At 49.6% G+C, this 71,230-nt stretch overlaps 1 protein-coding gene across 2 annotated transcripts; it reads right to left on the reverse strand.

The window, feature by feature from the left end:
• Positions 1–2,611: 2,611 nt before the first annotated feature.
• On the reverse strand, positions 2,612–38,756 carry Trim67 (tripartite motif containing 67). 2 transcript variants are annotated; one of them, XM_052728064.1, is made up of 10 exons: positions 34,485–38,756; positions 17,673–17,768; positions 15,850–15,972; positions 14,498–14,608; positions 12,982–13,135; positions 9,828–9,973; positions 8,538–8,676; positions 7,335–7,638; positions 4,446–4,608; positions 2,612–3,635 (listed from the first exon to the last, which is right to left on the reverse strand). In XM_052728064.1, exons 1-10 carry the CDS (start codon positions 35,490–35,492, stop codon positions 3,570–3,572), a joined length of 2,310 nt encoding a protein of 769 aa, XP_052584024.1. In that variant the 5' UTR covers positions 35,493–38,756; the 3' UTR covers positions 2,612–3,569. The 2 variants fall into 2 exon arrangements, with proteins under 2 accessions (XP_052584024.1, XP_052584023.1); XM_052728063.1 differs by having other exon boundaries at positions 12,976–13,135.
• Positions 38,757–71,230: the final 32,474 nt, after the last annotated feature.

Here is a 71,230-nt window from a genome sequence, read left to right on the forward strand (position 1 = left end):
CAGAATTAAGGCTGACATGCTGCCCCCGGGAAGGTCAGTTCACATGGACACTGTACTCTGGCCCTGACCTGAGGGGGTCAGGGGAGGGGGAGGGCAACAAGAACAAGAGAAAGGGCTCAGTAGAGTGGGCATTCTCCATCTCACAGGGCTCGCCCACGTTTCAGGGCTCGCCCACATTTCAGGGCTCGCCCACGTTTCAGGGCTCGCCCACGTTTCAGGGCTCGCCCACGTTTCAGGGCTCGCCCACGTTTCAGGGCTCGCCCTGGTAGCATATTGCTTCCTGGCTCTGGACCCCTTGGGGCTACAGGGCAGCTAAGAACATTTTTGGAATCACAGAGCACACACAGGACTGAAGGTACAGCCTGGACCACATACAGTGTGAGAGTACCAAGGCCAGGCAGTTGTCCTCTAAAGCTGAGACCGTGTCTCCAGACAGGGCAGAGGAGGGAAAGCCTGGGCTGTGGATACTGCTGCCCTGCTGTGAGGGGGGAGGTGCTGTGTGTGGTGTAGGTGCCAGTGGGTATTTGTCAAGGACACTCGTTTCTAAGGGATTGGCATTCACTGACCCACACAGAAAGCAGGCTTCAGAGTTGAGTTTCTTTCTCGCAGACTTACCCCAAGTTCCTTCTCAGTGGCCCACCAAGGAAGGCCTCACCTTAATGTTGTGTATATACAGCAATGTCACCTCAGTACCAGCTGCTAAGGTGACCCCATGATCTGTCTGTCACTTGCAATTCCAGGGCCTTGCCACTGTGAGGACTTAGCTTTTCTGATCGCCGCAAACCCCCAAGTGTGGGACACCGCCCCGCCAGTCTCTCATCCATGCATTCTTGTCCCTGAAAGGTGCCCTGTGCAGAAGGCAGGGGAGGTGGCTGTGCCTGGGTTGTCCCTGGCATCAGCGTATTGCTTCTGGGCTCTAGTGAGCAAAGGGAGATGTTTAGCTACCTCCCCCACCCATGCTGCTGTGGGAGATGGGGAACTGGGTCTTCCTGGCTCAACTTCAGGGAACTCCTTAAAGAGGTCACCTGAGTTGGGTGTGATGCTCACCTCTGTAATCCCAGTACTCAGGAGGCTGAGGCAGGAGGATTGCTGTGAGTTCAAGGCCAGCCTGAGATATATAGTGAATTCCAGGCCAGCCTGGGCTACAGTGTGAGACCATGTCTCAAACAAACTAAAATAACAAGAAGAAGGAGGAAGAGTAAGTAGAGGAGGAGGGGGAGGAGGAGGAGAAGGAAGAGGAGGAGGGGGAGGAGAAGGAAGGGGAGGAGGAAGAGGAGGAGGGGGAGGAGGAGGAGGAGGAGAAGGAGAAGAAGGAAAGTGACCTAGAGCTCTGGGGGCTCAATGGTTGATCACTTTCCTAGCATGTGCAGGACCAAGGCCATGGGTTGGATTCTCCAGCACCAAAAAAAAAAAAAAAAGTCACCTGGAATTGTGGCCATTTCCTTATCTCCCCAAAGCGATCCACAGATCCAGATCTGCCCAAGTGACTCCTGCCCTCACCAGGCAGGTGTTTGACCCAGACTTTGAAGACTGCAGGGCTCCCCCTGGCCAGCCTTTCTGCTTGTTCTTACTCCAGGGTCTCTGGGCTCTCCCACAAGAGAGCCAGACACTTGGACCAGCACCACCAGCACCACCACCACTGGCAGCAGCAGCACCAGCACCAGCACCACCACTCCTGACCACGGCCACATGTGGCTTCCTGGGTCCAGGAAGGCAGAGGCTCCTCCATGTTCTTCACTAAGAAGCACCTTTCCCTCCCTCTGCTGGGATCTTCCAGAGCTGTGGCCGTGGGACAACAGGACCTGCTGAGCAACTGAGGATATGGTAGCCAGGGTCCCATGGGCTGCCCTGAGGGCTCTAGATGGAATTATGAGCTGTTGAGCCAGAGACCAGAGACCACTCAACAGGAAGAGAGTCCAAAGAAGCCAAAGGTCCACCTCTGCCATGAAGGTGGTTCCAGGGCCCAGGGTGGAGGCTGGACAGCATGGAACTGCTCCTGGTGACATCCGAGTATCTGAGAGAACCAGGGCCACCAGTGAGAACTCTGAGGTAGGACTGGAGGGTCTGTGCAGCCCAGCGGTGGGTACTTGGGAGCAGGTGCAGGGCCTATGCACGAAGGCGGTGAGGAAGCACAGTTGGGATCGGTGCGGATCTGATATTAAAAAAAAAAAAAAAAAAAAAAAAAAAAAAAAAAAAAAAAACAAGAAACAGCCCAGCTGATGGGCAAGTCATTCCTCGGTGTAAAATGAAACACTTGATGAAATGAATTCTTTCCAAAGGAGAGAGCAAGGACACTGGCAGACAGAGCTGGATACTGCAGGAGACAGGCAGGGGTGACATGAGGCCTGAGGGTGGGGATGACTTCCTGTGGACCTCGCCAGCAAGGGCAGCGCTCCTCAGAAGAAGGAGACCCTGGCTCAGGTGGAAAGAGAAGTTGTAGGGTGTCATCATCTAGTTTCAGCCTTTCTCTGGGGTCTCATCTGTCCCATTGTGACAGAGCCACCCCATGTTGCCACCAGGGCCGCTTCTCACGTTCGTGATACTTCCAGCAGGGCACTGGGTGAAGCCGTAGGGGCTTGCCTTGATGAAAGGTCTTCCCGGGGTCTGCTGCTTCTGTGCTCAAGGCCTAGCCTAGGAAGGCAATGTAGTTTATTTCCATCAATTTCTGGGGAATCAGGTTGTAGAGAAAGCAACTGCTGTGCAAAGACATGTCACTGTCTTGGATTCCAGGGTTTCCATTTGTAACTTAGAACTGAATGAATAAAAGTTAACTGATTGAGCCGGGCGGTGGTGGCACACGCCTTTAATCCCAGCACTCGGGAGGCAGAGGCAGATCTCTGTGAGTTTGAGGCCAGCCTGGTCTACAGAGTGAGTTCCAGGACAGGCTCCAAAGCTACACAGAGAAACCCTGTCTCAAAAAACAAAAAAACAAAAAACAACTGATTGTTACACACACCGTGTATGTGTGTGTGTGTGTGGGGGGGCTATTGATAGCACACGGTTAATAATAAAGGCAGTAAGGAAGCCCTTCTGAATGGTTTTAGTAGTTCATTAATGTTCCATTAGTCCTGAATTTGTTTGCAGTGTATTGAAGATTACAGATCCCAAAGGCTCAAGTTCGGTTTCTTCCAGCAGAAGCAACAAGTTGCCAGCTTGGGACTCCAGAAGGAGCAGAGTCCTAGCAACGGGTTACAAGCAGGCATGGAGTTGACATCACAGCGCTGACTGGTCTTGCGATACCAGTCTCCAAGTTAGCCTTCCACTCTCCCTCCAGGAAAAAAATTTAAGGGGAAATCAAACTTTTCAAAAGGTGTCAGAAAACAGAAGCCTGAAACCAAAGCTTTCCGGAGCACTGGGAACCCTAAACTCTGTGGCGTAGAGGTGAAAGGCCACTCCTGACATTGGCAGCCACAGTATGGCCATGTGGCTCACAGCCCATTCATTTTCCATTTCCCCCAAAAGAGCGTCTTCAGACATTGACTGGTTGCTGGGACCCAGGACTTCCTGCTGTGCCCTTGTCCTCTGTGAGGGCCGCCATCACAACCAGGCAGGCAGCAGGGGCCACCAGGCTAGTTGCTGGACAGCTTTGGCCGTCCCAGGTTTGTTGGCACCTCCAGTCCTGTGTGCAGGGTGACCTGGAAAAGATGAAGCAAGCAGGGGTTGGCTCAGCGGCAGAACGCTTGCAGAGTGTGCAAAGGCCCTGGGGCCCGTCCCTAACACAGGAGAGAGGGGGAGGAGAAAGAGGCAGGAAGCAGGGGAATGGAGAAGAACAAAGGGCAGGAGAAGCTGTCCATAACACCAAACACTGTGGCAGTACTGTGGCCGCATGTGCCACGTGGCCAGTGGAGAACTTATGCTGTGGACTTGCTGCTCATTTGTTCACATGGCTAAGTGTTACCTTGTACATCTTTCCTCACAATAGGAGCGACACTGATGACCAGCTGGGTTCCCTGTTTGGCTAGCGCCGTGGAGCCCTGTATCAGAGGGGCTCTGGTTCTCACGGCTGAGTCTTTGCACCTGCTGTCTCCTCTAGTAACCGGACAGCTCACACTGTGCTCCTCAGTTTCCCTTTTCAAGTAACCAATGCCAGACTGTTGTGGACCCAACTGCTGGGCAGTAGACACAAGGCTGGTCCCTTGATGGCTCCAGGAACAGAAGGAATCTGTTAGAAGTGAGGGATGTCCCTGTCCTCTGACCTCTCACTTGGCCTGTATCAGGAGCTCCTGTGCCATCCCATTCCCCTGGGACACTAAGCCCCTGCTCCTCCCTGGAGCCCCTCCAAGCCTGTTTGTTCCAAGTGATTGAGTAGTACTTAGGACCCCCTTCAGGGATGCTCAGAGAGGCCAGCCGGCAAACTGCCTGTCTGGCAAATAGGTGCCCAGTTTCGTGACAGTGCACACTGTCCAGGAAGCAGACAAGTTGCAGGGACTGGGCTCGGAGTATACCTGCACATTTCGGTTGAGGCTGAGAGCAGGCATGAAGACCCCATCCACATGGCTGAAGGCTGTGGGGCCCTGCTGCTGCCCATTGATGAAGAACGTCAGTGTGTGCTTGTTCAGGTCCAGCAGCACGCCCACAGTGGCCCCCTTGCACACACCGCCTTCAGTCCTGGGAAGATAAGCCAGGAAAACCTGTTACCACACCCAGCTTATGATATCACAGAAATTCAGAATACCCCAAAGATGTTGGTAACATCCTCATCCAAATTCAGCCTCCAAGGGTGTGAGTGTATGTCAGACACAAGAGAAGACAACCCTGAGGGACCAAGTTGCTCAGCCCCTTCTTATCCATAGTGTCTGAGACCTATACACCAGGGAACAAGAGTTTGGCTGGGTGGATCCCTCCTGAAACCACAAGGCACCAAGCATGAGTACAGAAGAGAAGCAATGGGTCATCTTTCCTTTTCTAGTCTCGTGATGATACTGAGCCAGATGGAGATGCAGATCTCAAGGCCCAGAGACATTTGGAAAGGACATGCCCCTTCAGTTCACCTGCACAGAACTTTCCCAGGGGACTGGCAGCGTGTGGTGGGAGATGCATGCTGAACTGGGAATCAAGTCCCCTGAGTCACCACTCCACAGGTGACCATGCTAGTTTTGGAGCACTTGACAAATGTTGGGACTGAGACATTTCTGGGATGGTAAAAATCTATCTTCGGGAGGGGAGGAACTTTAAGTGAAGTTGTTGAAGCCTCTGTGCCCTTCAGCAGACTTTCCCTTCATCAACTAAGGACTCCTTGCTCAGCTCTGGGAGGAAACTGTGAGTCCTTGGTTAGGATTGAGCCAGGGGCAGAGGTGAGAAGTGAGAAGAGCTCCTGACATGAAGTCTTAGAAGGACCTGGTGGACTGGCCGAGAGGAGGATGCTCCTGAAGAGGGCAGGTGTCCTGGAGGTAGGTGCCTTAGGGCTCCGTGCAGAAGGATCCAACAGATGGGAAGGGAAACCAGAACTGGACAGTCACTGCATTTTTAACACTAAACACCAGGTGGCAGTGGTGACAAGTCTGACCTGCCAGCTTTCCACGCAACCACCCCCTAGAATCAAGGTCATGTCTGGGAGTGAGTCAAGCTTCTTCTGGAAGGAAGGTCACCTGCATTTGCCCCACCCTGGGACGTGGGAGGAGTACACACAGGTGTAGTTCTTCCCTCTGCTATCTTTTGTCTCCCATGTTCCTTCTGATCCTCTACTGGGAAGCCCAGGGGCTGCCTGGCAAGGGCTCCAGAGCATTTAGGGAATATGACAGCCTCTGCCCTGGGGATTGAGGAGTTCTCACCATAGGAGACTCCACTGATGTCCTCTTTAAATCCTAACAGCACCTCTTATTCTCTCCGGGTCTGAGGGAAGTCCAGCCTGCCTAAACTTGCCTCATAATCTGCAACAGAGGTAGGGCTTTTGTAAGGATTAAGGGTGCTCCGGTAGCCCCCATGCTACCTACAGTATCAAGCAGAGTCAGCACCTAATGTAAGCTTGAGGTCATTGCTGTAACCATCACAGAGTGTCCAGGTGGACGTCGGCTAAGCACACAGACATGGAACTCGTAGGTTGGGGTGGTCTTGGCCCCTTGGGTTAGAGGTGGAGGGAAATGCTTGTAGCACCCAGGAAATCCACAGCACCTGGTCAGTGTGCATCACCTGGTCATCCTGCACCACCTGGTCAGTTGGGAGCACCTGGTCATCCTGTACCACCTGGTCAGCCTGCATCACCTGGTCATCCTACACCACCTGGTCAGTTGGGAGCACCTGGTCATCCTGTACCACCTGGCATGTGCCACCTGGTTAGCCTTCAGCACCTAGTCAGCAGCCTGCATCACCTGGTCAGTCTGTATATCTTGGTTAACCTACATCACTTAGTCTGAAGTACTGGCCAGACTGTTTTACTTGGGCAACCTGTAGTGCCCGGTCACTTCTATAGCCCAGCTAGAGAGTCCAGAGGGATAGCCACTGCCCTTCCCATAAGCCTCTGGAGAGGAGAAAGACAGTGGTGAAAAGAAGGACGGTCAGAGCCGGGCCGTGGTGGCGCACACCTTTGATCCCAGCACTCGGGAGGCGGAGGCAGGCGGATCTCTGTGAGTTTGGGGCCAGCCTGGTCTACAGAGCGAGATCCAGGACAGGTACCAAAACTACACAGAGAAACCCTGTCTCGAAAAACCAATAAATAAATAAATAAATAAATAAATAAATAAATAAATAAATAAATAAATAAATAAATGAATGAATGAAAGATAGTGGTCAGGGTCCTCAGGCAAGTTCCTGGCCAATCTAGACCTGGCTTTTCTGTGGGAGGAGCTGGGTTACTCAGCTCTTTTTGTAAGAGCAACCAGGGCGCCAAGAACACAAGCACCCCAGGGACGGAGCAACCCCGCCAGGAGCCCAGGGAGGTCAGCTCCTTGAGACTGAAGTTCCTTTTTCCCCAAGGCGGTGACAGGGTCATTTCAGGCAAACCACCGGCCATGGCAGTGACTTCTGCTCCCTCTGTGGGAAACAAGTCTCCCATTAGCTCTGTGCAGTGACTTGGGCTTAGCTTGATGATTGTAAAGCTAATTGGAGCAGGACTAGTAAGAAAACCACAAATTAAGCTCCCAGCAGAAGCCACTGTGAGGCCAGCTGGGGACTGAAGAACCACTGGGCCAGAGCTGTTCCTGCCATCAAGTCCTTCTCTTTATGCTGCAGGCAAATGGTTTACTTCTCCCAGTCACTGTCCAAGCCTCCCGGAACTAGAGCATAAAGTACCGAAAACCAGCTCCTCTCCCAGCACCTGGGCACAATCAAAGGGACACTGGTCTGCAAGACACTTCTCCCCCACCCCTGAATCCTTGGAGGGCAGGGTGGCTGCGCACCTGTTGGTGTGGGAGTTACAGTGCATAAACCAGCTGCGGTTGTTGTCCACGTACATGGCCCAGGCCTTGTCGTCCTTGCCCAGCATCATGTCCTTGACCACGCTGGCCCTGGCCACCCCGAAGGCAGGGTCTGGGTGGTTGTCATACCGGTCCACATGCAGCTCCCAGTAGTGTACACCTTTGGAGAACGCAGCTGTGCCTAGCACCACCCGGTCATCATAGCTGCTGCAGGTGGCCGTCTGGTTGTCGTTGGACAAGATGATGTCCCGGTGGCCAGAGTTGGGGTCAAAAGTGAACCAGGCCACTGCAAAGGAAGAAGTCAAAACAAACAAGGTCAAACAGTATCTCCCTCTTCCCTCTCTCTCTTCCTCTCCCTCCTTCCCTGCCTCCCTCACACCATCACCACCACCTCCACCCCCGCCCCCAACACACATACGCACACATTTTGCTGTTGAGTCAAGGTAATTGATAGACTCACTCGCTGCTGTCAGAGTTGATTCACTGTGGCCAGTGGTCTTTGTGGGATGCACACACACACTCTCACACAGAGCACGCCATGAGGAACAAGCCAGTAAGCAGCACTCCTCCATGGCTTTTGCTTCATTTTCTGACTCCAGGTTCCTGCCCTGACTTCCCTCAGTGATAGACTGTGATCTGAGAGTTCTAAGATGAAATAAACCCTTCCCTCCACAAGTTGGTTTTGGTCATAGTCTTTATCACAGCAATAGAAACCTAACACACAGGCTCTCTCTCTCTCTCTCTCTCTCTCTCTCTCTCTCTCTCTCTCTCTCTCTCTCTGTGTGTGTGTGTGTGTGTGTGTCTGTCTGTCTGTCTGTCTGTCTGTCTCTCTCTCTCTCTCTCTCTCCCTGCTCTGTATTCCTCCAAGTTTCTATTCCACTGATCCAGCCTTGCTAAGAAGCACAGACATGCAGGCTGCCTGGCCCCACATCCAGGTCCATTTCCCGGAGCCCTGAGTCCTAGCATCTCCCCAATGATGCAGGCTCTGTTAGAAGTGACAGAGGAAATGGCTATCCATGGCCCACCTTGTAGCTAGGAGATTGAAACACAAAGAGGTGATGCGGCCAAGTCACAAATCTCAAGCTCCATTAGATGGTGGCACCATCTGCTCACCCCCACCACCCTCAGGACGTGGGAAATGAGGCGTTACTCTGACATCTGACCGCACAGCTGAGGATTGCTCACCATCGGAGGTCTGCAGGACCACAGTCTTGCTGTAGGGCCCGACACCAGAGGAGTTGAAGGCTTTGACTCTGGCATTGTAGGTGCTGTTAAAATGAAGCCCGTCAATGGTGCACAGGGTCTCCTTGCCAACATACACTTCCTGAAAGAGCCAAGGATATTCATTTCACCTCAGAGCTTCCGGAAGTTGCCCTGAGGTGCACATCAATACCAGAAGTGCCCTTACATCTACAAAAGTACCAGATGAGAGGTGTTCCAACCCAGGCTCGTCATCCTGGTGGGGCCAGACTTTGCCCTTTCCTCTCAAATTGCTGGCCCCTCTGTCTGGGATGCTGTGAGAGGAATGGGGTCCTGGGAGGATGGGGTCGGGGTGTGAAGCCGGCTAAGATATTGCCTGAGAGCTCCCTGCCTCCACTATCAGCCCTGCCAGAAGCCATGGGGGACACCTAACGAACCCTCCTGCCCCTGAGGGCAACATCTTCTGCCCCCTGACACCCTGACCCTGCTGGCCCCTGGTTCTCCAAGACAGCGAGCTTCCTTGCACTGGACCTTGATTCTCATTTTCTAGGGTCTTTATTCCCCGTTCACTTCCAAGTTTCCATTGTCCTACTCTGCCCCCGTCAGCATGTGTTGGTTTGTTTGAAACAAGATGTTACTCTGTAGCCCAAGCTGGTCCCAAACTCTCAATCCTTCTGCCCCAGCCTCTCAGGGCTGGGATTCCAAGCATGAAACACCACACCTATTCAGCATTCATTTTCATGTGTCTTCATGAGCCAGCAGCTTTCCAGGTTCTGAAGGGCCCAAGAGAACACCTTCCACCGCAGAAACATGCTTCCAAGACAGGAGCCCACCCAACCACCAAAGCCGGAGAGCCAGACTAAAGGCAGCCAAGAATTGTGTGGGAGGTATTTAAGATGTGGGCTAGCCTGCGGAAAGTGTACACGTGTAGGCAATGCACTCTCTGAGCTGTCAGCTCATACCTGTGGGGTTCCCTGAAATATCACCCAGACTCCTCTGATGGAAACCTCTCCCTGAGGCTGTGGCCACAACTACTACCATAGGAAGTGCTCTCTCCACAAAGCCCAGGCTGGCAGACTTTGTCTTTGTAGTCATGGTGCTTGTCTCAGGGTAACGACAGGGTTAAGAGCAGCCTCACAAGACAGTAGTCCTGTCTGGGCCAGCGCATTAGGCTTCTCAAACAGCAGCAGGCCTCACCTGCAACTGCCCTCCAGACCAGCAGGCCTCAGCAGGCCTCACTGGAAACTGCCCCCTGAACAGCAGCGTCTAGCTCACCCGGAACTGCCCCCCATCACCATCGTCCAGCTCCAGGATGTAGCCGTCAGCGGGGCTGTGGGTGAAGGGTGGTGTCCTCCAGGCCAAGGTGACGCTGTTATTGCGGGTGCAGCACTTCTCCAGCTGCAGCAAGGGTACAGGTGGCACTGTGACAAGGATCACTCTGGTCAGCACACAGCACCCTCCTTCCGGCCCCAGTCCACCCCCGAGCCATCCAAACCCTTGGGACCTGTGCCCTGAGGAGGGAAGCCCTCTTTTCCATCTTGCCACCAAGAGCCCCGGTGTTGGCTCCCAGGCCATGAGGCACACCCAAATGACCTCAGCACGGTCCATACTGGACACACTGCAGAGTCACCTGCGTGGGCTCAGAAGGCAGCTGGCAGGGCAGGAAACCAAGTGAGAGTCAGCCCGCCACTTCCACTTGAGCTGGGAATGGAGGTACTGTGACTTCAATCTTAATGTCCTTCCAAGGCCTATGTGTTAAAGGCTTGCTCCACAGGATGGCACTATTGGGAGGTGGGTAAAGCCTTTAAGGGGTGAGAACGAGTGGGCACATTGGTGGTGTGCCCATGAGGGAGATGGTGGGACCCTAGCTCTTTTCTCTTTCTCCTTTCTGCTTCCTGGCCACAGGACAAGGGGCTGGGCTCTACCATGGCATGCCCATCACAGGACCAAAGCCACAGGCCAACCACAGACTAAAACTTCCAAAACCGTGCACCCAAATAAATCTTTTACAAGTTGATCATCTCGGGTGTGACAAAAAGATGAGTGACGTGGATGAGGAGCAAAACACACATGCTATGGGATGGTCTGTATGGCAAATGTGTTGCTGATTGGTCAATAAATAAAACACTGATTGGCCATTGGCTAGGCAGGAAGTGTAGGCGGGACAAGGAGGAGAATAAAGCTGGGAAGTGGAAGGCTGAGTCACAGAGACACTGCCAGCCGCCACGATGACAAACAGCATGTGAAGATGCCGGTAAGCCACGAGCCATGTGGCAAGGTATAGATTAATGGAAATGGATTAATTTAAGCTGTAAGAACAGTTAGCAAGAAGCCTGCCATGGCCATACAGTTTGGAAGCAATATAAGTCTCTGGGTTTACTTGGTCGGGTCTGAGCGGCTGTGGGACTGGCAGGTGAGAGAGATTTGTCCTGACTGTGGGCCAGGCAGGAAAACTCTAGCTACACACACAGGCAACTTTGATGGAAGGTTTGCAAGGTCAGGGGCCTTGACCATGGCACCAGACACAACTTCAGAGGGCTGGGTAGCCACCCCATGGAGGAAGGGACTGAAGCAGGCATGCTCTGAGCTCACTAAAGGCAAGCAGGAGAACCTGAATATGTCCCAGCTCTGCTTGGGCTCAAGAGGGTCTGGAAGGTGACATGGCCGCTCTGGCCTGGTTTGGAAGGGAAAACGGTGAGACTTGTTCTATAAGCCTGCGAGTTTCATTTTGGCTCCGAATGAGCTTATTGTCTGTCCAGGCTTGGCTGACTACCCAGGAAGGGGAGTCTGTGTCAACAACAGGCATTTGGCTCAGCCCATCCCTCCCTCCACTTGGCTGAAGGAGATCCTTGGCACCCTCTCACTCCTTCATCTCCCACACCCTAAAATTCAGCATCTACACCCCCAGCATTTTGTCCTGGAGCCCCCACTTTCCAGGACTGTCTCCCCCAGGCACAGCTTCCTCCCCCCGCTCCCCTCCCCCCGCTCCCCACCCTTGCCACTGTCTCATTTACACCTGGGACAGGTGGAATTTCCAAACCTTCCCCGGGTGCAAGTTGTAAGGGGAGTGAGCCTCAGGATGGCCTGAGGTCAGTGACAGGGCTCCCCTAAAGTCACACTGTCTGTCTTCCCCTCCGGATGAACCTTGGGCTTCTTGGGGAAGGTGGCGCATAGGACAGGAGTGCAGCTCTGGCCATCTTCTGTGAGTTCGGGGACTAGCCAAGCTGAGCGAGTTTCACTGACTCTTGGCTGTGGGTTCCTGCTGGCTCCCAGAACCCAGTTCCCACCATCCTCCACTGGTCCCCCAGTTCCCATCATCCTCCACTGGTCCCCCAGTTCCCACCATCCTCCACTGGTCCCCCAGTTCCCACCATCCTCCACTGGTCCCTCAGTCCCACCATCCTCCACTAGTCCCCCAGTTCCCACCATCCTCCACTGGTCCCTCAGTTCCCACCATCCTCCACTGGTCCCTCAGTTCCCACCATCCTCCACTAGTCCCCCAGTTCCCACCATCCTCCACTGGTCCCTCAGTTCCCATCATCCTCCACTGGTCCCTCAGTTCCCATCATCCTCCACTGGTCCATTCTGCTCTCCCTCTTCCTTGGGGCCTTGGCACTCGCCACCCTCTGCCACCTGCAAAGCTCTTCCCCTGTTGCCCCTGCTTCCTGTCCTCTTCCCTTTCCCCTTCATCCTTTGTTTCCTTCCTCCTCTTCTTCCTCCTCCTCTCTCCCTCCCCCTTCTCATTGTCTCTTTTCTCCCTGCTCCCTTTTCCTTCCCTCCTCCTCCTCTTCCCCCAGGCTCCTTCCTCCTCCTTTTTCCTTCCTTCTTCTCTCCTCACTTCTCTTCTTCCTCTCCTTTTCTCCCTCATCACTCTCCTCCTCCTTTCTTCATCTCTTCCTCCTCTTCCTCTCCTCCTCTCCCTCATTAGGATTACAGGTACACCACCATACCTGGCTTCTCCCCTCCCCTTTGTTCTTTCTTGCCCCTCCCCTCTTCTCCTCCTCCTCCTTCTTCTCCTCCTCCTCCCCTAAGAATACACCCTGACATCCACACAACCCCTCTATCCTTTCTCCCTGGCACCTGCTGCTAACATCAATGGGCTCCTGAATTGCTGCTTCTCTAGCCTGGAAGTGCAGTCTGGGTGGGAATCTGCAGCCTAGCTCACATCTGCAACCTGAACCCCCCGGGCAGCAGCGGAGGACGTGATGTAAAAGCCCCGTTCATTCTGCTTTCTGTCCTTGACCCTTGGTCTAGGAAAGGGAGTTCAGGTTCAGCTGCAGTCCTCCCATCCTGGCTAGGACCTGGGATCTTCACCCTTTCCTCTGGCACGCTGCATGACAGGCTCCTGCCACCATCAAGCTGCACTTGGCCTGTGTGCCTCTTGGGGAGGCAGCATCACTAAATGGGTCCGACCACGGCTCACCCCTACATTTCATCTGGACGAAATCCAGCTGGTGGATGGCTTGCAGCAGCGGTTCGCTGTCCAGAGTCAGGTCAAATTCCGCAGACACTTTGGGCTCCAGGGCACCTTTGACCCACTGCTCCTGAGACACCTGCACGCGCTTGATCAGGGCATCTGAGATCTTAACAGGAGCACAGAAAGAAGGTTTGGGTTTGCAGAGGAAGAGCTGCCAGCCTTTATGAGGAAGGGCTCAGCTTTGTCTATAGCTCATTGAAGGGAAGAGGTGGACTGAGCCTGGACCTGTGAGCCATGGCCGAGCTTAAGTGAGCTCAACCACCCAGACAAGCTGTGTCGTTTCAGCCACAGGTCAACCGCATGATCATGTTAATGTAGTTTTATATGTTTTTTACTTTTATGATCATGTTAATGTGAAGAACCACCAGGGAGATTTTTTTGTTTGTTTGTTATGTTTTTTTAAGGTGGCCCAAAGTCACGGTGCTTTTTTGAGATAGTCAAACACACCCCCTTCATACATCTGTTTGGCCAGCCCTCTCGCTTTGCAAAGTGAAATATACTAGCAGTTTGTTCCTGGGTGTGAAGAAAGTGCTTCCCATGTCCCCAGGTTTTGAAGCCCATGCCCACGTCCTCCTAGTGTGTGCCCTGCCAGCTATTCCACGGTTTCTGCTGCAAACCCTGACTCCCTGTGTCACCCCTGCGGCTCTGCCTTCCTTCGCTGCAAAATTCTGCTTCTGAGACCTGGGCACATGTTACCGAGAGCCATGATGTGTACCCTTCTCCTCCTCCTCCTCATTTTCTTTTCTTTTCAGATTTATTTTTATCTTACGTGTATGGATGCTTTGCCTGCATGCATGTCTGTGCACTGTGTGTGCCTAGTCCCCAAGGAGGTTAGAAAAGGGCATGAGATCCCCAGAAACTAGAGTTACAGGTCACCGTGAAGCACCATGTGGGTGCTAGGACCCAAAGCCAGGTCTTCTGCAAGGGCAACAAGTGCTCTTAATCACTGAGCCGGCTCTTCAGCCCCTCCTGCAGCCTTCTTGGAGAGTAAACAATGGGACGCATGCTTCTCCCACAGGTAGGTTAACACGTGACCACGTTCCTGAGAATGAATGTCCTCAAGTTAGCCTGAATGCTGCTGGAGCAGTGGCCCTGACAAGGCTGCACCATCTCTCAGGGAAGGGGGATCCTGCCCCCCACCTCTCTCTGTGCAGTTTGTCCAGCTCATGTGGCAAGACTATGTCTTCCCATTACTGGGGAGAAATATTGGAGCACGGCGTTTAGTCCCTAGAGATGATGCATTTTGGACTTCTTGTTTACTGCCTGGTGCAGAATCAGGGATATTGCTAGTGAGGGTCAGAGTCATAACGACAGCCCAGGTATTCTGGCCTCACAGAGCAAAGGAGAAGCTATTCAAGTCCCAGCCAGGGAGCGACAGAACCTAGAGAGAGACCTGGTTCAGGAAGAGCAGGGAGCATGGGCGGAGCTGAAGGAAGTTGCCTGCAGCAGTGCTCCAGGGGCTGCTCACCTGCAGGAAGCCAGAAGGGTCATCCTCCTTGATCACCTCCAGGCAGTACTCCATCAGGCCTGTGGACTGACGCAGCTTCAGCGTGCAGTGATTGATCTGGTCCCAAACCATCTGCAATGGAGAGAGAGAGCTCTGAAGATCCCCTTGTGGGGAAAAATAGTCAGTTACAGCGACCGTGTGTGAGCGGGTGCCTGGGCAGCCAGGAAGGGCGCTGTTGATTTGCCCCACCTCACAGCCAGCACTCTACTCAGCTCCTGATTTGTGGAGTCATCTCTGGGGAATCAGTGGGCCCCTTCCAGCACAGCAAAGCTTTCTGAGCTCTGGGCAGTCGGACACACAAAGGGAATGATGTACAACCCACCCTGTGATGTGGCCAGCTTTCTGTCCGGTCAGGGATAACTTAGTGGGTTTCTCCATACCCCCTTCCCAGGACATGTGGTTCCCTTCCAACACACAACCTTCTCTCTTTAAAGTAATGTTTTCTGAGGGGGTTGTGGTACTCAGGAAGTCTGGATTATATACTGAGTTTGATGGTTTGTAACCAGCAGGGATACATAGTAAGCCACTATCTCAAAAAACAAACAGATAAACTAAAATAGTGTTTTCTGAGATGGAGATGTAGTTCAGTTGGTAGAGTGCCTTGTCTGGCATGGCTGAAGCTCTGGGTAATCTGTCCAAGCATGATATACATGCCTAAAATCCCAGAACTTGGGAGGTGGAATCAGGAAGACAGTAGTTCAAGGTCATTCTCAGCTACATAGCAAATTTGAGGCCAGCCTGGGCCACACAAGACCCTCTCTAAAAGGAAAGCAAGTGTTTTCTAATTCACTTAGATGCCTCTGGCACAGAGCTCCTTGGAACCACTTCGGGTCTTTCTCAGCTTCTGCCCGAGCCAGGAACTTAGCGCTACATAAGGGACATGACTCAATGTCCCTCAGCAGAGCCTGGCCACACACATCATTGCTGAGCATGGATACATGAGATGATGTAAGAGTCTGAAGAAGGAGACAGTGCTGGAGACCTGAGCAGAGCCTGACTGTTTCTGTCGCTGTCCACACCTACTAGGCAAGATGAGAGAAGGCCCCACCCCCCTAACAGACACAGGAGCCCAGAGCAAGTGGGAGAGGGGAGACGGCTCTGAAGACAGCAGGATGCTGTGGGGCGCCTGGCTTTGGAGACTGCTTGAGAGTACTCCCTGACTCCTGAGTGTTGCTGAACCAGCCAACTCAGAGCCTCCCAGCCACATCCGTTCACTCACTCGCCTAAGACCATCCTGTGCGTAAGGCAGTGCCGCCCTCTGTTGGGTGCAGGTGACGTCATAGGGGTAGAGGACCAGGTCACTCAGTTCTTACCTTCAGCTTGTGCTCCCTCTCTTTGGTCACCTTGGTGAGCAGCTTGGCTTTCTGCCGGGTCAGTGCATCCACCAGGGCATCACACTGTGCCACCAGGCAAGCTTCATAGTCCAATCCATTTTCCTGGGGAAGCAGAGGACTGTGATGAGGAGGGGCTGGCCTCTGTGGTCCAGAGGAGACAGCTCCTCTCAGAGCTCTCGATACTGTTTCTAAGTTGGGGGCAGCATGAATCGTGAGTGGGCATCAAGGAAGAGTTCCCCGAACCGTGACGCAGCCACACGGTGACACAGCCTGTCGTCTGTTCGTAGAACATTGTTAGTGCCGTGGAAAAGCGGTCATGGGAGATGGGTAAAAGGGAAAAGCCTGGGTGAGGTGTGGCGTGCCTGTCATCCCAGCCCCTGAGAGGCGTTGGCAGGAAGAGCTTGACCTGAAGGCTAGCCCAGAGACCTTGTCTTTAAAAAGGGGGAAGGAGGGAGAAGAGGAAGAAAGAAAACGGGACAGTAGTGGTTCACAGAATAATCCCATATACAATGAGTGTGTGTGTGTATATGTGTGTGCATATGTGTGACTGAGTATCTATATGTGTGTATACATATATGTGTGTGTATGGTTGTGTGCATATGTATGTACAGATGTGTGTATGTGACAAGCACGGTCACCTCAGATGAGGGATGCTGGTGAGCTTTTTTTCAGCTCTGTCTTCCGTACTCTCTAAAATCTCTGTACCATACACTTTGTTTTTATAATCCAAAAAAGTAAAGTAAACAAAAGAGTGTGAGTCTGTCTGCCTCAGTTTCCAGGTCTCCAGGATCTGGGTAGATTCTAAATTGTCCTCCTGGATCATATTCTGAATCATAAGCCCCAGGACCACACCGTGTGGCTGTGTTTGAAGCCAGAAGTTAAAATGAGGCCATCAGGGTGGCCCCAGTCCAATCCAAATGGTGTCCTTATAAGAAGAAGAAATCAGGACACAGACACACACAGAGGGACAGCCAGTGAGGACACAGGGAGTACTACCATCTGCAAGCCAGGCAGAGAGGCCTCAGGAAGAGCTAGGTGACCTTGGGCTTGCAGCCTCTGGACTGAATCCATTTCTGTTGCTGCCTCTGCTCCATCTCTGATCTCTTACGGTGACATTCAGAGAAAACTAATACATCTTGTGTTCATGGAACATCAGAGCCCTGTGACTTGAGACTCCCTGTGGGAGTCAGGCAGGGTGGGCGTCATATGCCTGTCATCTTAGCACTTTTAAGACTAAGGTCAGCTTAGGCTTTGTAATAAGACCCTGTATAAGTAATAAAGATAATAGTAATAACAATAATTGTTTAAAGGAGGAGGAAAGGTAGGGGAGAAAAAGGAGGGTAAAGAAGAAAGATTCAGGGCACTTAGTCCTTTCCTCTGGCAAGGCATAGAAATGCTCCAGGCTTTCCTCTGTGCAGGTGGACCCTTCTGCGTGTGCACACGGGTGAACTCTCTCTCCCTTGCACATAGCTCACTGAAGTGAGACGCACTGATTTCTGTGTGTTTTTCAGGCTCAGTGTGGGACATAGCACAGACACTCAGATAACGTATTTGCTTAGGGAACGAGGTGTTTCTGTTTCGCTGCACTGGTTACACAGGCACGTCTAAGTACAAAAGATGTTATCTGCATGTCAACGGACTGAGAGTGGCACTTTCAGCACCCAGGACAGTACAACCAGACAGGCCAACCCTCTAAAAAAAAACCATTGCTGAAAATCACTTGTCCCAAGACCAGCCCTCCCTTTTCTCTGTGTATTTGACAAACAGCCCACACTGTCTGTCCAGCACCAGAGTCTGCTCACCTGGATCTGCTGCAGTATGTTCTTGAGCTGAACCAGAAACTCCTTCGCCTCTTTGGCCTTATCTGAAACCCCATTTAGGGCCTGAGACAGCTGGGCCTGGAAAAGACATCATATGATGGAGAAGCTAGTTAGCGTAGAAGGCATGTACCTGCATCCATCATGATAGCCTGTGCTTGCAAGAGAGGCTAAACTGGTCCCACCAGTAAGTTGTCCTCACTTAAAAAGAGGCTGTGGCCGACTCGCAAGCCATACAATACATGCCTGTTTCCCATTTGTTGTTGATGCTGTTTACTTGAGGGGCGGAGAGGGAAACTCTGGAGCTTGTACATGCTAAGTAGGTACTCTATCACAGAGCTACATCCCTGGGCCAACATGTATCTGTTTCCCAGCAGGCCTTGGTGAGTTGTTCTAGTTTCAAAAGCAGTGTAGGGGAGGAGGCACGTGTTTGGCTTGCCATTCCCGGTTACAGTCCATCATTGTGGGGAAGTCAGGGCAGGAACAAAGAACACCACATCCACAGTTAAGAGCACAGAGAGTAAATGCAGGGATGCGTGCTCACTTGCTTTCAGCTAGCTTCTTCTTCTTATACAGTCCAGGACTCTTTGCCTAGGAAATGGTGCTGTCCACAGTGGACTAAGTCTTCCCACATTAATTAGCTTAATTAAGACACCACCACCACCACCACCACACAGAGAGATGCCAACCCAATGTAAGTGATCCCTCATTAACAGACTCTCTTCCCAGGGATTCTAGGTATGTCAGGTTGACACTTGAAACTACCCAGCACCTAAGTGTTAACTAGTCCACACTCTGCCAGCTGACCCCAAAGCTGCATTCAAGATAAGAGAGCTAATTGTTTGAAACTAACAGCCTGCCCCCCGATGGCTACAGTGCTTTGGACAAGAAGACAAATGGGCCTTTGCCTGGCCAGTCCCCTCTCCTCCTGCCACAGACAGATCTGTCTCCCATCAGTAGTATTGTAAATATTTCAGACCCCAGTCAGGCTCCACCCTCTACCTACCTACACCCCAATACAGTCACCTTTTCTGTCACTGAGGACAGGGTGAGCTCCCAAACCCCCCATCTATGAGTTAACCTGAGCCATATTTTTTCAGAGTAAAAAATATTGAGCCACCAGGCAGTCAGTGGTGGCACATGCCTTTAATCCCAACACTCAGGAGGCAGAGGCAGGCAGTTATCTGAGTTCGAGGCCAGCCTGGTCTACAAATTGAGTTCCAGGACAACAAGGACTAAACAGAGAAACTCTGTCTTGAAAAACAAAAACAAAAACAAAAAAATGTTGAGCATGGAACAAAACTGAACCAGAAAAGCCAGGTCCTCCCTTCCTCCCCTCCTTCCCTCCTCACCCCCTTTTCTTCCTGTGTCAGCTCAGATGCCACTGTTTGTCGAGCCCATGAACCAATCCCATACTTCCCTTCCTCTGCTCTTCATAACTGTCTTTTGTAACTGCCCAACTTAGAAGGCTCAACATCCCCGCTTCCCTCCGAGGACAGCAGCCACCTCGGACGGGGGGTCCCTAGGAGTCACAGCTGAGCTCCTAGGCAGAACTGAAAAGTATGCGATTAGAGTCAGTATCCCCTGCAGGAATGAGCCAATGGATGTGATGCTAGACTGTCCCATGGTTCTCTGATGGGTCCTGAAGAGGGGATCAGCACCCAGGAACTTTCTTAGAAATAGTCTTCTGTTCTACCCCAGAGACACCCGAGGGAAGCCCAGGAGTCTAGGCCTAACACTCCCTTCAAGAGCCTCTGCTGCAGTCTGAGACCGACCCACCAGCCTGTGAGAGGTGGCCTCAAGAAACCTTGTGTGTATAAAGTGACACTAGACGCAGATCTAAAGACCCACTAAAGGCCACTCAGGGAAAGAGGAAGCACCTAGTCCCACGAGCACCAAGCATACGAGCCAAGTGAAGGTGTGGGCTGTGACCTCAGAGAAAGCTGGAAGCTGCCTTCAAGACAGAAACCAAGCTGGGCGTGGTGACCCATGCCTGTCATCCTAATACTCAGTAGGATGAGGCTCACAAGTTCACAGGTCACAACAATGGATCACAAGTTCAAGGTCAGCCTGGCCCATATGGTGACACTCTGTCTCAGTAATAATATAAGTCCATAAAATCAAACAAAATGAAAACTGACCAGATCTCCAAGCAGAACAGTTTCAGACAACCATCCTAAAGTGATCGTCAATCAAGGAGATGAATGGCCTGTCAGGTTTTTTTGGTTTTTTTTTTTTTTTTTTTTTTTTTTTTTGGTTTTTCAAGACAGGGTTTGTCTGTGTAGCTTTGAGCCTTTCCTGGATCTCACTCTGTAGACCAGGCTGGCCTCGAACTCACAGAGATCTGCCTACCTCTGCCTCCCGAGTGCTGGGATTAAAGGCGTGCACCAACACCGCCTGGCGCCTGTCAGTTTTGTACCTGAAACCAGCTACATCTGGCCTGGAAACCATCCTTCATATCCTTCCTAAGGTCCTCATGAGCAGCCATCTCATGTCCAACAGCCTCTAAGACTAGTCACCCACTGGTCCACCGGATGGGATTAGTGGGCAGGGTAGCTGCTGGTCAGGCTTTGAGGGAGACCAATTCAGAGGTTTGAATGCAGGTGTTTTGGGGGCAACCATAGGAGCCAAGACCTAAGAAACAGCTGAGTATGGTGGTTTACACCTGTAAACCCAGCACTCAGGAAGCTGAGACAGGAGGATAGCTGTGAGTTCAATGCTAGCCTGAGTTACATAATAAACTCCAGGCAGCCTGTGCTATAGAATGAGACAGAGTCTCAACCAACCAAACAAATAAAGAGATAGAGACAGCCAGCTTTGTGTCACTCTGTTTGATATGCCATATGTTGCAAGGGTCTGCAGTCCCCTGAAATGGATTCTTTCCTCTCTGTCTTGTCTGGTCTTGGTCCAGCCTGGTTGAGGGAGACCCTGTCCTCAGCAGTCCTTGCCTTCACTAGACTCTCCTCCTGGGTTGACTTTTCCTCTGACTAAATTGTTTGGTTTTGAGAATTGGAGACTTTGCTTGTCTCCTCTAATAAATATTTGTGGAACAAATGGTTTATTTTTGCTTGGACAGCAGGTCAGGTAAGTTTCTAAACTGTACAGAGAATCCGCAGTGAGGAGCTGAGATCCACCTTGGCTTTGCACTCGCCATGAGTATTAAGATGGCCCTGAGTTCCACTTTTGATACTTGGACCACAAGGACCCTCATTTACCATCAGGCTGCTGAAAACGTTACCAGGCAGATATGCCCTGACAAGTGCTGATATCTTAAACCAGTGACTCTCAACCTTCCTAATGCTGCAACCCTTAATACAGTTCCTCATGCTGTGGTGACCCCCCCTCCCAAGCATAAAAATTACTTTCATTGCTACTTCATAACTGTAATTTTTCTACTGTTATGAATCATAATGTAAATATCTGATATGCAGTATATCTGATATGTGACCCCTGTGAAAGGGTCATTTGACCCCCAAGGGGTCTTGACCCACAGTTTGAGAACCACTGTTAAAACCATCAGCTTTAATCCTAGCACTAGGGAGGCAGAGGCAAACCAAACTCTGTAAGTTCAAGGCCAGCCTGGTCTACAGAGTTAGCTCTAGGACAGCCTGGGCTACACAAAGAAACCCTGTCTTAAAGCCAGACGGTGGTGGCGCATGCCTTTAATCCCAGCACTTGGGAGGCAGAGCCAGGTGGATTTCTGTGAGTTCGAGGCCAACCTGGGCTACAGAGTGAGTTCCAGGAAAGGCACCAAAGCTACACAGAGAAACCCTGTCTCGAAAAAACAAAAAACAAAAAAAAGGAAAGAAAGAAAAGAAAAACAAAACAAAAAACTCAAAAACCAAAAAGCCATCACTTCCGAAGGCCTTTGCCACATTTTACTGGAGCAGGAGAAACAGAATGCAAGCAAAATTCAACTACCTAGGAAAATGTCCAGAATACAGATGCCTGTGGCCATGCTCAGTTTTCATGTGGGTGCTGAGAATGTGAGCCCAGTCCTCATGCTCACATGGTGAGCACTCCACCCACAGAGTCATCTCCCCAGTCATGGTCTTTGCTCTTTTTCTTGTCCTTTCAGCTGTCACAGTGACAAAAAGTCTGACATATTCACATGGGAGAACCATCTAAAGACCGGAGTTCCACTACTACCATCCATGGAACTACCGGACCAGATCTTTTCTGGATCCTCGGGAGCACACCTTGGTCTCGGCCTCGAGTCCCAGCAGAGTGGAGGAGGATCTGCTGGTCTAAACCACCTGGTTTGCACTGACATAGCTGGTCACTCCAGCCAATGAACCCATTTGGGTCCAGTCTTTCTTTCAGCACCAGCTCTTCATGAATATTCACAGGATGGAATCACGCCGCACATGCACTTTGTCCACATAACACAAGCAGACATCGACCTTCCAGAGAAGAGGCCAAGGTCCGGTACTTTCAGGATGAGTCAGAACCCCAGAAAACCAAGTGTTCTGCAAGTAGGATGGCACCCTGCCAACTCTTTCTGATTAATCCACATCCAGCCTTTCCTGAGACGGACAGAGGCTAGGAAACTAACTGGAATTCCAATTGAACCGGCTCTTTGGGGTTCAATCCTGTTTCCATTACATTGTTCAGTGGCAGACCCTGAGGTTGGAACAGCTCTCTTTAGGCAGTCACTGAATGTGGCATGGCTGGGAGTCGGGGGGGGGGGGGGGGGAGGGGGGGGACGGGGGGGGGGGGGGACAGGACAGGGAAGCAGTCTCCGCCGCTCTCAGCCTCTATACTTGTAGTAACAATCATGACAATGACAGTGACGGTGCCTTTCCTTACGTGATACGTGGCATACATTGTGTTAAGTCATTAAAGTGCATTGTCTCTGGGCTGGCGAGATCGCTCAGTGGGTAAAGTCCTTGCTGTGCAGGCCTGGGGACCTGAGTTTGGGTCCCCAGCACCTAGGTAAAAGCCGAGTATCTGTAACCCCAGTGCTGGGGGGTGGGTAAAAGGCAGACCCCTGGAGCTCACTGGCCAGCCAGCCTGGCGCAGTCAACGAGCTGCAAGCTCAGTGGTCTCAAAAAACAAAGTGGAAAGCCATTGAGGAACTTACCAGATGTGGACCTCTGGCCTCTACAATCACCTCAATACAAGTGTACTAGAACGCACAAGTGCACACACCATCACAAGCGTGTACATACACAAGAGAAAAGTGCACACAAGAAAAGTGCATTGTCTTGTTTAATACAAATGGCAAAAGGCTGAATTCTACAATCATCATCCCTGTAACCAGCTTCCTCTGCTTGCCCACACCTCCTCTGTCCATGAGGCATTCCAATAAGCTGGTCCAGCAAATTTACCCAGTGTATTCTCTGGGTCAAGAAGAAGCATGTCACATCAGCATTTCCCAGCTGGCTCCTGTCATCTCGTGAGATCAGCTGATTGCTTCTGACACAGATAAAAGAGAAATCAGAGGCAGGCAGGCAGGCAGGCAGGAATGGAGGGACTGGGGTGGGGGGTGGGGAGGAGGGATGGAGGAAGGGAGGGATGGAGGAAGGGAGTGGAAGACAGAAAAGGATGGGGGAGGTGGAGAGGGAGATAAAGAAGGAGAGGGATCAAGAGAGGAAGAGGGGGAGGGGAAGGAGGGAAGAGGGTAGACAGGCAGGCAGGCAGGAGGGGTGAACCAGCAGCGAGCTCAGAGTGCATTGAAATATGCACTTGGAAAGATACATGATTGGTCTACTTGTCTTTTCACACACAGTCCCCTAGAATGACCCTTCCTTTGTGAGTCTCTCTGCTCTATGAGTCAATGAGCAGCTAATAGTGTCTGCTCTGAAATAATAATCTATGGTATTGACATTAGCATACATCCCAGGGTTACAGCTTATTCATTACTCAATAAAGGTTCTTTTGGCCTCCTGAGTGCCGGCTGCTCTGCTGGGTACTGGGAGTACAAAGACACAATAAGGCATGATCCTTGCTCACGGGATCCTTCAATTCCGCTGTTATTTCTGTGTGTGGTGGATACAGATAGCTCAGAAATGAAGAGATCGTGTCAGGCCCTGTCAGCTGCACGGCATCATTGGCAGGTGTGAATAACAAGAGTCTAATCAAGATGGAGTTCTATTATTAAAGCAGGTTCCAGTATTAGAATAAGCGCCCATTGGAGGCCTTGAGAACGGCCAACTGGTGGGAAAGCAAAGTAAAAATGAGCACCAGTCACACTTACTGAGCAGATAGCAGCTCAGGCCATGCCCCACCAGCAACAAGAACAAGCCTGGTTGGGGAAGAATGGGCACAAACCCTGCATGGGAATCTCAACCTTAACCAAGAAGCTAGACCCATGCCAAGCAGAGATAGGCAAGGATCTCGTCACCCAAACCAAAACAGCTTTTTTAGGATCATGCAGGTTATAGTTTTAGTATCCTGAAACCAAGATGACCTCTCTATGATCAGGCTAGCTCAAGCATTGGTATCTCAAAACCAAAATATCCTGTCTAGGATTAGGTCTTGGAAACTATAATAGAATTGCTTCCGTGACAATAATGACTAATGAAGAATTTGTCTCAGTTCATCTCTGTGGTCAAATCACACAACTAATAAATAAATAAATAAATAAATAAATAAATAAATAAATAGCATCTGTCTCACAGCTTAGATTCCATCCTTTCCCATCCACATCCCTCTACTCCACTGAAGCCTGACTTCCGGGTGCCCTCACTCCTCAGTGTTTTACACTGAGAATTTGTTGTATATTTTGTTTGTGTTTGTGCCTGGAGATCAGAGGGCAGAGCTAGCCACTAACTAACCATAGAGGCCAGGCCGTGGTGGCACACACCTTTAATCCTAGCACTTAGGAGGAGGAAGCAGGAAGATCAGGTGTTCTAGGCCACAGGAGACTGAACCAGCCTAAAAGAGAAACAGAGCCAGGTGGTGGTGGTGCACACCTTTAATCCCAGCCCTAGGGAGGTGGAGACAGGAATATATGGTGGGTGGAGACCGGATCTCAGCACCTATTTTGTCTGAGAATTCATAGAGGTTAAGAAGTCTCTAGTGGCTGCTGCTCTGCTTCTCTGATCTTTCAGCTTTCACCCTCAATATCTGACTCTGGGTTTTTATTGATAAGACTAATTAGGATCACTTTTCAAGAAATGGCTCCATGCATGTTCAGTAGCATGTGCTGCTGCTGTTCTCCTTCCTTCCTTCCTTCCTTCCTTCCTTCCTTCCTTCCTTCCTTCCTTCCTTCTTTCCTTCCTTCCTTCCTTCCTCCTCCTCCTCTTCCTCTCCTCCTCCTCCTCCTCCTCCTCCTCCTCCTCCTCCTCCTCTTCTTCTTATTGGCTTTTTGAGACAGATTTTCTCTGTGTAGCCTTGGCTGTCCTTGAACTCACTCTGTACACCAGTCTGGCTTTGAATTCAGAGATCCACCTGCCTCTGCCACACCAGTGATTGGATTAAAAGTGTCAAAGGACAAACAGGTGTCATTCCTCAGGCACCTTCCTTCAACATTTTTGTTTGAGACAAAGTCTCCTATTGGCCTGGAACTTAGTCGAGACTAAGCTGGCTGGCTAATGAGCTAAGGGGATCTGCCTACCTCAGCCTCCCATTTCACAGTTGCTAGGATTACAAATGCATGCCACCATACCAGATAAAATTCGGGTTCTTACCCTTGCAAAGTGAGCATGTTACTGACTGAGCCACCTCCCAGTCCCTCTGCTGAGATTTTTGCCCTTTTAGGGAAGATAACATCTCCTCCTGAAACCTTGGTGCTTAGGACACTGGTGGTCATGACTCTCTAGTGGGCAGATTGCAGCATAGACCCTCCTGAGGCATAACTCAACAAAGGATGTGATGGCAAAGAGCTACAGTCAGCTCTGCTTAAAACAAGAAGTGCCAGCAGCAGCTGATAGCCGTGTAGACACACACAGCTCAGTTCGTAAACAGTCATCCAGATGGCGGTGATCTGCTGAGTGCCAGCAGGGCTTCACTCTCCCTCTAGGAAACCTTTGTGGTTAATCACATTTCATTAATCTCCTAGTTTTGTAGACATCACCTAATAAACTAGAATCAAAGACTGGGGATTGGGTTAAGGCCAAGTATTTGCCTAGCACAGCCTAGACCTAATTTTTCAAAGCGATCATTATTATTATTATTATTAATGTGTATTGCATCTGAATGTGTGTATGTGCAAGTGAGTGTGCCCAAGGAGACCAGTAGAAGGGGTCAGATGTCCTGGATCTGGAGTTACAGATGTTTGTGAGCCACTGGATGGAAATGCCACCACCACTCAGCTGTAAGAGTATTTTTTACATACAAGAGGAGAGATGGCCACCCCTGCAAGACAACAAATAAATCACAAGCCCAGGCTGATTTTTCAAACTTGTGTCAATCCTCCTGCCTCAGCCTCTTGAATGCTGAGATTACAGATGTATGCCGCTCTGCCCAGCTGAACATTCTCTTACTTACATCTTTGCTTACATCTTGATTATTCCCTTAGGTTAAAAATATAGGCACAAGGCCACATGCTGGGTGTAATCCCAGCACTCCTACGGGAGAAAGGAGGCATAGAGATAGGAGAATCACTTGAAACTCCCAGGCCAGCTAACCTGGAGTGTGTGTGCAGCATCGTGGCAGAAACCTTTGGGGACCAAAATGCCTTTGGGGACCACCCTAGGCATTTCGGGATGGGGGGTTGGGTTTTGTTGGAACAGCTACTCTTGTTGACCTTGACCAATGATCATTGATGGCTGCTTTTGGAAGGACTGAGTGGGTGTGGTAGATGCCAGGTAGCCTGTAAAACTAAAACTAGTCAGCGTATAGCCTTTTCAGAAGAACACTTTTGACCTGGCTGTTGGTAGTGCAGCCAGCAATTCTGCACAGTTCCCTATCCTGGGAACTTGTTGGACATGCAGGGCTCCATGGAAGCCTGGCCCACTCAGGATCTATGTTTCAAAAACCCTAATAGGGCTGAATATGGGGATCTAAAGTCCTGGGTCTGTGGTTGTCACTGAAGGTCATATGAGAAGTAGGTACGTTCCTTAGAAATGGACTCCTGGGCAGCTAGGCTTCTGGAAGTTCGGACCCCGTGTTCAGGTGGCTCTGAGTGCTGGGTAACAATAGGGAGTTCAGGGATCCTGGCCTGGAGAGGGTGGGATATTGCTGCCAGGTTGTGGGAGGGCACAGGGGTGAGACTTTTGCGGCTTTCCTGGGATTGAAAAGAAACTGGTTTGATATTGATGCTTTGGGTTTCCTTTCACTTGTACCTCAGTTGTCCTTGAAAGACAGGGAAGATTCCTCATCCACAGTGAGAAGACTGTCAAATACTGGGGGAAGTCACAAAGGTCACAATTGGAAGGTCAGCAAATCCCAACAGTAGAGAAGGTCAGCTTGCCTTCTCCACTGGGAATCCCCAAAGTCTTTTTACCTCACACACTGTGGAAAGATAGGGTTCATGTGTCCCAGGCTGACCACAAACTCAGTTTGTAGCTAAGGATGACCTTGAACTCCTGATCCTCCTGCCTCCAGTCTGAGTGCTGTAATGACAGCTACCGGCCATCTGCTTTAGGGGGTGCTAAGGCTTGAACCCAGGTTTTGGTTGGTGCCAGGTAAGCACTCCACCAATGGAGCTGCATCTCTTTGGTTGTATCTTCTCATCAACTATGTCAACCTTACAGACTGCCGCCTCTTCACTGTCAGATGGGGAAACCTGAGGTGAAGGGGTTTAGTAAACTTGGAGGGCAAGGCATAAAATGAATTTGTTAAAATGGCCCATCAGGAAGCTGGGCAGTGGTAGTGCACGCCTTTGATCCCAGCATTTGGGAGGCAGAGGCAGGCGGATCTCTGTGAGTTCAAAAGCCAGCATGATCTACAAAGCAAGTTCCAGGACCACCAGGGCGGAAACACAGAGAAACCCTGTCTCGGAAAACAATAAAACAAACAAACAAACCAAAAGCCAAAAAATACTCTTTTACAAAATTGATCAGACCAGCTGCTGAGGACCACCATTCCATTGGAAGAGTCTCAAGGCCAGAGAGGATAGAACCCAGACTTTACTAGTTTTTTTGGATCACACTGTCCCTTGCTCCATGGGGCCAGCTCACTGGGCATCAGTGATGTGTTCTCTAATGCTATTATGTCCTATGCCTATCCAAGAACTCTTGACCAGACCTTGACAGCATTCTACTGCCTTTCCACCTCAGCTCCAGAATCAACACCTATCCTTTTCTTCCATGTTGAGCAGGTCTCAAATACCAGGATGACCTTGAACTTCTGATCTAGCTGCCTCCACCTCCCACATACTGGGATTATAGGCTTGTATCACTATGTCCAGTTATGTGGCACTCAGGATTCTTGCTCACCACTCATCCAGGGCTTTGTGTGTGGTAAGCAAGCACTCTACCAACTGAGGTATAGATCCAGTCTGTCTTCCTTTCCTCCCTCCCTTCCTCTCCTCTCTTCCCCCTCTCTCTTTCTTGGCAGGGTCTCTCTATGCAGCCCAGGCTGGCTTGAATTCTGGAAAGCTGGGATCAGAGACCTGCACCACCACACCTGTCACGTCTAAAGTTTCCAGGCAGGGCTGAGCACCTTCATTCTGAAGGGCACTGTCCTCCCTGAAGCAGGGATTTCAGACATGGCTAGGAAGCACTGAAGCCCAGAACAACCTTTCACTCCTTGTTGAAGTAGGGTGGTGGTGCAGGCTGAAGCCCTGCTACCAGTGGCCCAGAGGTAATCCTCCCTAGAATGACTCACATCAGAAGTTCTTTGAGAGGGTTACTCCACTCCCAGGAGCACCATATAAAAATGTGTTTAGACAAGACCTACAGGTTCCCACACTGTTTTAAAAGGTGATAATCAGCAGATCTCAGTGTCACCTAATGTCTCCTTACTTGAGAACCACTAATCAGATGACAAGCTGCAATCATGCCATAGAAAAATTAGCACAGCTGTGTGGAAGGCATCTCCAGCCTTGGAAACTCAGGGACATGCTGCTGGCAGCCCACCTAGGCTGTGATGTGTGATGTCACGTTGTGATAAAAACAACAGGAAAGAACCTAAGACTCTAAGGTTCACTGGGAAACTTACACCACCACAGTGGGAGTCTGAAGCGGAGGCTCTGCTTCACCTTTCGGAAGTGGCCCTCCCACAACTCATCCGGTGCTCTCATGCCTAACGCCAAAGCTAGACACCGTGCTCAGTTGTGTTCTCTCTTCATGCCCCCACCCGAGTCCCAAGTAAGATTTTCATTTTGCTTTGCACATGGAAGTGGGTGTGCTTTCATATGGGTGTGTACACATGTATATATGGATGTGTATAAAGATGTGTGTGGAGGTCAGAAGCCAACATTGGGTGTTTTTCTTTGACTGTGCTCCCCATTATTTTTTGAGATGGAGTCTGGTATTAACTGGTTTGACTAGGCTAACTGGCCAGCCAGCCCTAGGACCCTCTCATCTCTACTTCTCTAGTGCAGAGGTTACAGATATATGCTGCTATACAACTTTTTATTTTTTTTTAACCCAGGTGCTGGGGATCTGAACTCAAGTCTTCATGCTTTCACTGGGCCATGTTTCTAGACCTTTGTTTGGTTTTGGATTGTGTGTGTGTGTGTGTGTTTATGGGTACATGTGAAGAGGTATGTATGCATATGTGTGTGCATGCAGGTGGTGGAAGGAAATATATATATGCATATGTGTGTGCATGAAGGTGGTGGAGAAGGTATATATGCATATATGTATGTGCATGCACGTGGTGGAGAAGGAATAATGCATCTATGTGTATGCATGCAGGTAGTAGAAGAGTGTGTATATATATATATATATGTATGTATATATATTCATACACGTGTGCATGCAGGAGGTAGGGGGTATATATGCATCTATGTGTGTACATGCAGGTGGAGGCCAGAGAACAACCCCAGGTATTACTCTCAGGAGCCCTCCACCCTGTTTTAAAACAAGTTCTTTCACTGGTCTGGAGCTCTCCAAGTAGGCTAGGCTAGCTGGTCAGAGAGGCCCAAGGATTTTCTTATCCCTACCTCCCCTCTCCCCCAGCACTGAGATTACAGGTGCAGAGCACCACACCTGGTTTTTTATGTTGGATGCTGGGGATCAAACCCAGGTCTTCATAGTCACAAGGCAAGCGCTTTGCCCACAGAACCATCTTTCACAGAGCTATCTTCTTCCCCAGTGAAATCCTCCACACTCTGTAGTTTCCCTTGAAGCCAAGGAAGGAGAGGAGAGCCTGCTTTCTTTCTTTTTCATTGTGTCTCTTCTGTAATTGGGAGGATGCCCTAGGTCCCGGAGGCTGGAGCACTAGGCACAAGCTTCAAACTCAAGATCTGTACAGTCATATTCCCACGGGTGGCACTGCCCATAGTGCAGGGCAGAGACTCATGTGTTTCCTGTGTGTCCTCATTACTAAGCAGAATAATTGAGCTTGAGGAGAGCAACATTTGTTAAACTGCTATTGTCACCAAGCCAGGGATGACCATTGATTTTCCCCTGCACAACCTTGGACCCTGAAACCTTAGCTTGTTATCAAGTTCACTGTTCTATACAAGACACTTCCTCTCTCTTATGAATTCAAATTCTCACCCCAGCTCCCTGGTTTGCAATCTTTTTTTTTTCTTTCTGAGACAGGGTTTCTCTGTGTAGCTTTGGAGTCTGTCTTGGAACTCTGTAGATCAGGCTGGCCTCAAACTCACAGAGATCTACCTGTCTCTGCCTCCCGAGTGCTGGGATTAAAGGCGTGCACCACCATTGCCCGAGTGCAATCTTTAACACTATAAGTGTTTGGGTTAACAGGACCCTAAATTAGTCTTGGCCATCTAGTCTATGAAAACATAAAAGCTCATGAAATCTGAATGGGAGATTTCAAACCTAAACTTCTTTTTTAAAAATTGTGTGTATAGGTGCATGTGGATATGTGCATGTGAGTGCTAGTGACTGAGAAGGCCAGAAGAGGACACTAGATTCCTTGCAGCTGAAATTACAGGGGATTGTGAGCTGACTGCTGTGGGTGCTGGGAACCAAACTTTGATCCTCTGCAAGAACAATACATTCTTAATCACTGAGTTATCTTTGGGTCCTCTGCAAGAGCTGCAGGTGATCTTAACTTCTGAACTGTCTCTCCATGCCAGATTTCTTAATTTATAAAATGATGTCTACTCACCTAAGAGACAAAACAAGAAAGGCAGCTATACTGACTACCATGCAATATGCAACAGAAGGTAGTGTGGAGGACAATCATTCTGGGCAAGGATTCTCAGTCATTAAAGTATAAACAATAACCAAAAGAGATGAGGAGACCATCTCTTCATATCCCCAGAACCTATATAGGCTGAGTGTGGCAATACATGCCTGTGATCATGGTGCTAGGGAGGCACAGATAGGAGGATCCCAGGGACTCACTGACCAGTCATTTTGGCCCATCAGTGAACTCCAGCTTCAGCGAGAGACTTTGTCTTAGAATGCAAGGCAGAGATTAATGGAGGAAGACAGTGGACATCAATCTTTGCCCTCCACAAGAGGATACACAAGTGTGCACCCATACACATGTGCACCCACAAACACATAAATACAATAAAATGAATAAACAAAATTTGAAAAGAAGCATATGAAGGCTGGCAAGATGGGAAATGGCCTGGTAAATAAAGGCACTTGCTGTCAAGCTTGATGACCTAACTAAGCTCCTTCCAAGGAACCCATATGGTGGAAGGAGAGAACCAACTCCTAAAAGTTGTCTTCATACTAATAGAATCAAACCATAGCATGCACAAGTGCGCGTGCGTGCGCGCGCGCGCGCGCGCGCGCGCACACACACACACACACACACACACACACACAGAATAACAAAACAAATGTAGCTGGGCAGTGGTGGCACATGCCTTTAATCCCAACACTTGGGAGGCAGAGGCAGGAGAGTCTCTGTGAGTTTGGGGCCAGCCTGGTCTACAGAATGAGTTCCAGGACAGCCAGGGCTACCCACAGAGAAACCCTGTCTTGAAAAATACCCCCAAAATTAAAAAAAAATACAAATTAAAGAAAATTGAAATAAATTCAGTCACTGGTTGATGCTTTTTCCAAGTCAATGAAGCTGAAAGAACAGGGTGCTGCTGCCCTGTAGCATTCTGCAAATTCATGGGTTAAGCATAAGTACCCTAAATAGCAAATGACACTTAATGGCTTGAGTACCACGCTGGAGGAGGTTATGCACAGAGAATTAAACTTAACCCATCCCACAAGAATCCAAACTAGATGTTATTTCCAGTGGTTTCAAAGTTAAAGTAGCTTAAGCCCACACAGCTAGTAGCTTGCAAGGCTGAGATGTGGAACCAAGGCTGCGGGACCCTACAGCAGGGCTTCGTTCCAGGAGTACATAGGAGGGCCGGATCACTGAGAGAGAGATTTCTCATTTGCACTCAGGATCACTAGATGTGGTGGAAGCCAAATTTCCAGACCTTTCAGTGTCGGGAGGAGCTATGGTTGGAAACACACATTGGCCCTGCTGAGAATCCCTGCTCTAGGACTAAGGATCTGACCGCACATCTACTAAACACATTTCCTTCTACAAGGCAGATTTTCAAAGGGTTCTCTGCTTACCTTTTTCTATATATATATATTTTTTTGTTTTGGTTTTTCGAGACAGGGTTTCTCTGTGTAGTTTTGCGCCTTTTCCTGGAACTCACTTGGTAGCCCAGGCTGGCCTCGAACTCACAGAGATCCGCCTGGCTCTGCCTCCCGAGTGCTGGGATTAAAGGCGTGCGCCACCACCGCCCGGCTATATTTTTCATTTAAAAAATGTCGCTGTTTGTTGTGGTTTACAGCTGTAATCCCAGCACTCAGGAGGATGAAAAGAGGATTTTTGTAAGTTCAGTGCCAGCCTGAACTAAACAAAACTCCTCAGCAAGGGGCGGTGGTGGCTCATACCTTTAGTTCCAGCACTTGGGAGGCAGAGACAGGCGGACCTATGTGAGTTCAAGGCCAGCCCGATCTACAGAGTGAGTTCCAGGACAGCCAGGGGCTGTTACACAGAGAAACCCTATCTTAAAAAAACAAAACAAAACAAACAAAAAAACCAAACTCCTCTAAATATTAAATTATCATAACAACATATGTTTATTGTAACAGTTGAAAGTATAAAAGTAACTATGTGTTCCACCTAGATAAGCCACATCTCTATTTGGCTGCTCTGGCTGTTTGTAGTTCATATAAGGTGCCTTGGCAAGCTATCTTTCTTTCTTTTTTTTTTTTTTTTTTTTTTTTTTTTTTTTTTTTTTTTGGTTTTTCGACACAGGGTTTCTCAGTGTAGTTTTGTGCCTGTCCTGGATCTCGCTCCATAGACAAGGCTGGCCTCGAACTCACAGAGATCCGCCTGGCTCTGCGCCACCACCGCCCGGTATCACACAATAGTTCTTGTTGGACAGTCTGGGCACCCCTTACATCTTCCAGGGTGGATTTCTGAAGGTTGGGTGCATGAAATGCAGCCTCTTTAACGGTCCAGGAACAAGTGACTCTAATCTGCAAGTGTAAAGAGGCATTGAGGCCCCTCACACAGACTGTCTGGTAGAATGTCAGGTGAGGAAGTGACCTGATCTTGCCTGGATGGCTGGTGAATGGCCCAGCCCAGGCAGACTGTCACGCTTTTTCTCTTGCCCTGTGTCAGAGAAGAGAGCATGCTGCCCGGCATAAGTGGCCAACAGGGGCACTCCCAGAGCAAATCCCGGGGGTGGGGGGAGGCTGTAGGCAGATGTGTTTGGTCTCTTAGTAAGAACTTGGTCTGCCATTCTTCCACAGCTTCAGTATCAGAGCCTTGGGCAAGAGAAGGACTCTGGGGAAAACCACACTACCTTCTTGAAGGACACACCCAAAATCTCTTGCATAGCCCAAGAGGTATTGCCTCTTTTCTACAGGCTGAAAGGAATTTTGGGAATAGAGCAAGCTGGAAACTAATCAAAGGAAGAGACATTTCTTCTCTGGAAGCTGAAAAGGAAGAAGTGAATCTGCTCAGTGAAGCTGATGGAGGCTATGTGGAACCAGGACAAGCTGAGCCCTGGGTGCTCCAGGGTGTTTGAGCCGGGTGCTGCCTCCCCGCCTTGGCAGCAGATTCAAAGAAGACCGAAGATGGGTTCCTACAGCCAGCTGGTAACACTTGCACTTTAAAACTTATTTCTCCCTTGGAAGAAGGGAGTCCTGACAGTGTGCCTTATACTTTAAGAGTGAGAGCCCTGCTTTTGTGTTTTGGCAACCCTTTTTGAAGAATAGGAAAGTCTCAGAGAGGAAACTTAACAAGTCATTTTCATAACCCACCCATCCAACACCCAGTGTGGGTACCTAATCCACTGAGTATTGGCCAGATGGTGACTGCTGGAATCCTTGGAAGGGTAGATGGATGGATGGATGGATGGATGGATGGATGGATGGATGGATGGGTGGGTGGGTTTTTGGATGCATACATGCATGCATTCATGAACACATGGATGGATAGATCTGTGAACATGCTGATGGATAGACAGATGCACGCATGCATATGTGAATGCATGCATAAGTGTATGGAGGGATGGATGGAAGCATGCATGGATGAATGGATGAATGTATGGATAGATAGATGAATGCATAGGTGGATGGAGGGCTGAATGGAAGCATGCATGGATGAAGAGACTTATGCATGGGCAGATGGATGCATGCATAGATGGATGGAAGGATAAATATGTGGGTGGATGGATGGATGGATTCCTATTTGACCCTCAGGCCCACCCTCCCACAGTTTCCCAAGAGGCTAGGAGACTCTTTTGACTTCTACCCTGGTTGACATCCACGCACAGCTAGTGCTCACCTTGTGCTGCTTCCACGTTGCCCCGAGCGGCTTCACCTCGTGTTTGCCGTGTCTGCCTTCCTCCAGGCACAGGTAGCACACCGGGCTCCGACAGCTCACGCAGTACATGCTGTAGTTCTCCATTTCGTGCTCGGGGCAGGTGGGGAACTTTCGCGGCACGCTGGCCCCGGCACCCCCTGGGCTCCTGCATCCTCCTGCGCTGGGGCCGGTGGATGTGCCGGCTGAAGCAGGGGTAGCCTCTGGGGGTGCGGGCGGCGGCGGGGGCTGAACTAGCCGATGCTTAGCGAAAGGGCCCCGGGACGGGTGGCATTTGAGCTGGCAGGTGGCGCAATAGAGCACGTCGCATTGCTCGCAAAGAGTGGCTGCCGGCTCCGGTGGGGTGCGGTCGCACAGCTGGCAGATGGCCACCGCCGGGGCTGCAGACGCCCCCGCAGCAACCCCACGGCCCTGCTGGTACCGCTGCACTATGCCCTCCAGCAGCCGGTTGCGCTGGAAGCCTCGCAGGCCGCGGTGATCCAGGGAGGCGCTGCGGTGGCACTGCGGGCAGGTGATGGAGCTGGAGGACGAGCAGAGTGAGGAGCAGGCAGCGCCCCGGGCCGCGGCGGCAGAAGAGCCGGGGGGCGCTGGCACCATGGGCAGCACGCGGACTCCATTGGGGGACTTGAGGCTGGGGGTGTAGGAGCCATAACCGCTGTCAGTCTCGCTGTACAAGCTCAGCTTGTCCGCGTGGTCTCCACCACCGGCCGCCCCGCCGCCCAGGCCTCCAGCTGTGCCAGCTCCAGCGCCTCCGCAGGTCGCGCCGGCCGCAGCGTCCTGATCCGGAGGGGGCGCGGCGGCGGCGGAGGCACCCCGCGAAAGCAGGAGCGGTGGGGGCAGGTGCTGCTCGCCGTCCGGGGTCTGGACCGCGATGGTGCGGGCGCATGGCAGGCAGACATTGTGCGAGCAGGGCAAGATGATGGGCTCCCGGAACAGGGAGCCGCACACAGGGCATTTCAGCTCCTCCTCCATCGCCGCGCCCGCGGCCCGAGCCGCTCGGGACCAGCGAAGAATGGTCAGGCTCCGAAGACAAGCGCAGCCGGGCGGGCGAGGTCAGCGCTGCTGAGACGGGAGGCGGGGGCATTACACGGGCATGCTGTCTTCACCCGCGGGGGGCACGCCCCTCTCTGTCCTCAGGCCACCGCCCTAAGAAGCTTGGTCTCCAGAGAAGGGAGGGGTCCTCACCTCCTGCGGGCGAGGCTCCCGCACCAGAGGCGGCCGTCTGAAGGTGGCGGGCAGCCCTCGAGGTGGCCTCTGAGGTTGTCCGGGTGATGAATCAGCAGCAGCGGCGCCGTCCGGATACCTCGTGCCTCCCCTTCGTGCAGGATCAGTGTCCCGCTGCTGTCAGCCAGCGAGGCTACTGAGCTAGGCTCCGCATCGTCGTGGCCGGGAGTCTTCTCCGAGCGCCCCGCCCCTACCCAGCTCTTGGCAGAAGCGCGAGCGGCTGGGCCAGGACTGGTTCAGCACCACCAGACGGCGGACAGCGCCCGCGAGCCGGAGGAGAAGGAGTCAGCGCCGACTCCCGGTGCGCACCGCCAGCCAGGCGGCTGCGCTCCCGCGGCCACCTCGGCGTCCTCGGGCCCGGAGGTCGTCGCCGTCCCGCTCCCCGGCCGCCGCTCTCGGAGCTGCCTCTTCGCAGGCCGGAACTGACCCGCGTCCCCGACTCGTCTCGCCAGCTCCGATTCCTGCGGCGCCCCTGACCTTGGCCGCACCACGCTGCAGCGGCGGGCGGGGAGCGAGCGCCCGCTGGCTCGGGAATCCCCTCCCGGCCCCGCCGCCTCCCGCGCCCGCCGCGCCGAGCGCCCAGGAGTTGTAATTTCCAGAGCGAGAGTAACGGGGCGGGGGGCGGGGAGCCAGGCGTCGGCTCAGCGAATGAGGGCTCGCCTCGCGCGGCTGGCAGTCGGGGGCCGGTCCGAGCGCCTCGCAGGGAGGATCATTGTGGGGAGCAGCTCGCGGTTCGGATGGAGACTGCGTGGCGAATTAGCACGGCGCCCCGCCCCGCCTGCCAAAGCACTCCTGGCCCGCTCCCGCCCTGCCCACTCCCGGCCACCATGAAAGCGTAAACAGCGGCCGCTAAAAGGCCAGTCGCTTGGAAAAAAAAAAGGCCCCGCAGAACAGTGCGACAGTCGCTTCCTAAATCTATTTCCCCGCAAAAGCTTTCCAGGCACAAAATGTCGGACTGCCTCGCGCCGAAGGGCGAGGTTTGATTTACGTATCGCGCCACCAGCCTTTTTGTTTCCTCGGTTCTACCGAGGCGGGTCGTGGACGATGAGGCCCGGAGCGGCGAGGACTCGGCGGGGACACCGTGAAGGTTGCCAGACACAACCTCCCCAGGCTGCTCGCGGGTGGGGAGAGGCAGGAGGCGGCGAGCAGGTGTTGGCTTTATGAATGGGAGATTCCTGCAACGCCGCCGCCCGCGCGCCTGGCGGCCGGGCTCCTCCCGCCATCCGCCCGGCTGTTCCTCTCCTCCGCCGCGCCAGGTAGTGCCAGCTACCCAGAGAAGGGGAGGGCGTGCTGGGCGTGGAGCTAAGGGCGGGCCGGGGAAGGGAAGAGCGCGTGGAGCTAAAGGCGCGCCACGCGGCCCTCTCTTCCTGTGGGATTCACGCTGGCTGGGAACAGACAAGGAAATTGTCGGTTTAAAAAGGATGTGTCAGCCAGCGTGGTGGCTCGTGCTTGTAATTCTAGCACTTGGGAGGCCGAGGCAGAAGGATTGTTATGCGTTCAAAGCCAGCTTGGGCTGCATAGTAATTTCTAAGCTAGTGCGGGTTACATAGTAAGACTCTGCTGGATAAAAACAAACAAAAACATCAACCGTGGTGCAGATCCGCGCTGAAGTGATGCAGGGCCACTGCCAGTGTTTGGAGAGTCAGCGGTAGGGAAGAATGAAGCCAAAGAAGAATGAGGCAGCTGCCTTGGCCTTGGCTCAGTGCCTAAGGGATAAAACATCTGGCGGGAGGGAGGTCTCCGGAAAGGCCATAGCAAAGCACCCCAATAAAGAACCCTGGGGTTCTGCAGCTTTCTTCCACTTTCGCCTCGTCTGGAAAATACTATAATATAATAGCCAAATTTGTTACCGTAAATACAGATGTGGCCTACTTTCCAACCATCTCACTTCAGCTAACTGAATAGCTTACAGAAGCCTGGCTCCATGTTGAAGAGTAGGGCCCTGCCTCTTGCTCCTCGGGAAGCAATGTTGTCCCCAGGTGGGACATGGGGACAGCCCTATCCTGATCTGCTCCTTGTCGATGAAGCCTCAGTCACCAAGTCCTGCCTGCAACGCATTGAAAAACCCTTCAGAAAGTCACCATTGAACCCAAAGTCTAGGAGAGGGACAGCATGGGTTATTGAACGAGCCCTTTCTGCTGAACCCAGCTGTCCAGCTCAGCCCCACCCCTGGTGACCACAATGGAAGTCAGAACCTCCTAAAAGCCTCATGATTCCATAGTGATCAGGGGAACCCTGAGCTCTCCCGGCATCACATACTAGACCCCTTTTTCACAGTGTCATTTTCAGACCAAGGCAGCCTGCTTAGGTTTGGGCAGGGTGGCCCTGCTAACCAGGTATGTGTCCCTCTGCATGAGCAAGGCTTGGCACGAAGCCACGCCTAGCCTGGCGTAGTAAGTAGCCTGCACATAAAATCCTAGCATTTGGAAAACTGCAGAAAGAAAAAAGACGGTCAGTTCCAGGCCAGCCTGGGCTAGAGTGGGACCCCGACTCCACAAACACACACACAAAGAAGCAAGCAAAATTTCTCCTTTGCTTCCTGTACATCAGGATACTCAGGCATCTCCCCAGGCTCTCAGACCCCAATATTGTGTTCTGTAGCCCAAGTCAACTCAGCTATGTGTAAGAGTGGGATACAGGTTCTGCCTGTATAGAGGACTGGCTTCCTGCCATGTCTGCGTGAGAGTCATGGTTCCAGCCAGTTCTGGTGCTTCACACACATAACCGTAATCACTAATGATTGTCACTGTTGTCTATTAAGAATCCTGTCTGCCAGTTGTTTGGCTCGAACTGTTTGGGGGGCACCCAGGCAGGGGGATCAGGCTCTGTCCCTGGTGCATGGGCAGGCTTCTGGGAATCCGGTGCCTGTGGTGTGACACCTTGCACAGCCTTGGTGCAGTGGGAAAGGGCTTGGACCTGCCTAGGCTCAGTGAGCTGGGCTCTGCTGACTCCCCATGGGAGACCTCGATTTGGGGGATGTGGGGATGCAGGGTGGCTTGGGAAAGAGGGTTGGGGGCGTGGGAGGAGGGAGGAGGGGGGTCTGTGGATAGCATGAGGAGTGAGTAGAAAATTTCTTAATAAAGAAAAATAAAAAGAAAAATGGACAAAGGAATTGAATAGACATTCCTGTAAACACACATTAATGACCAATAGGCATATGGGAAAAAATGAGTTCAATGTCACTATTATTAAAGAATTACAAGAAAAACCTAAAAAAAAAAAAAAAAACACCAAGTTCTGTTATTTGTAAAAAATAAAAAAAAGAATCCTGTCTGCTGCAACTGTGCCGTGAACCATGTGTATACAGAGATTGTCGCTTCTGGGGCCCATGAGACCGCACAGTGAGTGAAGTGCTTGCTGAACAAGCCTGCCTACCTGAGTTTGAGCCTCAGAACCCAGGTAAAGGTGGACAGAGGAAACCGACTCCACAAAGTTGTCTTCTGACTTCCACACATAGTACACACACACACACACACACACACACACACACACGCACGCACGCACGCACGCACACACACGCACACACACGCACACGCACGCGCACCATGTGGTTGCTGGGAATTGAACCCAGGTCCTCTGGAAGAGCAGTCAGTGCTCTTAACCACTGAGCCATCTCCCCAGCCCCTGTTTTTGTTTTTTCAAGACAGGGTCTCTCTGCACAGCTCTGGCTGTCCTGGAACTCGCTCTATAGACCAGGCTTGTCATGAACTCAAAGATCTGCCTGCCTCTGCATCCCAAGTGTTGGGATTAAAGGTGTGTGCCACCATCACCTTCTAGTGTGTTTATAAAGTCTGGGCTTTGGAGCAGCTGAGTCAAGTAACAATATTTACATGGCCAATATTCAACGGTATGAAATCTTATTCTCACATAGAGCCCTATTTAGTCCTTTCAGCCTGGGAAGCAGACATCATCATCCTTCCAAAATGTTCAGATATACATATTTTTACATATTGATGTTGGCAACAAAAATATTCAACAAATGACCCATACGTCTCTTCTCACCTTTATCTGGGGCCTTTCTTGGTGAATGGTTGTGCAAAGCACATTAGTAACTAACACTCCACAAACCATAGCCACCAAAGCAGAGAAAAGCAGACTCTTACAATGATCACATGCGATAACATGGTTTTCACTTTCAGACGTCCCAGTAACCCTCAAGAGACAGGTTCGTGTTACCTCCCCTATCAAAATAGCGTGGGTGACTTAAATAATTTACCCCCGCTAATACAGCAAGGTAGGGATAAAGTGGCCCTACTGTGTTGCCTTCAGAACCTTTTCAAATTCAAGTTGCAGATGAGTGAGATTTAAGGCTTTCTCAGTAAAAATTGATGTTGTGTTCTCAACTATAAATTATAAACTCTAAAAATTTTAAGTGAAAATTCATGGTATCGCTCTTTTGAGTTCAGTTTTTATATTTCTTGTTTGGTTCTGTTGCAGAGTGGGAGGGTTCAGGGAAATTAGAAACCGATACCCTAGGAATCAGTGGCTTGCTGTGGTTTGCATTAGCTCTTCAAGAGTGTCTGTCTCCACATCTGTGCTTTGTAAGTGACAGCTCCTCTGTGGCATTGCTGAGGAGGGACCATCATCAGTAGCCACACAACGAGCAGCTGACTTCTTTTCCAGGTAACAGATTCCAGGAAATAACCTTAAAAGTCTAGCCACAGCTAAAGGTGCACACCTTTAATCCCAGCACTCAGGAGGCAGAGCCAGGCGGATCTCTGTGAGTTTGAGGCCAGCCTGGTCTACAGAGCGAGATCCAGGAAAGGCACCAAAACTACACAGAGAAACCCTGTCTTGGAAAAAAAAAAAGTCTAGCCACTTACCTGTCTAAACATTGTTGACTAGTGCATATGAATCATATTTTTAAGATTTTAAAATTCTCAGTTATATGTATGAATGCGTGTCTGTACCTGCGTGAGTACAGTTGCTTGCAGATGCCAGAAGAGAGCACTGGGTCTCCTGGAGTTGGAGTGGTAGGCAATTGTGAGCTACCTGGTGCTGGGAACCAAACTCAAGTCCTCTAGAAAAAAGGACTCACTCTTAATTGCTGAGCTATCTCTCCAGCCCCAAGAATCATATTTTCATTGTGTGTATGTATATACATGTGTGTGTGAGCTGGTACATAATGTGCATACAGGGACAGAGATTAACCTTGGGTACTTTCTTGTTCTCCACCTTGGTTTTCTTTTTTTTTTTTTAAAGACAGGATCTCTCACTGGCCCCAGGATCATAGATTCAGCTAGGCTAGCTGGCCAGTGAACCCCAGAGATCTTCCTGTCTCCACCTCCCAGTGCTGGGATTACAAGCATGTTACTATGCTTAGGGGTTTGTGGGGTGGGGGCAGTACTAGTGATCAAACTGAGGTCCTCATGCTTTTGTCAAAAGTATTTTACTGATACAATCACCTTCCCCACCCATGGTTTTTGTTTGTTTGTTATTTGTTTTTTGTTTGCTTGTTTTTCATTACTAAGTCATAACCCAGTCTGGGAGCTAATTGAGATCCTGATGATCCAGTCTTAGAACACTTGTCTTCTCCTGCAGCATCTTCTACAATGAAAGACTTTAGAACCAGATCCCAGGTGAATGAAAAGCATTTCGGTTTCCAGGCTTTCTGTACCTAGGGTGTCTCTCTGGTGTGTAGGAACTAGTATTATTGACACAAAAGCACTAACACAGTCTGGTGCTCTCCCAATTACAAATGTTGGTAAAACAACTGCAGTAGCCCCTTGAGTCTTCTTGGCCCCCTTTCATTTCTGTTATTTGTTTCATCCTCATGCAACACAACTGGTCTGGACAATGATGAGACTGAAGGATGGGCCTCTGGGTAAAAGTTTGCTAGCCAACCTAAATGTAACCTGATACCCAATCTAGGCAAGGTGGTTTCGTTCTGGGGACCTGACCACAAGTAAGCCAGTCAGAATTCTTCCTTACACACCGTAAGAAATTGTTGTCCAGTGGCGGGAGAGGGGGGAACGACAGAAATCCAGATGTGGTGGTACATGCCTGTAACCCCAGCACTTGGATGGCTGAGACAGGAGGAATGCCAGAAGTTCTAGGCTAGCCTAGGCTACAGCCTTGCTTCAAGCGGTAAAACAGAGGGGTTAAAGAGGTAGCTTAGTCGGAAGTACAAGCATGAGGTTCTGCGTTTAGATCCCCAGCACCCATGGGAAAAGCAGAGTGTGGCAGAGCATGGCTGTGATCCAAGCGTTGGGGAGACAGAGGTTCCTGGGGTTCACTGGCCAATCAGGTCTAGCTGAATCAGTCAGAGAAGAGAGGGGCCTCATTCCCCTTATGTCTCTGAAACCATCAAGGGGCCTTGGGTTCTGTGAAGCATCCTCACACTCTCTCGACATCTCTCCTCTCTTGCGCTCACATTGGCTCCGCTGTCTCCCTTCCTCTCCTCCTCTCTCCCTCTTGCTTCCTCTTTTCCTCCCTTGCTTTCCCAGAACTACCCGGGGTGAGGTCTTCTGAAGGGTTATGTGGTGGCGCAAGCCTGTTCACGCAGTCGAGGGATCCCCTTCTGTTTTGTTAGGTTCTTCAGCTGCCTGGGTCTGAATGCCCGTGTTCCTGCTCAACCTGCCTCTGCTGGGTTTTGACCTTGAATCTTCCGTGGTTTGCCCTGTTCCTTTCCACGTTCCATTTTCTGCCCACAGTTCCCTGCTTCCCCTTTGCTCCCATGACCACTCACTTTAATGGACCATTTGCTTTGCTGGACTGGGTTTCTGGCTTCCTCTTCCTGACCACACCGGGCGCCTGACTTCACCATACCCTTGTCTCCACTCAGTGTCCTTTTTGACAGGAAATCAATGGGATGTTAGGATGTACTTGGGAGTTCCTGTGAGTATAGCAGCATCTTCATTAAAACAAAGAGTAAACCCCAAAATTGTGAGCTGTGGGGGGTTATACCAAAGGGTGCCAGTTACTCACTCTCTTGTGGGAATGACAGTGATAAGACTACAGTGTGAAGTGACCAGTTTATCTGGCTATCTCCTCTACAAGACTTTAGCACAAGGACAGATATCTTATGCCATCTATGTGCATGAACGCTGAAGACAAGGAAGAATTCTGTCTCCATACAATCCACTAGCCATCAACATATCTTCATGCCCTAGTAAGTGTTCTGTTGCTGTGAAGAGACACCATGACCACAGCAACTCTTATAAAGGAAAGGACTTAATTGTGGTAGCTTGCTTGCAATTCAGAGGTTCAGTCCATTCTCATCATGGTAGGACATGGCAGCATGCAGGCAGACATGGTGCTGAAGAGGTAACTGAGAGTTCTACATCTTGCGGGCTACAGGAAGTAGTCTGTGACACTGAGTGGTATCTTGAGCATAGGAAACATCAAAGCTCACTCCCACAGTGACACACTTCCTCCAACAAGGCCATATCCATTCCAACAAAGCCACACCTCCTAATAGTACCACTACCTATGAGCTTATGGGGGCCAATTACATTCAAACTACCACACCTCATGACAGGAAAGCCCCCACACACTCCAGCATAGGAATAATAGGTTCTCAATGTCAACCACATTTGCCTGGTTTCTGCCCAAGGAGCCCCAGGCTTTGCTGAGAGCCTGACAACCATCATCCCTCATCCCAGCTTAGGAGCTGGACCACTGGAACTCTGGCCCTGTGGTTCACTGGCCAGGAAAATTTGGGCAGGATGCTGAGCCTCTACGAGACTTGACTTCATCAGCTACAAAATGGAGATAATAACAAGCATATATGTCGAGAGTAGGATGGTTTAATGATTTAGAAAAATGATTTAGAAGCTGGAGACGTGAGTGCTCTGTAGAAGCAAGGAATTGCCTTTCCATTCTGCACCCCAGATCTGTCACCTGTGTGATGAGAACTGTTGAACAGCTTAATTTCAACAGTGTTTATGAATAAAGTGTTATGTAGACCTTTGACGGGAGCATCAGTTGCAATCCAGCTCAGGGAGCCAGCCCCCCTGTGTGAACGAGAAGGGGAGGCAGCCAGCTGGCAGGCCAACATGTCAGGAAGTGGAGAAAAGACAGCTTTAGCTCAGGAAATGTTCAGAGTCTCTTGCAGGTATCCTACTAAGAGACAAAACAGCAGAAATGATGGAGTTTCTCGGAATAGAGATCAATATTTTATTAGTACTATTACATTTTGTTTATTTTGTGTGCATGAGGGGATGCGCACATGTAGAGGTCACAATCTATGAGAAATTGTTCTCTCTATTACCATGTGGGTCCCAGGGATTGAACTCGAGGCCTCAGGCTTAGTTATAGCTTTTTCTCACCTGAGTCATTTGGCCAGCACACTGGCCTTGGAGAAATATTTAAAAAGAAAGAAAAGAAACATGGCCAATGTAGTAGCACATAACTGTAATTTCAGCACTTGGAAAGTGGAGACGGAGGTTCAGGAGTTCAAGGTCATCCTTAGCTATGTATTGAGCTCTAAGCCATCTTGGACTATGTGAAATCCTTTCTCAAAATTAATTAATTAAAAATAAAACAGAACAATAAACATAACCATGAAGAAGGCAGCCCTTTAAATAAGTGCACTACCTATAAATCAAGGGCTGTGTGCATTGATTCATAAAGCATTTGGTAGGAGGAAATTATGACCAACTAATACTTGTTTATATTTTATATACATGGAACAGGGCAATGATTTTATATGTTAAAGTAATCTCAATAATTTTAAATTTTCAATGATTTCTCTTTGCCCTTCCTCATTTACATTCAGTGCCTTTTATAAAGGAATACTTCTCGATGGCATCAGAGAAAAAGAAGGAAGTGGGTCTTGGCTTCTGACTCCCTAGTGTGGTCTTCAAATTTATGATGTAGACAAATATTAAGAACGAATACTCCTCATAAAACCTGAAGTTTGAGTAAGTCAACATTCTGTGTTCAAAATAACTCAGTACCTTCAGCCTGCATCACGAACAATAGCTTAGGGAGACTGAGACCCATCAGAATCTGCTCTTTATGCACAAAACCCAACCAAAGGACACTTCCTTGGCAGGAGGAGAGCTAGACAGCCGAGACATGGGTGTGTCACCGGGAGGGCATCCTCACATGGGCCTTGGGAAGGGAAGCGGGATGGAAGCGCCTTTAAAACTGGAATTCGGGGCTGGAGAGATGGCTCAGAGGTTAAGAGCACTGACTGCTCTTCCAGAGGTCCTGAGTTCAATTCCCAGCAACCACACGGTGGCTCACAACCATCCATAATGAGATCTGGTGCCCTCTTCTGGCCTGCAGTCATACATGCTGTATACAAAAAAAAAGAAGAAAGAAAGAAAGAAAGAAAGAAAGAAAGAAAGAAAGAAAGAAAGAAAGAAAGAAATTCATCTGCAGATGCCAGCTGAGGAAATCTAGTCCAAAGACACCTTGTTCTCAGCTTTGCAAGGCCCATTTCTGACCTCTGACATTCAGAGCCATAACAAGCCACTTTAAAGGCCGGGCGGTGGTGGCGCACGCCTTTAATCCCAGCACTCGGGAGGCAGAGCCAGGTGGATCTCTGTGAGTTCGAGGCCAGTCTGGACTACCGAGTGAGTTCCAGGAGAGGCGCAAAGCTACACAGAGAAACCCTGTCTCGAAAAACCAAAAAAAAAAAAAAAAAACTGGAATTCAGTTGGTGCCACTGTCTCTTCAGAAGCTAGTGAGCAGAGACAGGAACTGAATCTCATTCAGCTTTATTCAGAGCACTGCAATCTGGGAAGACAAAGATTCATATCCTGACTGTCTGAAACCTCATCTCCAGCCGGCAGATTAAGAAGAGTGTGTTGGGGACACAAAGCATCAGTCACTCCAGAGCTCAGTTTGACCCTTTGGTCAGCCACGTTTCTGAGACTTACGATGTCCGTGTTTCTCTTACTATCCCTTCCCTCTTCTCTCATGGGTGTTTGAGTACAGGTGTTACTTCTTGATATGTGGGATCAGGTTAATTTCTGATAATGTCAACTTTGTACTTTGGGAGCATCTGAGCTGGGAGGGGTTAACTCACAACAAACTAAGCATTAATAACATTGGGCACCGATTCCTTTTTTACAATGTCTTTATAATGCAGAATATGAAAATACCCAGATCCCTCACTCCTGTCCCCTGTCCACTCCATATAGACTGATCAGTAAGCCTAGGTTTCCATGCCAGGGTGGAACCTATGGAGTCACAAGCTCCATCAGGGACCCAGACTGGTTCTGAGGCCTTGTGGCTGAAATGCTGCAAACTGGATCCAGGCAGGCAGGCAGGCCAAGGTAGCTGGGTCCACATGCTCCCAACGCATACCCCAGAAAATGTCTTTTGTGCAGAATGTCTTTTGTGCAGCTCCAATAGAGCCCAGAAAGTCAGCTGAACGGTGGCTTTCTACTTGGAATCTATGAGAATCACATGATGAGAAGCCAAGCTGGAAAGCAGCTGTCTCCGCAGATGCCTGTGTGTGAAGGTGACAGTAGCAGGAGCCTGGGTGTTGGGCCCACCCACACAGACACACATTGTCACAAAGGAAAACCCCACAGACGGGAAACTTGTCCCAGGAGGGAGGGGGAGGGGAAGATTCACCTGGCAAAGACCCAGAGATCACTTAGTTGACCACCACACAGTAGAATGGCATCTGGTAAGAGCTAAATTCATTTAAAGATGCAGCTAAAAGTTCTATGGGGCTGGAGAAACTGGGAAAAAGGCTAAGCACTTCCTCCACAGGCATGAAGACCTGAGGTAGATTCCTGGTACCCAGGGAAAATGGTTAGATGTGTTTCTAATCCAAGTGCTGGGGAGGCAGAGGCAGAGATAGGTATATCCCTAGGGCCTGCCGGCCACCCAGCCAGTCTAACCTAGTCAGTGAGCTCCAAATTCACTGAGAGACCTTGTCTCAAAACATAAGGTTGAAAGAGATAGAAGACACCTGCTATTGACATCTGACCTCCACATGTGCACCTGCACAGACACCTGCACACATACTTTTGTACACACACAAACACACACACACACACACACACACACACACACACACACACACACACACACCCCACAGAGTTCTTTTTCCCTAAGTGTGTGGCGTAGGTTCATGTCTAACCTAGACCTTTCACTATTTAATTGTCATAACCACACAGTAGATTTTGACCATTCCACTTCACAGACAGGAGTGAGAGGAGAGTAAGTGTCTGCTCAGCTATGAGCAATCCTTAGCACAGGCAGCATGACCCACACCTCTGATTTCACATCACTCCATCTTTGGAATTGTGTGTGTACCTGCTATATGTCAGATGTCTTTGGGAAGGAGGCTGACACAGTTCCTGTCTTCACAGAACTCTCAGATCAAGAAGAGGAGGAGGCAGGGCTGAGAATGGAATTCACCTGGTAGAGTGCTCACCTAGCATGAAGGAAGCGTGAGGATTGAGGCATGGCCCTGCATAAACTGGACTTGGTGGTATACACCTGTAATTCCAATGCTCTGGGAGGAGAGGCAGAAAGATCGGGAGTTCAAGGTCATTCTCAGTACATAGAGAGTTCAAGAACAGCCTGAGCCATAACAGCCCCATCTCGAAAATAATAGCAGAAGAACAATTTTATACCAAAGGGAAATATGCCTTAAAAGCCACAGATGAATAAAGCAAACTCAAGAGGAAAAGGAGATAGTCTTTATCTATTAAAAAATGAAGTCATAGTTAAACATAAAGGCCCTGCAGTCACACCAAAAGTTTAAGAAATGATACCAACTTTATATAAATGTGTCCCCAACTTAGAAGTGAGGGCACACATCTCCAGTTCAGTTTTGTTCTAAGATCTGTTTTATTTTTCATTATGTGTCTGTGTGAGAGGCTGAGTTCAGATGCCCATGGAAGCCTGGAGTTAGAGTTACAGGCAGTTGTGGGCCACCCATTGTGGGTGCTAGGAACTGAACTCAGGTCCTCTGCAATAACACTCTTAACCACTGAACCATCTCTCCAGCCTCCAACTCAGTTTTCATTTTGTTGGGACAGGGTCTCTCTATGTAGCTCTGGCTGGCCTAAAACTCACTCTGTAGACCAGACTGGTCTCTAATTCACAGAGGTCTACTTTCCTCTGTCTCCTAAGGGCTGAGGTTAAAGGCATGAGTCGTCATTCCTGGCTCAATCTTCATTGGGGTTACTATTGTTGTGATGAAACACCATGGCCAAAGCAACTTGAGGAGGAAAGGGTTTATCTTGCTTATGCTTCCACAGCATCAAAGGAAGGCAGGACAGGAACTCAAGCAGGACAGGAACCTGGAGATGATGCAGAGGCTGTGAAGGAGTGCTGCTTACTGGATTGCTCCCCATACCTTGCTCAGCCTGCTTTGTTATGAAACCCAGGACCGCCAGCCCAGGGATGGCACCACCCATAATGGACTGGGCCCTCCCCATCAGTCACTAATTAAGAAAATGCCCTACAGGCTTGCTACAGCCAGATCTTATGAGGCATTTTCTCAATTGAGGTTCCCTCCTCTCTGATGACTCTAGCTTGTGTCAAGTTGACATAAAACTAGCCAGTACAACTAGCTTTACCCCTATGCCCAAGCAAGGTGACAGATCTCACAACAGGAGAAAACCACAGCCAATGTTTCTCCTGAGCACAGGAGAACTCTGACAGCCCAAATTATCACATATGGGAAGTATAACGCTGCATAATCAGGTGGAGTTTTGCAAAAATGTAATTCTATTTCAATGACAGGAAATCAATCAATACAATTCATTGTACATCTGCTCTACAAAGAGAAGTAAAAGGGTATTTTTTTTTTTACAATTATGGCAATAGAAGAAATGCGTTTGGAAAACCTGAAACCCACAGGAGATTAAATCTCTTGGCTAGCCTTCCGTCTATTAGAATGCATTCTGCAGAACCCCTAAAGCAGATGACACACTGTGGGAAACTGAGTGCCCGGCCCAGGGTGTGTTTGGGGCAGAGGTGGGGTGGGGTGGGGTCAGAGGACAACTCTCAGGAGTACTTTCTCTTCTCCCATCCTGTGGTTCCCAGGGATCAAACTCAGGTCATCATGCTGGGGAGCAAGTAACTTTTTTTTTTTCCAAGACAGGGTTTCTCTGTGTAGCCTTGGCTGTCCTAGAACTCACTCTGTAGACCAGGCTGGCCTCAAAATCACAGAGATCCACCCACCTCTGCCTCCTGAATGCTGGAATTAAAGGCATCCACCACCACCACCCAGCGCAAGTACCCTTATATGATGAGCCATGTTGCTGGACCCAGTTGACTTTTTTAAAAAATAAGGGACAAAGGCAATTCAATGGAAAAATTATGCCTTTGATCCAACAGGTTAGAGCAATGGATGTTCAGATGTATAAGTCAGGCCTTTACCATGACCTTGTATTGTATAATTGAATTGACTTTACATTGCTCTTTAGTCTGATATATTATTACGCTAGAACTTTTAAAAAAAAAAAGCTTTGTGACTTTTCACGGAGAAGGAGGCAAAGATTGTGTGGGTATATAAGAAATAATATCTAACATTCATTAAAATGCAGGAAATTGACCTTCATCAAAATTTAAATTTTTCTGTTTTTCAAAAGGCACTGTTTTTGTTTGTTTAATGAAGAAACACTGGACATGGTGGTGCATGCTTATAATCCAGCACTTAAGAGGCAGAGGCAGGATGAGGGGTTCAAGGCCAGCCTGGGCTACACAGCAAGATCCAGTCTGCAAAATTCAAAGGCCTGGGGATACAGCTCAGCAATAGAACACTTGCCTAGCATGGGGCCTCCACCCTCTAGTACCCCCAAAACAAATCAGAACAAAACTGTGAAACAGAAAAACCATTATATACCCAGTCCTGAGATCGAGCAGGCATATGCAGGAGGAGGGGCCTGGGGTTCTTTGGCCTGCCACAATAGCTGACTAACTCTTTCCTTAAACATTCGGTGTCGTAGCCTCATATATTTAAATCGTTGCTCTTTTGGAAAGGATAGAGTTATTTAAATTTGGGAGCATCTTGAAGAACCTGAATCCCTTATTGTCATAGGATCTAGTGGCTTTGTGCTATATGTTGGCACAAGATGAGGAGGCACCAGGCCAGCACAATTTGAAAGGCTACCTTGTGCCAGACACATGCTAGACATCTCACACATACCAAGTATCAGAGGCAACTGAGCCACAGGACGTGGGAGGAGCAGAGCCAGCAGGGGCAGGGACAGTTTCCAATGCATAGAGCTGGTGTGTGTGTGTGTGTGTGTGTGTGTGTGTGTGTGTGTGTGTGTGTGTGTGTGTGTTACAGAGAGGGGGGGCAGGTGACTCTGGATTTCTGCCCCCAACACAACATAGGAATGAGAACCAGAAAAGAGGGTGGAGGTGGTGATGCCAAGTGGTCCCTATTAAAGGGTGAACTTCAGCCTCCTCTGTCTTCACATGCCATCACTTACCTCTGTCTTGTCGATGTGAGAAGGGGCACCAAGGACCTCCTTCCTGGCCGAGCCATGCCTACTTGGAGAGGTCTCTGGGGACAGGATTATCTGTCCAGTCCCCAGGGGTGATCAGCATATCTTTTAAAAAATGTATTGCATTTATGTATTGTGTGTGTGTGTGCGCGCCGATTGAAAATTATTTTTTATAAACTGGTATGTATTTATGACATGTGACACGATATTTTGATATACATCATCCCTCATTTCAGGGGGTGTGTCCAGACCCCCAGTGGGCACCTAAAACGGCACAGAGGTGAGCCCTGTACATAGTGGGTTTTCCTAGACACAGCAACATTGCTCTGGAAATGGGTCTGTCCTGAACACAGAGCTCTGGGTGTCTAAGAAGTGTGGTTCACAGCTGCTGACTACAGCTCTTTCGGAGCTCTTCCCTCCGTGTCTCAGCAAAGGACCAAGTCAAGATTCTCTCTGCTCAAAGAAAATATGCACTTTCATGCAAAAACAAACAAAAAACAAAAACAAAAAGACTCCACCAAAAACTCTTTTAAAATCAATGAACAAAATAAACAAAATTGCAAGGTACAAAACTAACACACAACAGGCAGTTACATTTCTGTTTTAAAACCTGCTTTTGCATTTATTTATTTATTGAGAGGAGGAGGAGGAGGAGGAGGAGGAGGAGGAGAGAGAGAGAGAGAGAGTGAGAGAGAGAGAGAAACCAGTGCCCTTGGAGGCCAGAAGAGGGTGCTGGATCTCCTGGAACTGGCGGTTCTAAGCTGCCCAATATTGGTACTGGGACCCAAACTCCAGTCATCTAAAGAGCATCAAGTACTCTTAACCACTGAGTCATCTCTCCAGGCTCCCTCTACCCAGTAGTATTTTTACATAAATAGAAATAATCTAAAATTCATATGAAATCTCAAGAAATTCTGAACAGTCAAAACAACCTTGGAAAAGAACAGCTTGATGTCTCACGTTTCCTGATTTCAAACCTTACTACATGGCTGCAGAAGTCAAAACAATGTGGTGCTGGCAAAGAGACAGACCAAAGAGATTGGCACTAGGAACTGGACTGACTAGATGGGGCCTCCTCAGCACCACAAGGTCACACAGACCGAGAGGCTACCAGGGTCTGTCCTGCTCCCATGAGCCTTGGAAGCCCCTCATGGAGCTGGAGCAGTGTGTGTGTGTGTGTGTGTGTGTGTGTGTGTGTGTGTGTGTGTGTGTGTGCGCGCGTGCGCGCGCGCGCGCGTGCACGAAGGGAGGTTGTCTCCGCTCAGCTGCTTTTCCTATGCTGTTTTATGCTGCTCCCTGCTCTTGTCACAATCCTTCCTCCTGCCCCACATGCTGGGAGGAATGCAAGAAGCCTTAGGAAAGCCAGCTGTGAGCCAGGCTCCGGAGGAGGCGCCCAGTAACCCGAGGCATGGCCCCCCATCTGTGGTCTAATGTGATAGAAGCCTCCAGGGCGGCATTACCAGAAGTCTGAGAGCAAATCTACAAATGATGATAAAGAGATGAGGCAGACAGGGAGAGGAAGTGGGGGTGGGGGGAGACAAAGAGACAGAAGCAGACAGAGACAGAGAGACAGACAGAGATCAGGAGACAGAAACACAAAAAGAGGGAGAGAATGAAAAGAAAAAACACAAAAGGAAAGGAATAGAAACAATGAGACAGACAGATAGAAATGCAGAGAGATAGAAACAGAGACATGCACAGAGAGCCAGAGACCAAGATACGCACAGAGAGAGATAGAAAGGGATGGGGCTCAGCTCAACATTGCAGTGCTGTCTAGCTTGCACAAGGTCCTGGGCTCCGTTCCCCGATGCCATAAAAACAGGAAGAAACACACAGAGAAAGAGACAACGATGAAGGCGACGGAGAGAAAGATGCAGACAGAGATAGAGACAGAGAGATAAATACACAGACGGGTGGAGATAGACAGAGACAGCAGGCCAAGCCAAGGAAGGTGATGCGGGCAGTTCTGGGAAGTCTGATGTGATTCCGTTCAGTCGCCCCATCATCATAAAAGGACCAAATCTGGATGGAGAGCAGCAGAGCCTCCAAGAGTAGAAATGTTGCTGACTGGGGAATGACCTCATTAAGAAGCTGCTGTCTGAGGCTGGGTTCTATTTATAGCTGAGCCTGAGCCTTCCTGACAGGGAGACAAATTGCAGCCTCTATGTCACCAGGGAGGCCAAATGTGCTTCCCAAGTCAGGGACTGGATATGCAGCCAGGCTCCATTTGATTGACAGGCCACTCCTTTTTTCTGCCTGAGATGATTCCCAGGGAGTGTAGTCCTTACACAGAGATGAGAAGCTAAAGGGCCCTTTGCATATCATCTTAGCTAAAAAGAACACTGTGAGCTCCATGGTGCACCCGAGCCTTGGTGGCCCGTGTCCTGCTGTGACTTCTCCTTTGGGGATCACTTTCAACAACCTCATGTCACCACTGAAAACATTCTAAACTGTATCCACAGAAAAAGAGACATTCTGAAGAGTCACTTGCAGAGGTCAAAAGAAAAGACTGAGCCAGGTGTGGTGGCGCACACCTTTAATCCTAGCACTTGGGAGGCAGAGGCAAGTGGATTTCTGTGAGTTCGAGGCCAGCCTGATCTACAGATTAGGTTCTGGGACAGCTAAGGCTGTTATACAGAGAAACTCTGTCTGGAAAAACCAAAAGAAGAAAGAAAGAGAGAGAGAGAGAGAGAGAGAGAGAGAGAGAGAGAGAGAGAGAGGGAGGGAGGGAGGGAGGGAGGGAGGGAAGGAGAGAAAGAAAGAAAGAAGGAAAGAAAGACAGAGAAGACTGGGCCTGGGAGATGTTTCAGCCCGTAAGGGCTCTTGCATGAAGCTTGATGACCTAAGTTTAATCCCTAGGACCAACAAGATTGAAGGAGAGAACTGACTCCTCTAAGCTGTCCTCCCACCTTAGCACCAGCATGTATAACATGGCACACACATGTTTACAGAGCTGTGCACACACACACAAGAGCACATACTCATACACACACACACACACACACACACACACACACACACACGCACACGCACACACATAAGCATACATGTATACCAATGTAGACACTCATACACCCACATAGCACACGTGTGTGTGTGTGTGTGTGTGTGTATACTTACACATATGAAAGCACAACTTCTCATGCAAGAACATATGTGCACATAAACACACACATGTGCATGCACATGAGCACTTGCACAAACACATGTGCACACACACATACACATGCTCCTACATACCTACTAGCACATATACCTTCACATATGTTCACATACACACTCACACTCCTCTTTACTCATGTACATTCACAGTCTAGCACACTGAGCCCAGCACACTGAGCAGCACACACACCACCAGATTGTCTCTGCTGCCTTTCCAAAGAAATTTGGGTTTTTAAAGGTCATTTCCCCTTTGGGTATCCATCAACATAATGCCTACCAGCCAGGTCCTGTCCTCCCTGTCCCCATCTCCTGGGAATTTCAGTCACAATGGGACCTCAGGACCCAGGCTGCAGCAGGGTCAGCAGTGACACGTAAGGGGCAGTTAGCGGGGACTGGCTGAGACTGTTCTGGAAGAGCCCCCGCGAGCAGGCAGCAGCAGGTTCTGGTCAGTGGTGAGGAGTTTTCCCCCTCATTTTATTCTTTGTGTCTTCTATGACGACGTCCTTGGAAGATGGCTCTCCAGTATAAAATGCCCACCAGTGTTGCTGTCCTGGCCTGCCATTTCCCCTAGATCTGGGAGTCAGATGACCCAGTTAGGAGGTCTCACGGGGACAAAAGTAAAGGAAACCGTGTGATGCTTTTAGCAACTTTATTTATGCAACAGTTCACTTCCAGGATGAGGGAGAGGACCAGTGAGGAATGAGTCCCTTGTTCAGCGACAGCGAAGCAGTGTCCTTAGAAAGTGTCTGGGGCTGGGGGTGTGGCTCAGTGGGTGAGTGCTTGTCCACATATTTAGGACCTTGGTTTTGGTCTCCAGAACCAAACAAAATAAACCTACAAGGGTGGGAAATGGCTCAGCTGGTAGAGTGCTTGCTGTGAATGCGCAAGGACCTGGACTCGGTCCCTAGGCTGATGTAAAAAGCTGGGTATGGTGGTGTGCACGCATAATCCCAGCACTGTGGAGACAGACAGGAGGATCCCTGAGATTCACCGGCCATCCAGCCCAATGGAATTGGCAAGTCCTAGGTCCCAGTGAAAGACCCTGTCTCAAAAATCAAGGTGAACAACTTATAAGAGATAACATCTGAGCTTGATCTCTGGCTTCCACATGCATGTGCATGCAGGCCCACATATACACATGCATGCACACACAAAGTAAATAAGATAAATTAATAAGAACATATTAAAAATTTACTGTCTTGGTTACTTTTCTATTGCTATGAAGAAACGCCATGACCAAGAGAAGAAAATGTTTAATTGGAGCTCACAGTTTCAGAGGGCTAGAGTCCATGACCATCACGGCAGGAAGCATAGCAGCAGGCGGGTGAACGTGTCACAGGAGCAGTAACTGAGAGTTCATATCTGATTCACAAGCAAGAGGCAGAGAAAGCTAATTAGGAATGGTGTGGACTTTTGAAACCTCAAAGCCCACCCCCAAGATACACATCCTTCAGCAAAGCTGCACTGCCTAACTCTTCCCAAACAGTTCTACTAACTAGGAATCTAATATTTAAACAGATGAGCTTATGGGGGCTATTCTCATTCAAACTACCACAATGACACTCTCCAGGAGTTGTTCTATAAGAGGGCTCACTTCAGGACCTCTGTCTGGAAGGTCACAGATGTCTAGCACTCTCTTCCATCTCTTTGGAAACACCCACCAGTTAACCTACACAATGTGACCTAAATTGCCCTCCCCCCACCAAGGAAGCCAGGAATTTTCTGCACACTAAGCAAGTTCTCTACCACCAAGCCTCACTGCAGCCTCTATCCTTTAAGAATCACATTGAACGAAAATATGAATTCCCTTTCGGGTCTGGAGAGATGGCTCGGTGGCTGGGTGCTTGCTGCTCATGTAGAGGAGCTGAGTTTGGTTCCCAGCACCCATGTTAGGTGGCTCACAACTGCCTGTAACTTCAGTTCCAGGGGATCGATGGAGACATCCATCTGTCCTGATCATTCCTGAATGTCACAGGCGATACTTTTCAGAACTATAAATGGTACTGTTTTACATATGGGGGAAACAGGGCAATAATGATGAAAGCCAAGCAATAATGAAAAAACTCATGGCTTCACAGAGCTTCAGAGAAGCCAGGATTCAACTGGTAGTTCTGGCCGGCCCTCCACCCTCATGCTCTCTGCCTGCTGCCCTGCTACATCAGCCATGTTTGACTCCACTCATTCTTGGATTTACGTGAACCCCCTTTGCCATTCTAGTGCAATCTTTTTGTGTGTGTGTTTGCTTTTGTTTTGTTTTTTTGAGATAGGGTTTCTCAGTGTAGCCCTGGCCATCCTGGAACTCCCGCCATAGACCAGGCTGGCCTTGAACTCACAGAGCTCCACACTACCTCTACCTCCCAAGTACTGAGATTAAAGATATGCACCATCACCACCTGTGTGAGCATTGCAGCTCAGATAGAAAGGGGTCCTGGCCGTTGGAGCCAAGGAATACCACAAAGTTACCGTAAGCTAAGCATCTTACAGTCCTGCTCCAGACAGGTTTCCCAAATGTAGCAACTGTGCTCAGGCAGGAGAGGGTTTCCCCAGCGGCGTTGTTACAGTTCTGCTCAGGTCCCCAGAGTGTAACAACTCTGCTCCACTAGGGGAAGGTTTCCCCACTGAAAGTGTTACAGTTCTGCTCCCGCTCCTGAGAAGGTTCTTACTTATCTGCTCTACTCCATTCTGGCGGAAGAGGGTCTCACCCAAACCTCATTCAAGAGATTCATTGGGAGGGAAGAATCCAGGAGGGTGGCTGCCTCTGCCAGGGTGGAAAAAGGCAGCTCCTAACTGAACAGGCACAGGGCTCATATAGGGCTTCTTAGGAGCGGAGTTTTTCCAGGATAAAGATTTTTCAGGGTGGCAATTGGTCAAGCTCAGAGATTGGCTGGACTTCATGCTCAGGGATTGGTTGGTTTCATGCTGAGCTGGTCAGGGGCAGAGTATGTTTCTTTGGCTCTGGTTTCAGGGCCAGGGTGTGTTTCTTTGGCTCGCCCTTTTACCCTACAACCCAGCTCCCCTTTTCCATTCTAAATAGCTTGGGGAGACACGGACATCTCAGCACCTCCCTTAAAATGCTAAGAGGAAGGCCTTGACTGAGCATCTCAGGGCCCTGCTGGGCTATGAATCTGTGCTGAGAGCACAGCATCCTCCTCAGGCCCCAGCAGGGGGCGCCTACGAGCACTTGCTCGAACTCTCTAGGGCGACCAGCCAACCTCACTGATCCCAACCAACACAAAGATCAACCAACCTACAGAAGGAAAAGCAAGGGCTTCCTCCATCTGACTAACTGCCAGCCAGCCAGGGTTCCGTGCTGGTCATTTGTGAAGGTGACTTGGCGCTTGACAAGGACAGTTGTTCAGAATGTGCTCTGACCAGCAGACCTTGCTTTGTCTGCTCCCAGCTGTGTGGGATTTTGCAGCTGCCTCTCCTCTGTAGCACCAATCTCCCAGGACCACCTAGGACTAAACAAAATACCGAGCTATCTAGCAGGGTGCCTGGACATCAGTCCCAAGTGTTACTTTCAAATCCTAGAGGGAAGAAGGAATGTGTAGAAAGCACCTCACTCTCCTGCTTCTATGGGCCATACACAGCTGCTTGAAAGATGTTTATACCCAAGTCTCTCCCCTACTGATGAGGGCAGGTTTGCACTGTCCAGGGTCTTTTCTTGTCCGAGGCTCCTTTCCACCCAGGATGCTGAGGGTCCCTGGACTCCCCACAGCCTATTCCTCCTCTATAAGGTCACTCACTGCTGGGAGGCAGAGACAAAGGTTGGTATGTATGTATGTATGTATGTATGTATGTACGTACGTATGTATTTGGAATAGGGCATGCCTGCCACTGCAAGTATATGACGTCAGAGGAGGGCTTTTGGGAGTCAGTGTTTTTCTTTCCACCATGTGGAGTCTGGAGGCTGAACTTCCATCGTCTTGCTGGGTGGCCAGTGCCTTTACCCACTGAGCGATCTCCAGGGAAAGGCAGGCTTCCTTATGCCCAACAGCAGAGGAAACGGAGCTGTTGTGTGGGCACAGCTGTGAAGGTGTTTCCAGGGACAATTAATTGAAGTAGGAAGTTCCCAAGACCAGCTGGCTGGCCTTCTGCAGGAACACAGATAGCAGGTCCAGCTGTGGTCTTTGTTCTCAGCACAATAGCTGGCCCAATCCCTTCCCTCCTAGGTTCCTCCTGGAGTCCTGAGGGACTTCATCTTGCACAGCCATTCCTCCAAGGTGGACCATTCCTGGGAGCTTTTTGTCCACAACTGGCCCTTTGCCTGGTTCTAGGAGAGATTGTCCAGGCCCCTGAGAGTGGTTCAGGAAATACTTGAAAATGGGCCTTTTCAGAATCAGAAGTCCTGGATTAGAAGAGAATGATGGGCCGGGCGGTGGTGGCGCACGCCTTTAATCCCAGCACTCGGGAGGCAGAGCCAGGCGGATCTCTGTGAGTTCGAGGCCAGCCTGGACTACCAAGTGAGTTCCAGGAAAGGCGCAAAGCTACACAGAGAAACCCTGTCTCGAAAAACCAAAAAAAAAAAAAAAAAGAAGAGAATGATGGGGCTAGGGATATAGCTCAGTTGATAGTGTATGAACTGAAGTTCCCAGAATAAGAGGGAAGGGAGGGAGGAGTAGGGAGGAAGAGAGGGAAGGAGGGAGAGAGGGAGGAAAGGAAGGAGGGAGGAAGAGCTGCACTCATGACAAAGATTCTATAAGACCAAATGCCTGAATTTAGAAATTTCTGGAATTAAATGTTTCCAACCAGAGTCAAAGAACTAGGCTATTTTTAGTTCCTTTGAAAGCCATCAACTAGGTCTGACCCATCAACCCATCCCTATATCTGATCTAGTTGAATGAAAAAAAGAAATAAAAAGGAAGAGAAACATGACTGATCCTGGATGTCAGGACCAGATGAATGAGAAAAAAAAAGAAAGAAAGAAAGAAAGAAAGAAAGAAAGAAAGAAAGAAAGAATGAATAAATAAATAAATAAATAAATAAATAGGAATGGACACGACTGCTCCTAGGTATGTGTAGGAGAAACTTTATTATGTGGGAGATATGTGGGAGAGCATAGCCAGAGGCAGGGACATCTGGGAGACTCCAGAGTGGACATGACCAGGCTGAGCTGGGCTGCCTGGGGAGAGAGGGAGGGAGAGGGGAGAGAAGGGAACCAGGTGCAGCCGACTGGAGGCCCAAAAGTACAAAGAGAGCAGGTAACCAAAATGGTTGGAGTATATAGGGATGAGCAGCCCAGTCCCCTGGGCTGGAGAGTTCAGGGTAGGTGTGGGGTATGCCAGCCAGGAGGATCCTGAAGCAGGTTTGAACTGGGGGATACAGGGAGAACCTGGTGGCCAGTGTCCGCTTTGATATGTTAAATAGGCCCCTCAGCCATTTGTCCCAGGTTTGAAAGCTAATGCTAATATTGTTGTGACTGTTGTGTTCATAGAAGAGCACTAGCTCTCCAAGAATCCAAGACCGAGGAGGTCCATCACGGAGCGTCTGAAACCTGTAGGGAGAGTGTCTTAGTGACTTTTCTACTGCGGTGATCAAACGCCATGACCAAGGCAACCTATAGAAGAAAGGGTTTGTTTGGGGCTCGCAGTTCCAGGGGAGTAGGAGTCTATCACCATCACAGCAGGGAAGTGTGGTGATATATTGTGTACCCTAATAAACCTGCCTGAGGATCAGAGGACAGAGCCAGCCACTAGATTAGACATAGAGGTCAGGCATTGGTGGCACACACCCTTAATCCTGTCACTGTGATCCATCTGGATCTCTGTGAGTTCCAGGCCACACTGGAAACAGAGCCAGGCAGTGGTGGCACACACCTTTAATCCCAGTAGTTGGAAGCACATATGCCTTTAATCCCAGGAAGTGATGTCTGGGCTGAGAAAGGTATATAAGGCACAAGGAAACAGGAACTCACTCTCTTTAGACTGAGGATTTCGTAGAGGTAAGAACTAATGGCTGGCTCTGTCCTCTGATCCTCAGGCAAGTTTATTAGGGTACACAATGATCCCCACAGGGAAGCATGGGAGCAGGCAGGCATGCCCACTGAAGCTGGAAGCTGAGAACTGAGGACTTACGTCTTGAATGGCAAGCAGGAAGCCAAGAGTGAAAACTGGGGGTGGTGGGAGGCTTTGAAACTCAAAGCCTGCCTTCAGTAACATACTTTCTCCAACAAGGACACACCCTCTAAGCCTCCTCAAAGAGCATCACTGAGAATTAAGTAGTCCAATTCCTGAGAACATGACGGACATCTCTTCAAAACCACCACACAGAGACTTTCCTACTTTACTGCAACCCACATACCTGTGTCCCCCACCAACCAATGTATTTGGCAAACACTTTGATTTATGACTTTCTATGTTTAATAACTCATAAAATCTTGTGTAACGCCTTTCGCAGTGTAATATACAATTTTGGGGAAACTTGAATCTGTGTTCCTGGGGCCACGCTCACTCATGTTTGGCTCCAGAATAAATTCTCTGTTACCCACTTTTGAAGTGTGGACTGTGTTTTTGCATCAAGTGCCTGGCATTCAGGAAGCCCTGGGACCCATCCCTAGTACTGCACAAACCAGGTGTGGTGGTGCATGTCTGCCATCCCAGCACTTGGGAGGTAGGGGCAGGAGGATGAGAAGTTCAGAGTCATTCTTGGCTACACAGTGAGTTTGAGGCCTGCCTGGGCTACATGAGACCCCTATCAAAGGAAGAGAGGAAGAGAGAGAGGAAAGTGTCCCAGTGTCCAGAACCACAGAAAGGAATACTTGACATGTGACCCTTGGTGGCCAACCCTTCCAGCTCCCTTAGCATCTCAGGGTGCTGTATCAATATTCTGGGATGTCAGATCAGACAAGAGGCAACATGCTGGGGTCCCTCCTGACCATGTCCAAGCTCCTAAAGGACCCCTCTTCTAGGCAGATGGGAGTTAAAAGGCTGTTCAGCTACCCCTGCCTGATGCAGTTCTGCTCAGACAGAGTCTAGCCAGACAGGATCCTCAAGGGCCCCACTGACGGGAAGATAGTCAGGGGCCCACCCAGCACCACAAGGTGCCAGGCATGTGGGCCTTATTATGATAAGGAAATATGTGGTGGAGAAATGGGAGAGAGAGAAGCAGAATAGTTCATGCACTGTAGAAAGACTCAGAAAGGAAGAAATAAAGACAGTGAGGAGTGGGCAGATGTTGGAGGCCTGCTTGCTTCCTGGGGCCATGTTGAAGGCGGTGAGCAGTAGATTGAGGGGGGAGGTCTGCTTGCCACCCAGGGCCATGGTGATATTCAGACCGGGCTGCTGCCAAGGGCCATATCTGGGTCCCTGGTCCTACAGTTGCCAGGGTCTATGTTGATGCCCATGTCCCCTGATGTCACCAAAGACCATATGAAGCCCAGAGTCTGGGCTGCAACTTATGGCCTTGTTGATGTCCAGGGGTCATGCTGCTGCCAGAGCCATCCTGATCTGAGTGACTGGGGCTACTACTTGGAGCTAGGATGTCAACCAGGCCAAGTTGCTGCCTGAGCCCATGTCTGGGTCCATGGCCCAGCTGCAGCTGAGGTCTGTGTTGAAGTCTGTGGCCCAGCTTGCCACTAGGGCCAATACAGAGAGGCCTGGGATCTGGGCCGGACCCTGCGGCTTGGTTGGAGTCCAGGGGCCACACCACAGCAGGGGCCATATAAATAAGGATGGCCTGTGCTGCCACTCAGGGCCATGTCAGGGTCGGTGGCCCTACTGCAGCCAGGGTCTGTGCTGATGTCCAGTGCTCCTGTTACCATCGAAGGCTATGCAGACACCCAAGACTGAGGGCCTTGTTGGTGCCTCAGAGCCATACTGCTGCTGGGGCAGTGGTGACATCCAGACCCAGCTGCTCCTGAGGACCATGCCAGGGTTCATGGTCCTACCACAGCTGGGGTCTGTGCTGAAGTCCTGGTCCTGCATTGCTACCAAAGGTCACATAGAGGCCCAGGGTTGGGGCCGCAACCTGAGGCCTTGGTAGTGCCCGATGGCCATATGGCACCAGAACCATTCCCACCTGAGTGGCCATTCCTTCCACCCAGAGCCAGGATGTGGTCTAGGCCCAAGCTGCTGCCAAGGATCATGTCTGGGTCTGTGGTCCAGCTGCAGCTGGGATTTCTGTTGATGTCTGTGGCCTGTGTCACCTCAGGAGGCTATGTGGAGCCAGCCCTGCCCTTCACTGGCCCTGGGAAAGCTGACCTTGCCTCTCGCTGGACACCACAGCAAGAGAACTGCACTCAGGAGAGTTGGCCCCCACCCCTCACCACAGGGAGGGTAAACTGACCTTCAGGATATACATGTAGGGGAGCTAACTCCGCCCCCTCGCCGGAGGCTGGTGGCCCCAGTGGCCCCGGACTGACCAGCCTGGCTACCACCCAGGCCTTGGGTTGACCCACCCTAGCATCTACCCCATCTAGGACCTGCTAGAGCTCATGAAAGGACTGGTACTGTGGAACGATACCCTTAAGATCTCCAAGACTAGGGACAGCCACAGGATATCCAGAGTTCTGGTGAGGATCCAGTGTTGATGGTGTACCAGAAACCAGAGGCCTGGAACCAGTCCAGTGACTCATTGCAATGAGCGTTTGCCAGTAAAGCTGATGGGACAAAGGGGTGTACTATATGGCACACCAAAGCCTCCAACGCCACCAGAATGAACGAAGAGGTGTTGGAGAGGCGGGAAAGAAGGAGAAGCAGAGATTTTTCTGTTGTGGTGGTTGTTTTGTTTTGGTTTGAGAGGTTTGTTTTTTATTTTGTTTGTTTGCTTGCTTTGTTTTGTTTTGTTTTGTGGAGGGGCACAACATGGATGAGGGGGAGGATATGGGGGGACCAGGAGGTGAGCAGAATTGGGGTGCATGATGTGAAACTCCCAAAAAGTCAATAAAGAAGTTAAAAAAAGAAAAAAAAGGCAGTGCATCAGAAAGCCGGGCAGGGTGGTGTCTTGGTTCTCTGGATGGGAATGTTAAAGTTGCCCAGATAGAAATGGAAGGGGATGGGGATGGAAGGAGGAAGAAGATGGGCGGCCGGGAGGGGAAGAGAAATAAGTCCAAAATTATGAACTACACAGAGGAGAAAATATGTTACAGCCCAGACGACCACACCTGTGCAAATGTTTCAAAATCCAAGCCTCGGTTTTCCTGCAGCAAGCACACTCAAAGACAGACAGCAGCAATCAGTCAGAGCTCCTTCCGGCTTCCCAAAGAGCCTCAATCACACCAGCTGGAAGACACACAGAGCTCTCTTTTAGCAAAACCGACTGGAGAAGCTGGATATTTTGCCCCAGGCCAGGCAGACAAGGAGAATATTTTGGCATTTGCCCACAGACCACTTCATCCCCTCCCCTGGCACCAGCCTCTGTTCCTCTGAGGTGCCAGGTCCCCAAGCTTCTGCTGAAGGAAACTTGAGCACTGGAGCAGGAGGCGAGGTGTACTGCAAACACAGCTGCCTCCGTCCACGGCCTTTACGCAGAGGGCGGTGCCCGCCAGCCCATCCTTGAAGGCAGCTCTGTCTCTCTCCTGACCAAAGCAGCCACTTCCGGGATCACATAAGGATGGAAGGCAGCCATCTCGAAGTTGGCTCCGACTGAATAGATCGCACTGTGAAAACACAGCCGGCCCTACCCCCATTCCAGCCATTGCCTGGGACAGAGTCCTCGTGGTAGTTATTTTTCCTACGACTGTGACCAAACACTAGCCAAGAAGCAATGTAAGGGAGAAAAGGGTTGTTTCAGCTCACGGATTCCGGCTACGTAATCTATCATGGTGGCAGGAACGTGAGGCAGCTGGTCACGTTGAGTTTAGTCAGGGAGCAGAGAGAGACGGATGCTGGTGCTCAGCCCACTTTCTCCTTGTGTTCCCTTGGGGACTCCAGGCCACGGTGTTGCCTACATTCAGGGTGGGTCTTCCTCGGCAAGCTTTTCTGGAGACGCCCTCACAGACATAGCCAGGAAATATGGTGATTTCCACGGAGAAGCTTGCTGGGGGCATCCTCACTGTTTATACAGGGTCTTCTCTCAGCGGTGTCCAAGTTCCCTCTTCAGAGAAGGACACCAGTCTTTCCTCACCTTGATAACGTCTTCCAAGATCCTGTCTCCAAATGCTGCTTCATGCTGAAGAGATGGGTGGCGGCTTCAGTGGGAATTTGATGGGGAGATAGAATTCCAGCCCTGATTTTAGGGAAGTTTGAACTTTTTTTTTTTTTTTTTTACTTTAGCACTTCATGAAGAATGCCTTTGAGTGCTGAAAACAAAAGCCCATTTGAGCAGCTGAGGACCAAAAGCTGGGGAGCCTTCCATCTGCTCTGTGGGGACCAGCTCTCATCAGCGTCTGATGAGGTCTGAGGAGACCACTTAGTCGGTAAAGTGCTTGCTGTGCAAACACAAGAACGTGAGTTCGAACCCCAGACCCCATGTAACAAGCTGGGCATGGCAGTGCATGTTTGTACGGCCTGGACTGGGGAGACAGAGGCAGAAGTCCTGGAGCTTGCTGTCTAAGCCATCCTAGAGAAAATGGTAAGCTCCAGGTTCAGTGAGGGGACCGAAGGTGGACAACGACCATGGAAGACACCTAACCGTGATCTCTGGCTTCCACACACACACAGACACAGGCACACACACACAGAAACACACATACACAGACACACACAGACACAGACACACACACAGAAACACACACACACACACACACACACACACACACACACACACATAGACACACACAGACACAGACACACACAGACACAGGCACACACACAGGCACACACACACACACACACACACACACACACACACACACACACAAAATGTTGGGAAACTCCATGGTAAACCAGCAGATGCATTTTCTCATGTGATGCTCCTCTCAAGGCCTCATATGACACGCAAGAATGAACGTAGAGAAACAATGAATAAAGAGTAATGGTTTCCCTAAGCACTTAAGGCCTCTGCAGACAGAAAGCCTAGATGGGCCCCAGGCTCAGAAGTTAACAGTTTGCAGGTCTGAGTGAATGTCTGTCTGTGGGTGTCAGGGTCTCCCATTCATAACTCTTTATTGTGTTTTCTTGAGACAAGGTTTCTCTGTTAGTTCTGGCTGTCCTGGAACTCACTCTGTAGACCAGGCTGGCCTCAAACTCAGAGATCTACCTGCCTCTGCCTCCCGAGTGTTGGGATTAAAGGTGTGTGCTGCCGCCACCACTACATGGCTTATTTTTTCCCCCCTTCTTGATGACACCTCTCTATTCAGGCTCATAAAAGCCCAGGAACAATCTGTGAAGATTACAGAGCATTATGGTGTGAAATTTCCTCCCCTCTTCTCTCCCTTCTCCCTCCCTCTTTTTCATCATTTTCCCTCTGTCTTAGTCACTGTCCTATCGCTGTGGAGAGACATCACAACCAAGGCAACTCTTATAAAAGAAAGAATTTAGTTGGGGGGCTTGCTTAAAGCTTCAGAGACTTGGTCCATTATCATGCTGTCAGGAGCATGGCGGCAGGCAGACAGGCACAGTGCTGGAGAAGTGCCGAGAGCTACACCCAGCAGGCAGCAGGCAATGAGGTAGACACTGGCACGGTATGGGCTTTTGAAACCTCAAAGCCCACTCCCAGGGACTCACCTCCTCCAACAAGGCCACACCTCCTAATCCTTCCCAAATAGCTCCACTCCCTGGTGACTATGCATTCAAATATATAAGCCTATGGCCACCTGGCAGTGGTGGTGCATGCCTTTAATTCCAGCACTCAGGAGGCAGAAGCAGGTAGATCTCTGTGAGTTCAAGGCCAGCCTGGTCTACAAAGTAAATTCCAGGATAGCCAGGACTGTTACACAGAGAAACCTTGTCTGGAAAACCCAAAAAAAAGTATATTTTTATTTTTATATACATATATAATTTATATATTAGCAATATGTAAATATATAATAAATAAACATATGAATAAAATTATATATGTATGAGTCTGTGGGGCCTATTCTCATCCAAACCACCTGTCTCTTTCTTCCTTTCCCTTCCCTTCCTCTTTCTTTCTTTTTAAACAGGCTTTCCTGTACACGAGGCTGACCTTGACCCCTATGTAACAAAGGATGACCTTGAACTTCTGATCCTCCTGCCTGCACTTCCCCAGGGCTGAGATTATAAACCTGCACCGACATACCCAGTTTATGTGATACTAGAACTTGAACCCAGGGCTGTGTGCACGCCAGGAAAGCACCCCATCAGCTGAACTGTATCCCCAGCCTGACAACTAATTCATTCTCTCACCCCTCCTCCTCCTCCTCATTATGCTGGAGATTGAACCTCGGACTTCTCACACACTGTATGAGTCCTCTACTGAGCCGCATTCCCAGACTTCTTTTCACCACTAAATTTTGAGATGGGGACCCCCTAAGTTGGGTAGTCTGGCCCTGAACTTACAATTCTTCTCTTCTCTCAGCTTCCCAAGTAGCTGGGATGATGGGTCTTCACCACCAGGCCAGCTCTAATTTCTTTTTGTTGAGCTCCATAAATACTGAATCTATTTTGTTCTCAGAGAATTAAAAACCTTTTTAGGGACTAGAAAGATGGCTCAGAAGTTAAGAGCACTCACTGCTCTTGCAGAGGATTTGGGTTTAGTTCCCAGCATCCACATGGTGTCTCACACCATTTGTAACTCCAGTTCCAGGGGATCCAACACCCTCTTCTGACCTCTGAGGGGACCAGGTGTGCATGTGGTACCATATACTTACCTGGAGGCAAAGACTCATATACATAAAATAAAAATATATAAATCTTAAAAAAAAAAAAAACAACTTTTCGTCATCAGATCAGATTTGCCAATCCTTCAGCTTTGCAGAATCTTCCTCACCACTAACAACTCCATGTTTTTGGCAAAACAAAGCTAAATGTTGCTAAGTGGCTGGACTATCAGCTGGGCCCAGAACTCAGAGGCTGCTGAATAGAAAGACTTAAGTTAAATGTCAGCCCGGGCTGAATGCTAAGACCCCATCTAAATTAAACACATGAATAAATAAATCTAAACTAAGTGAAAGAAGGCAAGAGGCCATCTGTTGCCAGATTCTGCTTCTGTGAATGTCTAGGCAGAGGAAGGGGGCTGGTCATCGATTTGAAGACCTGGGGTTGAGGGAGGGTGAAGGTAACCACAGAGGGATGAGAGATGTCTTCCTGGAAAGGTGGGGTGCTTTAAAATTGAATCACAGAGGTGCTCACAAAACCAAAAGCATACTAAAAACCATTCAACTGTACACTGGAATAGTGTATAATTTATGCCTCATGTTGTCAATTGCCGAAGACTGAAACAACAGAAATTTGTTTCTTGTGCCTCTAGAAAAAGAACCCTGAGTATAGGGTGCAGCTCCTAAGAGGGCCCATCCTGGGTACAAGCTGTTAACATCTTGCTGTATAGTCACAAGGCGGTAAGAGAATTAATTAGCATTCTGCCCTCTTCTACAGGCTCTAGAGCAGTGGTTCTCACTCTTTCTGATGCTGTGACCCTTTAATACAGTTCCTCATGTACTGGTGACCCCAACCATAAAATTATTTTTGTTGCTACATCACAACTGTAATTCTGCTACTGCTATGAATCATAATGCAAATATCTGTGTTTTCCGATGGTCTTAGGCAACCCCTGTGGAAGGGTCATTTCAACCCCCAAGGGGGGGGTCACGACCCACAGGTTGAGAACTGCTGCTCTAATTCAACCCTTGGTGAATGCACCCTTTTACTTAATCACCCCCAATAGTCCTATCCACTAAGAACATGACTTCAGGAATTTCAGCATCTGGAGCTGGAGAGATGGCTCAGGAGTTAAGATTGCTTGCTGTTCTTCCAGAAGACCTGATGTGGCAGTTTGAATGAGAACGGCCCTCATAGGTTCGTATATTTGAATACTTGGTCCCTGGCTGGCGAAACTAATTTTGAAAGAATTAGGTGTGGCCTTGTTGGAGGAGGTGTGTCACTGGGGATGGGCTCTGAGGTTTCAACAGCCCATGCCAGGCTCAGTCTCTCCTTTTCTGCCTCCTGCTTCCGGATCAGATGTAAGCACTCAGCCACTTCTCCAGTAGCATGCCTGCTGCCACATTCCCTGCCGAGATGGCCATAGACTCACCCTCTGAAACTGCAGACGAGGCCCCAATTATATGCTGTCTTTTGTAAGTTGCTTTAGTTGGGGTGTCTCTTCGCAACAACAGAACAGTCACTAAGACATTGGAGTTCAGTTCCCAGCACCCACATCAGACAGCTTCAGTAACTTCTGTAACTCAGAGAACCTGATGCCCTCTTCTGGCCTCTGTGGATACCTGCAACACATGGCACACACTCACACAGATAAACACATGAATAAAAATTTAAATAAAACCTTTAAGAAAGATAGCAGTGTATGAATTGGGAATGGAGCAGAAACTTTCAATCTATGATCCTTTTTAAAGCTGTTATCTTAAAAATCTTCATGAGATCTCCCCAATGTTACTATGTTTTTACTTTGGTATATCTGAGAAGGGTCACATGTCTGAAGCTCCTATCTCCGGGCAGTGGTGGCGCATGCCTTTAATCTCTGCACTAGGGAGGCAGAGTCAGGTGGATCCCTGTGAGTTCCAGGCCAGCCTAGTCTACAAAGCAAGTTCCAGGACAATCAGCGCTGTTACACAGAGAAATCCTGTTTTGAAAAACAAACAAACAAGAAGAAGAAGAAGAAGAAGAAGAAGAAGAAGAAGAAGAAGAAGAAGAAAAGATAAAGTTAATTTTATTTTAAAAGTTATCTTCCTTGAAATCCCCGAAATGCCCTTTAAACATTTGAGCTTAGAATTTGGACACTCTCCACTTTTACCTAATTCCCTAACCAAGCCCAAATTGAAGGTATCAAGAAAATATAAAGGAAAGAAGTGATCCAGGCCAGAGGGGCCTGGAACAATTGACTGTCAGACTGCTGCCTGTAATCCAGTGTTTCTCAATTCATGGGTTGTGCCCCCTCTGGAGCCATATATCTGATATTCACATTACGATTCCTAACAGTAGCAAAATTACAGTTACGAAGTAACAAGGAAATAATTTTATGGTTGGGGGTCACCACAACATGAGGAACTGTATTAAAGGGTCACAGCATTAGGAGGGTTGAGAAGCACTGTGTATCTAACTCTCCTGTTAAATCAGAAGCTAAAGAAAGATTAAAACCAGCAGCTGAAAACCAGACAAAGAAAAAAAAGCCCTCATCCATGGCTAGAACCAACCTGTAGCAAGAATTCCAAAGGGCCAGTCACGGTGGCTCACATCAGTAACCCCACTGCCCCTGGGGAGGCAGGGGCAGGTGTATTGCTTACTGCAAATTCAAATCAGCCTGCTCTACAATAGTGAGCTCAAGGCAGAGGAATAGACCTACTTCCTGTATGTATGTATTGAGAGTATTGTGTATCAATAAACAGCTGGGAAACATAAGCTCTCTAGTTTTGCTCTGCCAACCTGGTTTGAGAATCTGCCTTACATTTGCTGGTCCCAAGTGCTGTGCATTTGTGTTACTTGTTGGGAATGCAAGGCAAGCATCAGTCAGCACTCTGACCTCCTGTGAAGGCTGTTGGTTCCTGCTCACGCTTGCCCTCTGCTCTGTGACGTTATTTGTTGCTGTTGCTGGTTTGGGGTTTTTGTTTGTTTGTTTTTAAGACAAGGTCTCTCTGTGTAGCCCTGGCTGTCCTGGAACTCGCTCTGTACACCAGGCTGACTTCCAACTCAGAGATCCACCTGCTTCTGCCTCCTGAGTGCTGGGATTAAAGGTGTGTGCCATCACACCTGACATACTCTGTGATATCTTAAGCCCTGCCTGGTGTTTGAAGAAGGAGGGACTCGTACTAGCTAGCCCAAACCACAGATTGTCTCCGAAATGAATAGATTTCTGGATGTACACTCCCTCCTGTGGATGGCAGGCCATGTCTTAGGACCAGAACAGAAGCTACCCAGTCAGAGATTTACTTTCTCTTTAGAACCCAAGTCCAGACACAGCATAGTCTGCTCAGAGGATGAAAGTGGCTATGATTGGCAGATCTTGTCTTCAGCTCGGAATGAGGGTTAACATGGTGGGAACGGTGAAGGACAAGTTGGTTAGTATGTGGCTATGGAAGGCTTTGGGAATGAGGAGAGCTCTTGGCCTGCCAGAAGCCCCAGTTAACAATGGCGAGAGCATATAGGAGAGGGTAGAGGAGTCTGGGAGACCTCCAAGGACATGGAGACCTCCAGTCCCAGCAAAGGGCATGTGTTGACTGTCTGCCCCAGGCCTCTCTGTAGGTGTGAATGTTGGCCCTTCTGTAAAACTCTTGGGCATAGGATTGCTTGTTTATTGTGCTTTGTTTATATAGCACCCATCCAATGCCCTCTGCTGGCCTCCACCGGCACCTGACCAAACGACATCCATATACATACAATAATAAAAATAAATCTTTTGCTGGGCAGTGGTGGCACACACCTTTAATCCCAGCACTTGGCAGGCAGAGGGAGGCAGATCTCTGAATTCAAGGCCAGCCTGGTCTACAGAGTGAGTTCCAGGACAGCCAGGGCTACACAGAGAAAACCTGTCTGGAAAAAACTGGTATTTTTTCTTTTTAAACCACAACCAGGAAAGGAGCTGAGGTGTCCAGAATTCCCCATATTGTACCTAAAGGTCATGAGATCGAAATCCTACTTAAATACTACTAAAAGAATGACTTGAAGAACTTTAAAATGCAGATTTGAAAGTAGAAGTGAGACTGTTTAGGGAACAGAGGGACTAATGGGAGGTGGGGTGGGAGAAGGGAGAGGGTAATGAAATATGGGGGAATATGTCCAAATTACATTATGGATTATTAAAAAAAATTAAGACTGTTTTGTCAAGCATATTTGGCAGATTCTCTTAGATTTCCAAAATGACCATTCAAGTATCAGGAGCCTTCTACTATCATTTAACTTGTTACACCACCCAGATTATCTCAGTGTGATCTTGGGTGCTGGGGATCCAGCTCAGGGCCTCCTGAGGGCTTAGTAAGTACTCTTCAACCGAGCCACACCCCAGGTCATCCTAGAGTACTTCCTGGGATGTGGTGTCCCCTGCTCTCTTCAGGTTGGAACCCACCTTGGTTGTGAGTGACTTAAGCTTTGTTATCCTCTGGCCCTTCTGGACATCTCCCATATGGAATAGAGTGAAACTCGATCTCAGCTTGACTTGGAGGAAGATCACTGGGTCAGTTACTTTTGTGCCATTGTGACCACATGCCTGACTGAAATAACTTCATGACAGAAAGATTGGTTTGGGCTCACAACTTCAAGAGGGTTCCAGTCTGTTGTGGAGGGGGGCAGCATGGTACATCAGTTCAGTTCACAGTGCGGATCGTGTAGTGTAGGTCAGTCACATGTGGCGCATCAGGAGGCAGAAAACAAGGCAGGAAGTGGGCAGGGATCATACACCCCCTGGAGCCCTCCCCCACTCACCTGCTTCTATCAGTAAAGCCCCAACTTCCCAAAGTTTCCAGAACCTTCCCAAATAGTGAGTAGCACCAGCTGGAGACCAAGAGCCAACACATGAGCCTGCAGGGGACATTTCAGACTCAAACCTCGGCAGTGACTCAGTGACAATGTTGTCTTCTTACTCTCCTCAGAGTTTTCTCTGCGTCCTTTCAGGGTTCAACTGCTATTTACAATGCAAGGGTTTCTTAGCCTCTTTGCACCTTGTGGACAAGGCTAAGTGAAGACAGTCTAGGCTAACTCCCCTGGGGACTGTGCCTGCCAGAGCCTAGGCGCTTCTGTAGTCGGGGTGTCTGGCTCCAGACCTGGTTTCCCGGCCATTAAATCTTGTGTCCTCAGACAGCCACATCACTTCACTTATGGGATGTGGATAATGGCGTGCACTCCACCTTCTCAGTCATTACTGTGATGATCCAAGGAGATAATGCGTGGGAAGTGCCCCTTAAAAAGGGCATCAAGAATGAGTGCTTATCTGCACGTAGACAGTACA

The sequence above is a fragment of the Peromyscus californicus genome, unplaced genomic scaffold (assembly GCF_007827085.1).
Source record: "Peromyscus californicus insignis strain IS unplaced genomic scaffold, ASM782708v3 Scaffold_8__1_contigs__length_139910024, whole genome shotgun sequence".
Classification (NCBI taxonomy): Eukaryota; Metazoa; Chordata; class Mammalia; order Rodentia; family Cricetidae; genus Peromyscus; species Peromyscus californicus.

Bases quoted from the DNA above. Each gene is read 5' to 3' on its own strand.
- Trim67 (XM_052728063.1), bottom strand. From the start codon at position 35,492: ATGGAGGAGGAGCTGAAATGCCCTGTGTGCGGCTCCCTGTTCCGGGAG. The intron at 15,973-17,672 runs GTGAGCAGACTC...CTGCTTCCCCAG, and splicing joins ACATACTGCAGCAGATCCAG to GAAAATGGATTGGACTATGA. The intron at 4,609-7,334 runs GTGCGCAGCCAC...TTATCTTCCCAG, and splicing joins TGTAACTCCCACACCAACAG to GACTGAAGGCGGTGTGTGCA.